Source organism: Fringilla coelebs (genome assembly GCF_963513975.1).
Source record: "Fringilla coelebs genome assembly, chromosome: 20".
Taxonomy (NCBI): domain Eukaryota; kingdom Metazoa; phylum Chordata; class Aves; order Passeriformes; family Fringillidae; genus Fringilla; species Fringilla coelebs.
In genome coordinates, this window is record NC_140046.1 from 11,316,449 (window position 1) to 11,385,739 (window position 69,291).

Genomic DNA, 69,291 nt, shown 5'->3' on the forward strand with positions numbered 1-69,291 from the left:
AACCAGCGTAGAAGCTGTCCAAGCAGCTTTTTGTGCATATTCTTCTTCCAGCTCTGGAAAATACTCTGGATAGCTGCCAACCCTTCTTGGACTCACCTGGGTGGTATGGAAAATATTCAGCTCCATCTACAAACTGGATTAGGGTTCCAATGTTTGCAGACATCCATTCTGAGTTTATCCCACCCATTTATACTGTATCTCAATCGGAGGTACCTAAGATCTCTGCCTGAGTACTTTCCAGGCATGTGTGCTCCTTCTAGGCTGTGGGGCTGGGAGAGAAGTTGCCAGAAACTAGAGAGAAAAGGAGGGTTTTAAATCTGAAATGATATGTGCTGTGTCCTTCTGTGGCTCAGGTCAGTGGGCAGATGCTTGTGACACAGGTCTGGCTGCGATGGCACATTCCATATCCTGTATGTATCCAAGATCCAGTGTTGTGGAGCAGGGGTTGGTGCATCAAGCCCTGCCTGCCCACCTCTCTCAGGAAACCTCAGAGGAGAAGGCAATCCAGGGTGGATTTAGAGTGGATATTAGGAAAAAATTATTTCCTGTGAGAGTGGTGAGGTCCAAGCACAAGTTGCCCAGAAAAGCTGTGGCTGCCTCATCCCTGGAAGTACTCCGAGCCAGGTTGGACAGGGCTTTGAGCAACTTGTTCTTGTGGAAGGTGTCCGTGGTCTAGTGGAAGGGGAGTGGATTGAGGTGAATTTTACGGTCCCTTCCAGCACAAATCATTCTAGGATTTGATGATTCTTTGATTTTAAGGACTACATGACAACAAGGTGTGTAAATCCCACCATACCCAAACTCATATCTGCTCTCTCACACATTTGTTGTTTGTATCCCCTCTCCTGCTGGATCACAGCTTGGAGCAGGCTTTCCTGGGGCTGTTTCTCAGCTCGGCACTTGGCTCAGTGCCTCGGCTTGCATTGCGCTGAGCTGAGTGCCTGTTGCTATAATCTTACCTGTTTGTGTCCCTTAATCTGTATTTGTTCCCTTGAAAATGCAAGGAGATCCATTAAAGCAGAGGCACTGGGTAAATACCGCCTGCACTTCACTCCACCAGCACCCGGGATCAGTGATTAACTCCAGGTAAACAGAGCCGACTGCCAGCCAACCCTTGGCCACAGCAAGGGGGGACAGGGGACCCACAGTGCTCCTCGCCAGGTGTGTGGGGGATGTAAAAGCTGCGGTTGTCAGGAGACTGCTAGAGCAGGATGGTGGCACGGAGCTGAAGCTCTGGTGCTTGGTGGCCATTGGACGTGTCCTGCTGATGGTCTGCCATGGGCGGGATCAGCCACCAGCATTATAAATAGGGCTGGCAGCGAATCTGCCCTGGGCAACCAACCGCTGAACCCTGGCCAAGGAACGGACGGCGGCGTGGGCTGGGTGGAGGAGGGGCCCGGGAGGAGGCGTGGTGCCAGTGCTCTGAACGGAGGAGTCCAGCATGTGCTCCATGCCAATGCAGTGTCTGTAGGGCTTCAGCTCAACTGGGACACAGATCACAGCGCTGGGTCAGATCCATAAGGGTTCTCCAGTAGGCAGCAGGAATGGCAGGAACTCAGGTGGGACTGCCAGGACCTTTCCTGGAGCCTCCAGCTGGGCCTTGCCCCGTCTCCGACTCTGACTCTGACTCAGAGGATGCAGCTGTGGGTGGCACAGGACCCAGTGCTGCGACACAGAACTACTCCCAGGTCATCCACAGTGGCCACTTCATGGTCTCGTGCCCGCACAGCGACTCACTGCCCCGGCGACGGCACCACCGTGCTGAGCCTGAGCTGGCTGATCCCCGGAGTATTGACCCGACCCTCACCCGGCTCTTTGAGTGCATGAGCCTGGAGTACAGGTGAGTCCCAGAGCCCTTGTGTGTGTCTTATGGACCCCCAGCTAGCTGAAGGCAGGAGGCTAGCTGAGCCCTGTTCCCCAGCCAGGAATTTGTTTCCATCTGACCTCCTCATCCTTTTCTCCATGGGCTGTGATGTGTCATATGCTCAGAAACTGCCATCCTGGGAAGTTTCAGGGAGAAAGAGCTGATGCCGGGTTGTTGGCTGTGGAGCCAGGTTAGAAGCTTTTCTGTTCCACGTGAAGCTTGACTCTCCTCCATTTTCCCATGAGATCTGGTGTCACTGTGCCCAGCTGTATTTCCTCCATGGCCAGACCTAGCACACTCTGTAGAGCAGCAGTGACCCTGTGGACAGCTAACATTCAGTTCTTTGGCAATCCAGCCCAGAGCAGGAGTCCTGCCTTCCGTCCTTGACTCTGTCCCCATGTCCTGAGGTTATTCCATGACATGCAGTAGCACTTGGGACTGGATGGATGCACGGGTTTTGTCTGAGGTCTCCTGAAAGCTTTCATCCTTCTTTCCTGAAAAATCAGATAGGTGTCTGCATTGCTCCCCTGCCACACAAATTGCCAAAGCCCAGTGAGAGCTCTTTGGTGACTACAGGACAGACTGCCTCCTATGGCCATGGTCCACATTCTTGGAGGCAGCTCCCTTCTTTGCCAAGCCCCAAGGTTTTGAGTTCTCTCCAGCATGGCATCAGCGTGACTTGCTCTGCTGGGGTCAGTGCCTAACTGCTTGTATAGCTCTCCCAAAATGTCCAAATGTGAAAACCTAGCTGATGTTGTTCTACCATGTGAAAGCAAAACCTCAGCAAAGCAGCCTTGAAGAGGTGTCCATTACCTCATCCAAGATCTCATCCAGTGGCTGAGCTCTCAGGTTTGCCTTGGAGTCCTTGAATGCTCGACGCAGTAGGGAATGTGGTCACTGCCAGGACATCCTTGGGGATGCTGGGCACAGAGACAGCGCTCCAAGGGTACCAGTTCCCACATAGCTGTGTACCTCTGACCCATCATCATATCCCTGGTGGTGGGTGGGATCATTCCAGTTTGCCAGCAGCCAGCACAGCACAGCTCTGCTCCAAGGGGCTGGGAAAGGCAGTGCTCTCTGGGAGCATAGGGAGCCTCAGCATGGGGTGACCCAGGTGAGGATCATGCTTCCTAGTTGGGCATGTCACCCCTGAGTGCCACAAACAGGGGTCATAGAGACACTGGTGGCCTTGCTGTCTTTTCCTCTCCCAGCCCCATTCTTTCCATATCTGAGCCCTGCAGCTTTTCACACCAGGGTGCTCAAACTATAGACTCATGAGGTGCAAGGCAGCTTCAGTGTGCCCCTGGGCTCTGGAGCTCCCAGGCAAGTGTCCTGGAAATGACAGGTACAAGGGCTTTGACAGTTGGAGTACTGTGTGTGATTAGGGGCTGGCCATTCCACGGCAGCCAGGGTTCCATTGCTCCAGTTCTCCTTACTCCCTGGACTCTCAGTGGCTCATTTCCTTCCTGCACTGAGCAATGCAGTGCAGATACGGGTTCCTATGTAATGGGACACTCACCTAAGCCTTGTCCAGCCTGGCTTTGGACACTTCCAGGGATGGGACAGCCACAGCTTCTCTGGGCAACCTGTGCTGGGACCTCACCACTCTCACAGGGAAGAATTTCTTCCCAATATCCCATCTATATCTGTCCTCTGACACTGTGAAATCATTCCCCCTTGTCCTGTCACTCTAGGCCCTTGACCAAAATCCCTCTCCAGCTCTCCTCTTTAAGCACTGGGTGGGTGGGGGGGGTGGTGGGGGTGCTCTAAGGTCTCCCCAGAGACTTCTCCAGGTTGGGCAACCCCAGCTCACTTTGCCTTTCTTTTGCTAATACATTTTTGACACACTTGTAGGTAGAAGCTGGAGAAAGGTATCAGGGTGGGAAAACGGATCTAAGTGTTTTTGGTGTGTTTCTACATTTAGGGTTGTCTGATTTGATACTTTTCTGCATCACCTGCCATTTCACACCCTCCCCTCCCAGCCAGGTTCCCAGAGGCAGCAAGGCCTCAGCTGGGGTCACCAGCCCAATATCCTCCAGCCCTCAGGAGAGGACCCACAGTTAAACTCAGACTAACTTCCTAACCAAGGAGAAACCACTGTAAGCTGTCACCTGGGAGGCACCTGTGGAGTTCCTCATACAACCCTCATGCAGGGCCGGGCTAGATCCAAAGCCAGGTCAGGTTGCTCAGGGTCATCACTTTGACAGATGGAGCCCATCTGGAGCACATTCCTAGTATATGACCCCACCACTTGTCCAGCCTGCTCAGGGCTGCCCCTCTCCCGCAGGGAATTGCTGTCCATGGCTCTAGTTTGGAGTTGACGTGTTCCAATTCTTATGTCTATTTCCCCTTGGCTTTTCTCAGTGCATGTTTGGAACTGTCTGGCTCTGTCTCCTCCTTAGGGCAGCTGATGGCAGTAATTCTCTCTTCACCTTCTTTAGGGTGAACAAACCCATCCCTGACAGTCCTCTTCTGTCACATATTTTAGTTGCCAACGACTTTGATAGCCTCCTCCAGGATCACTCCAGTTTGTCAACCTCCTTTTCTGTCCATTGGACACAATGTCCAGACTTGGCCATAGCAGTGTGGAGCAGAGGGGAAAACTGTCCTGTCCCCTCGTGAGCTGTGACTGCTGTAGCCACCCATCCTTTGCTGTCTGGGCTCGCACCATTTCAAAGTTAACTCACTAAACTTTCCCTAAATATTTTTCAATGGTTACGGCTGGAATTTTTCCCCTCTCCAGCATTCCTCCTCTGCATTTCACAGATATTATATTAGTCCTGTCTCAGCCTAAGCAATCATACTGGAGATATGACTTATCTTCCTTCCATGGGCAGGACTGTGCATCACCCCTCACTGGTAAAGAAATGCTCTCTCCACATCAAGGTTTACTTCCCACAGTAATTTGTTTCCTCAGATCCCCCAAAGAGAGACAACTCCTCTCTCTAAGGTCTTCCTCCTAAGGCTAGGATGAAGCAGTTCCTTTTTACCTGTATTCCAGGACATTTAGAGCAGCTTCCTGCTTAATGATCCTTTCCCACTCCTTCTCCTGCAACATCCTGCATTCCTAGAATGTTCTTTCTCCCTACAGCCCACCTGGCTGCATCTCATTACCCAAAAAGCTGAGGTGGGAGCTGAGCTCCTTCAGGAACTGCTGACATTTTGGCCTTAGCACAAGAAGGCTCATCGTCTCCATCACCACAGTGTGGCCTGCACAGTGTCATGGCTGGGCTCCCACCCCTTCTTGTGACTTACTGTTGTGAATCACTGACCTGGGGAACATCCTCCTGAAGGAAGGAAAACTGGGGGCAGACTAGGAGATGTGAACTGCAGCCACTCGTGGTCTTACCTGGCAACATCTGTCTTGTGCTCCAGAGAGGAGGTTTGACAAGCATCAGGCTGGGAAGTTTCTTGGAGTATGCACTCAGCCTCTCTTGTGATTTAAAACAAGGTCTCTTGTGTGCCAATTCCCTACTAATTCATCCTCTTGTCAGCCTGTGTCTCCCCTGGGAGAAGTGGAACTGCTGCTGTTGATTCTCTAATTCACGGTGCCTTAAATGCTCACACAGGGCTAGTGAACACCAGGCAGAAACTCCAGGAATGTACTCACTGGAGTTCAGCATTCAACCCTATTTTTTCTTGCAGAAGACCTCCATTCTAGGGGGTCTGATGAGTGGGAAAGGCTCGTGCTTGGGCTAAACACACCCATGGTGCACTGTGGCTCTACTGTCATTCGTGGCAGAGAGTTGCATTTCTTTCTTCTGTCATTCCTCAAGGTTTTGAGGTTGATCCTGTTCAAGAATTGTGCAGAGGGGCTGGGCTGGTAAGCTGGTGCAGCCCTGCATCTCTCCAGATCACTCCTCTCCATACAGCAGCTCCTCTTGCTGCCGATGAAGAGGAAAGTACCCATGTTGCCATGAAATCAGGGACTGCAACACCTGAAACTGCTGGATGGATAAATTAATCACAGACCAAACAAGGTACTGCTGGACCCATGCCAGTGTTGGACGCAGGCTGAGCCCTGTTGCGACCTCACCCTATCCCACAAACACCCTGTAGCCAGTGGTGGGATCCGTGTCCCCCTCCTTCTGATAGTGTAGGGCAGCAGGTCCCCCAACCTGTTTGGGGCACCCTATAACCTTCCCGCAGTTCAATGTGAAGTTTGCATCCATCTCCCCAGGGGATATAATTGCAGGGAAGGGTGGGGCCCTTTTCAAGGCATAGCAGGGAGCAAAGATCAGCCTGTTAAGCCCCAAAACTGAAAGGATCATGAAGGGGGAAAAAAAGGCATTTGATGGTAAAGCTCAAAGGCATCTGCTGCCTCCAGGCCCCACAGCAACTCCTAACCATGGCCCACTGGCCTTGCACGAGGCCAAGGTGTGTCCCACAGCCTCAGGCTGCTCTTTTCAGCTGGCTGTGAGTGAGGAACATGGCCTTGACCAGCATGATCTGGCCATGTGCCCAGGAATCCTGTCCCTTCCATTGGCTCCTCCACTTGGCACCATCTTGCTGTTTGCCATGCGTGCCTGGGGAAAGTTCAAAATCCTGGTGATAGCAGAGTGGTCAGTGTCAGCCTTAACTCTCTCTAGGCTCTGTAGGAGTCGCAGGTCCTTCTCCAGCCCCTGGGGCCATGTGTCAGGCTGGGTCTCCCTTGGGAGACCATCTCCATCCACTCCTCCACCTGCTCCTAGACGCATCCCTGCATCAGGCTCTGGAATTGTAGGGGTCCCCAGTCTTCTCCCTCTGCTAGAGACAGATTTCAAGGCAGGTCAAAACAGAACCCACCAAAATCATTATTTGAGAACACTTAGAGGTTTCACCAGCTTTAATGAGCAAGTCGGAGGCTTCATGCACCACTCTCATTCCCAGCACCTCCCTGGGACATGGCCGTGTGGCACATGGAGGGGCTGGGACCAGGGGATACAGCACCCTGACACCAACTCAGCTTCCACCTTTCCTGCTCCACTTAGGTACCAAGGAAAAGTGGGAGTCAAAGCAGCACCTAGATATTTAGGGTACAAACTCTCTACTGGAGAGAGACATGGCTTCCCATGCAGGAATGCCATGCAGCCTGCAGCTAGCTCTCAAAGGGACTCCTGGAGCACCTGGCATTGCCCCGAGGCCATGCCATGTTGTTGGGAGAGCTGGAGATGTGAAATGGATCCCAAAGTAAGGCAGAGGGACCCTGGCCTCCCCCGGAGAGCTCCTGGGGCAGCAGGACCCTCAGGACATCCTCGGTGGCTGCACATGAGGGGCTGTGTTCCTTGGCTGGATGGAAACAAGACAAGGAGTGAAATGAGACTTCCTGCACTTCAGGTCCCATCAGGGACACCACCACCACTACAATGAGCTGCAGAACAAACACAGCTGCCTCTGGGAACCAGGAAATGGGAAGCAGGGAGCTCAGCTCGGGCTGGGGGGGCAGGTTTGCAGAGTTTGATGTTGAGAAGAGGTCAGGGCAGCTCGGGCTGAGGGGGCAGGGCTGGTATCACTGTGTGTCTGTCTTGGAGCACAGGCAAGTGTCCCTTAACATCCTGAACGTCTTCCAGTGCTGTCCTGCCTTCCCAGACCCTCCACAAGGGCTGCCCTTGACTGCCCCAGCTGAAGGCAGCATTTTCAAGCCTTGCCTGGTGTTAAAGGAAGGGTCAGAATTATCTGCCCAAACACTGTGATGAGGCAAGAAGCACTACAGTACATGTCACCACACATCTCACCTCGGCAGGAAACTTACCTTCCCATCCCCCAGGGCCAGGACACAGTTGACTTGATCAGGGGCAGCAGGATCCCACCTCGAAGCTGGGGTTCAAATATCAAGGAATCAATGCCTCAATGGGCTGTGCTTTAAACCAGGGGTTTGAGAAGCCTTCTGTGGGTGTGTGAAGCTCAGGGTTTAGGTCTGTGCTGCTTCCAGGGTGTGCAGGAGCTTGGAATGCTCCAGTGGGTGCTCCCACAGGTTCCTGGCAAGCACCTGCAGCAGAGTTACGTGGCTGTACCTGCTCCTGACCTGCCACCAGGCTGGTGGTCCCTGGACATCTTTCAAGGTGGTGCCCCTGAGCCTCCCCTTTGCTTGGTGTTTCAGTGGGAAGCTAGTGTCTCCGAAGTGGAAGAATTTCAAGGGGCTGCGGCTGCTTTGCTGGGATAAAATTCGACTCAACAATGTGATCTGGAGAGCATGGTACATCCAATGTGAGTATGGGTGCCAGACCCCACTGCCAGATGCCAGGCTGTGCCAGTGGGATGGGACTGGCACTGGAATGACTGTGTACAGGTCTAGAGATAGGGATGGGGCATGGATACAGTGAGCTGTATTCTCCCCTGTGCAGATGTGGAACGGAGGAAAAACCCTGTGTGCGGCTTCATCACCCCTCTGGAGGGCATGGATGCTGATGAGCACCGAAAACCAGAGGTAGGGCGGGGTCCCTTGCAGCTCTCTGGGGCAGCACCAAGATCTTTGTGGCACGGTGGGGATCTGGGGACACATTATTTTTCATAGATTTGCTGGAAAAGGTGTTTCTGATATGGCACAGGGAAAGCAGCCCTGGCTGTGGGGTGCTGGGGCCAGAGAGCTCAGCCATAACCCCCTATCCTGCACCCCCAGGCTGTCGTGCTGGAGGGCAACTACTGGAAACGCCGCATTGAGGTGGTGATGAGGGAGTACCACAAATGGAGGATCTACTATAAGAAGCGGGTGAGTGGCTCTGCCCATGCTGCTCCCCATCCTGTGGCAGTGCCAGTAGTGGGATAGAACAGTGTGATGGATGGAACATGGCTCCCTGGAGCCATGGCTGACATGGCAGGACATGACAGACTTTTGCCAGCATGGGAGAGGGATGCTGGCTGGCCCCCTGGGCTCTCCCTGCCTGGGGGATGACCTAGGCTGTCTTCTCCTTCCAGCTCCGAAAATCCACACGGGAGGAAGGGATCTCCAGTCCAAAGCGGGTGAGTCTGCTGAGAAAGGGTGGGAAGAGGGAGAAAGGGGAGCACAGTTTGGACCCCTGCACTGGGCAGAAAGGCAAAGAAAAGCCTCAGGGCATGATAAGCCCATTGGAATGAGATGCTGAGACTCTGGGATGCTGCATTCACCCTCTGGAAGTAGCAATGTGCCAGGAGTTAAGGTTTGGAGGGAGCAAACACTTCAGGGAGCATGGGAGCTGCCGGGGAAGCAGCCAGGGAGCCAGACATGGACCCCACGCATGAAAGGCATCCACTTAGCTCCTTTGTTCTACCTCATGTAGGATGAGGATGTCTGGAGGCCAACGGAGAAATGGTGCAACCAGCTCTTCTGCAACGTTGTGCCCATGCTGCTTGGGGATGAGGAGGAGGAGCATGGGAGCAGGCAGCATTTCGATTTGGACACCTTCCTCTCAGACATATCTGACACCCTCTTCACCATGACACAGATGCCCAGCACCCACCAGGTGCTCCCCGAAGATGGTAGGTGCTGCAGACCATGCTTCACCAGGATGTGGACGAGGAATCCAGATGTTGTGTCTTGGCTTGACCCCTGAGAGCTGCCAGCCACGTCTTTTTGGGCAGGCAGGGTCCCCTGGCATCTGGCCTGATGGGGTAGGGGGAAAGGATGTTACTGTTCTGCCCAAACAGGAGCCACCAGGGGAGAGGATGCTTGAGGAGTGTTTGGGTAGGGTGGGATCATCCCCTTCTCCTGTTGTTCTCTATGCACCAGCATGCTGAGGGCTGAGCTCCCCAGGGACCACCAGCACCTTGAAGGACTTTGCCCCAGCCCCCAGGGCAGGTCCTGCTTCCATGGCCACTCTTTGCTGTCCCTACCTGGCCATGTCCCTCGGGCATCTGCAGCTCCAGCCAGGTCCTGTGCCAAGAATCAGCCTTTCACTGGGGTTCCTGGGAACTGGACGAGGCCCTAGAGGTGCTGATGGACAGTGGTGAGATGGGATGGGAGGGCCCTGGCTCTCCTCAGGGTAGGCACTTATCTCCCTGCCCAGGGCAGGGTGCAATGATACAGTGTGACTCTGGGGTGACACAGAGGTTTGGAAGCCAGGTAGGTGTCAGGGCAGTGGTGGGAGCAGCCCTCAAGGTGGGTCTCAGGGATGCAGTATCTGGGCTTTGATGTTCCAGCTCTATCCTCTTCCAGCATATGTTGGGAATGCTGACATGATACAGCCGGATTTGGCACCCCTGCAGCCCAGCCTGGATGACATGGACATATCAGGTAAGAGGCAGCCTGGATGCGGTACCACATCCCATCCAGCCCTGCACACTGTGACTGCCTAAAATGGGGGGTCACAGGTTTGGCCTGGCAGTAGTGGGAATTGCTGAGACAGGCAGAAAGCACTGGACGTCTAATGACATGGGAAAAGCAGCATAGATGGGCAGGGGCTGAAGGCAGAGCCTTGTTGTGTCTGCCTGTCCTTGGAAAGAGCCATAGAAGGTCAGGAAGGCTTGGCCAGGAGGTGTGGGAGGGGATTTCTACAAAAAGAGGTTATTTCCAGGAGTGCTAAAGGCCTTCATTTTGGCTGCAGATAGAGGAAGGACAATTGTCCCCCAGAGGAAGAGGAAACCTCTAGATAGTAGGTTCTGCTGAGTCCCCTCCTCACCCACTGCCTAGCCAGCCTGGGTGGTTGGCTTGGAGCTGTGACACTGTGCAAGGCTGTGCTACATCCCCTGAGGACAAGTCACTGTCCCTGCCAGGCTGCCCAAAGACAAATCTGGCCCTGGTTTCTAGCTGTGGGAACACCACCAAGTGGGCAGTGGCAAACTGCCCCATGCTGCCATGCAGGCTCTGAGCTGTGAATGCCCATGCAGTCAGCTGGGACATGTCCTGGTGACAGCAGTGTCCCCAAATGCCAGGGCAAGGCACTGTTGGGGACCAGCTTTGCCCTCTAATATGTCAGAGCTGGTAGCCTGTGCATATTGTGCAGGGTGGGACCCTGCTGGCTACCCAGGTATAGCTAGTGGCCTTGGGCAGCACCAGCATCTCCAGACCCCTGTGTGAGCAGCCTGGAGCTCCATGGCCCATCTCAGCTTCCTCTAGGAGGAGGAAAAAAGAGTACTTGTGCCATATGGCTGTGGGATGTTGCAAGACCAGATGCTGGCAGGGAGCAGGCTGGGCGCTCTATGTGCCAGGGCAGGTGGTGGCATGGGTGGCCTTGGGATGGATACTCTTGGGATGGATGAGGTGGGAAGACTCCTGCCAGCACCCTCTCAACTCATTTCAACCAGAGATCCCATCAGAGTGAGGCAGGCTGAGAAGAGGGTCTATTGCCATGGCTGGTGCTTTACCTTCTGTCCCCTGGTTCCCCAAGTGGGCATCAGTTCCTAGAAAGTGTGACAGCTCCAAGTGGGCAAAATTGACACTTGGTAAGTGTTCCTTATCCTGAGAGATCCTATATGGTGTCACAGCAGCAGCTCCAGCACCTCTCTGAGGGTCCAGCATGGCCTCAAGCTCAGCAGAGATGGCAGGATCATGGTGGTTCCTTTCTGAACTAATGTATCAGTTAGGTTGGCTTTTTTCCTGGGAAAAGACCTTTTGCTTCAGGGTGCTTCTTGGCAATGGGATGGGTCTTACTGCAGACCACAACATTGCAAGGAATTACAATCCCTTCCTGCTCTGACCATGTCCAGTGCCTCAGCCCAGGGACAATGCTGGGGCTGGGGAGGGTCCCCAGCCTAACTGTGGCTCCTGGTCTGCCAGGCTTAGTGTGTCCTGGGACAGAGCAGCATCCCCTGGGGTGCTTGGAAACCTGTTGATGGGAGTTTTGTCCTGGATGGAGTAGCTCCCTGGGTGATAAGGTGTTACATCGGAGTACTGTGTGTGCCATGCACCCCGTGGGGAGAGTGGGGAGAAGAGATTAGGGTGCTGGGTGCCAGCCAACCCAATTATGTCCCAAAAGGTCACTTTTTCAGCAGGGCAGGCAGCTTTGGAGCAAGGATCACCCAGCAGCCTCGTGCAGAGCTACACAGGGCAGGCATGTGGGGTAGCCACCATGGGGTCACAGGGCTGTCATTGTGTGGGGTGGTGTGGCAGAGCTCAGTGCCTGTCAGTCAGTGCCTGCAAACCAATCCCCAAATGAGGAAGCATCTCGTGTCTGCGGCGGGTGCTGGAGTGCGGTGTGAGGCAGATGGACAAGTCCTGATGGCAGAGGCGAGGGAGCAGTCCAGCCCTGCACCCTGCTGGCACTGTGCTCCAGGTAGGATTGGTGCTGGGCACTGGGGCTGGGCTGTCTGTCCCATGGGGTGGCAATGCCCTGCTGCACTGCAGGGCTCTCCCCAAGGCCTGGGACAAGTGCTGAAGGGTCTTTGGGTTGGAAAGGCCCAACAGCATTGGAGAGCATCCCCAGGTTTGAGCAGGATACCAAAGGTGTGATTTGCTGACCATGCAGGCTCTTCTCCCTTGAGCAGGCTGTGCCCTGGCCATGCCGCACTGCCTCGAGTGTAACAGGGTGATACAACAGTGAGGAGGAGCATGGGCAAGATCTCCATGGGGTAAGGAAGGGGCGGGAGAAAGGGACGACAAGGCTGCCAGGGACTCCCAGGCACCTTCCATCCCTGTAGCACAGTGAGAGGCACAAGAGGGTCTGATAGGCATGGTGAGAGGCACAAGAGGATCTGGCAGGCTGGGCATCACAAATTCCTATAAATACCCGCAGAACTTCCGCGCTGGTGGCAGAGACATCCTGGTGTGAGCATGGCTGAGGTGGGGGCAATGTGGGGCTGGACTGCACCCCAGGAAGGCCATGTTCCTGCCTGGCAGCGCTGTGGCACACACAAAGTGCTGGCCTTTGGAGGGGCAGGGGTGGTCCTGACATGCTGTCAGGGATTCACCATGGCTGTGGCAGGGGTAAGGGGCACTCTGAGAGCTGACTGGAACATCTTAGCAGTGGCTCTGTCCTGTCTCACATCAGTGTTCCCCTCAGATGGCAGCGCATGGCGTGCTGGAATCATCACCATGCCCAGTCTCCTGGCCTCCCACAGTGCTGGCATGTTTGCTCCTCTGGTGTAGATTCAGCAGGGTCTTAGGCCTTTGTGGGTCCCAGCCAGGGCACCCTAGCTGCTGGAGCCTGGACCACAGATGGTGCTCTTAGCATGGCTGTGCACACCAGGTGGGCAGAACTAGCAGCAGGGCCTGGAGCTGGCACTGCCGTGCCAGGCAATGGCTAGAGAGCACTGCTGTGTGCTTCCCAGAGGAGGTGCAAGTGCCTGTCCCCAGTGGCTGCTCAGGCACTGCACCTGTGCCAGGGGCAGCAAACCTAGTGAACCCTCCTAGTCTATCCTACAGGGAAGCATCCAGCAGTGCCATCCATGTCCCACAGTCATCCTCTCCATGAAAAACCCTCCCCGTGGCAATGCCAGAACCAGCATTGACACAGGCACTGAGCCAAGGCATTCATGGGGCTGATGTGCCCAGGGAGACAGCTGCTGAAAGTCTGGGGCCCACCCTTTGTGGTGTCTGGGCCTGCGGAAGGACCAGGGTTGTGGGAAGGAGAGAGGAAGGGAGTGGGAGTCGCGGCAGGGTCACGCGGCTCGGCTTCAGGAAGGCCATGGGATGTGGTTAGCCGCAGGCTGCACGCACAGCACATTGGAGTGGGCAGCACAGAACTTGTTGGCCATGGGTGAAAATATGCTGGAGCTGCCCTGGCCCCAAAAAGTGCACAGTGCCAGCAGCAGGGTGTGGTTCCACCCTCATGCCCCAGGGCATCCCCCTCCTCTCCGGGCAGGTCCACTTATGCCGGTCACTGTGTCTCTACTTGGCTCTGCAGAAATCTTCACCAGCCACCGGCCACCGCCATCTCAGACACAACCGGGCTACCAGGATCCATCCTGCTTCTCACCCATGGCTGAGCCCCTGTTCAGCAGTGGGGGGTCCCTGATGGGTGCTCGGGGTCTGCCTGTGAGCCCTGAGGCCCCACTCCTACCTGGCACCCTCCTCCAGGTGAGTGGAATCCCAGCCTGAAGCCTTTGGCTTACTGGTGGTGTACCAGTCACCCACCCTGACCCTGCCATGTCTTCTGCAGCCCAGTGGTGCCTCCCAGCTCAGCCTCCACAGCGCCTTCCTGGGCTCTGAGCTGCCCCTGGCCCCCCTGCCCCCCGAACCCCCCGATGTGGCACCAAGCAGCCTCAGCCCCCAGCTCCGACACAAGCCCACACTGCAGTACGACTTCCCTGGCAAGTGCCTCAGCCTGGAGCCACCAACACCCCATTATGTCCCCCCCACCCCATCCCCCCGGGCACCACTGCTGAGCCTGGAACCCCCATTCTGCCCCACCTTGGCCCCCCGCTCTAAGTTTCCCTACAGCAGTTCACCTGACCCCTCGCTTGCCACCCATCCTGCCTCCCCTCTCTCGAGCCCTTGCTTTGCCCCCTACGTCCCAGGGCTGGGCTATACCACAGACATGGGGCCCCAGGAGTACTCCAGCCCTGCTGTCTCCCAGCTCCTGCCCCCTGCCCTGCTGGGCAACCCCAGGTTTACTCCTGCCAAGGGGCCACCCCAGGGTGAGGGTGAGGGTAGAGGGCCCAAGGTGAGGCCCAGTGGCACCAAGGCAAGGAGGCTGCCAGGACACCCCCTGTCCCACCTGCCCGAGCCCAGTCCCTGCCCAAGCCAGCTCCTGACCACAGGTAACAGGGTTGGGGGGCTGTGGGGGGACACAGGAGTGAGGGGGGGGGGGGCATGCTGTTGTGGGGATCAGAGTGGGGACCCCATTTGTCCCTGGGGTTGGGACACAGGGAATACTGGGCAGGGCACATGTCAGTCCCCATAGTGGGGTAGTTCCAAACCCAGGGGTGAAGCCATGCCTGAAGGATCAGCCCTGACTTCAGTGGCCTCAGAGGGACATGTGGCCCAGCCCCAGGAGTTGGCAACAGGCACTGATGGGAAGTTCCTAGCAGTTCCTAGTGTCCCTAGTCTGGTCTCTATGGCTCTGTTGGCACAACAGGCCGGGGGAGGGGGTCACTGGAGTCCTACTCGATATGCTGCCTGTGGGTGTGATGGGATGGTCCCTTGGGCACAGTTATGTCCCTTTGCTTGCTTGAGGAGGGGCTGGGGCTCCCTGCCTGCCCAAACCTCCTGAGAACTCCCCTGTGAGGAGAACAGACTCCTTCTCCAAAGGTGGATCCCTGTTGTCTGGGGCAATCCAGCAGAGAAGGGGCTGCAGTAGTTCTGGTGCAGGGAGAGGCTAGCCATCTCCTGGGGCAGGGAAGGTCACCCCAGCCCCAAGAGCCCCACACAGCAGTGCCCATCTACTTCGTGCCCCCTCAGCCAAGCAGAACCTGGCGCTGGATACCCCTTGCTCAATAGGTGCAGGACTCATGCCCACGACCCCTGTCTCCGAGGTAAGCACTCAACAACTCCCCAGGTTGGGAATTGCCTTCTCCTGGCTGCTGGGGAAGGGGTGGAGATGGGCTCTAGGGGTCACATTTTGGTGTGGGCTGGACAGAAATGGAGGGAAGGATGGGGCACGTGGCTGGGTGGCTGGGGATGGCAGGAGATGGCTGAGTTTCTTCTCCTATAAAACAACCAAGGCAGAGGTAAGAGACATCCCACTTGCAGGGCCCCTTTTCTGGGGAACTGTGGCTGCCCCTGCAGATGGTGGCAGGGGCTGCACATCCTGGTGCCACCTGGTGTGCGTGGTGTGCTGATCTCCCAACCCCCCTTCCTCTGTCTTCTCCGAGCAGCAGAGCACTGTCCCCAAAGTTCCTGCCACCTTCCTCTCCAGAATGGCCCAGATGAGCCCAGGACTGGCTCCTGGCTCCAGCCCTTCCCAAGTGTTGCTGCACGCAGTGGGAACACAGCTGGGCCCCCTGCAAGTCCCCAAGGCAGAGCAGCTGTCCCCCACCTCAGCTTGTGGTGAGTCTGGAGCACCCCAAGGGCACTGGAGCTCCTGCAGAGAGCTCGGACCAAGCACTGTGGGAATTTTCATTTTGGCTACAATCCTGGCTATTTCTATTTTTCCTGCTGAGCATGGAGGGTTCCTTCTGTGCCCCTTCACCTGCTTCTTTCTCCAGCAGCAAAAGCAGAAATAGGGATAGACAAAAATGGAGCAAAATGTCGGACTGTGGTTTTGAAACCCCGGAGCTTGGTTTTGGAGCGAGAAGCATCCGCTTTCACCCACAGTAACCAGCGCAGCTGCTGGAAACCAGGCTCTGGTGTTGTTCTCAGTTCAGTTTGGTGCTGCATACCACAACCTTGCTGCCCTCGCAACTCTTTCCCTGCAATTTCCACCCCAAGAAATGCTGGGAATTTAATATCTCAAATCCCAGATGTTGCCATTTCTGAACAGCTGTAAAATGAGAGGGACTTGGGATAATGTGTGCTTGGAGGCTGAAGTGGAGCATCCCCATCAGCTGAGTGGGGTGGCTTGTCCTGGGGTGGGGGCAGCACTGTGGGATGCCCCTCTCTGCCCAGCCCAGGTGCTGAGACGTCACCTTGTCATGAGTGCTGTTGCTATCCCTCTCTTCATAGCAGCATCTTCCCTTTATCAGGCAGTGACTGGCCCAAGCCCAGCCAGGCTTCCCCAGGACCCACTGCAAGGCAGGGCACTACCATCTCCCTGCACCAGCCCACGTCCCGTCCAGGAAGGCCTGAGTCCACCAAGGTATGGCAGGAGCCGCCAACTTCATATGCACCCTCCTTTCCTCCTCCCCCCAAGACACCATCCACCCTCACTTCAAGCTTTGGGCCAGCCTGTTCCCAGTGGGGCTGGTGGCCCATGGTTGTCCCCACTGCTGGGAGGTGCCTGACGGCGCTGACCTGCAGCTGGAGAGCCGCCGCATCACACACATCTCTGCTGAGCAGAAGAGACGCTTCAACATCAAGCTTGGCTTCACCACACTGCACAGCTTGGTGAGCACACTGAGTGCTCAGCCCAGCATCAAGGTGAGCACCCAGGGCCAGCCCTGGGCATGGAGGGACACGGCACATCACCCAGAGACACTGCATCCCTGCTGTGACCCACAGCACAGAGCTCCTCTCCTGCACCCCAGCCTGTGGTGCAGGAGGCTGGAGCACACAGCAGGCACACAGTACAGCTGTGCGAGGGTGGTCTGGGCTCCCTTCCCCTCTCACCCCACGGCCTCCCAGGTCAGCAAGGCCACCACCCTGCAGAAGACAGCCGAGTATATCTGCAAGCTGCAGCAGGAGCGGGCAGCTCTGCAGGATGAGGCACAGCGCCTGCGGGAGCAGATCGAGGAGCTCAATGGCTCCATCAAGTAAGGGGGCGTGGCTGGGGGAGATGGGGGAGCACTGGCTGCTTTGGGGTAGCCAGGCAGGTCAAGCAGCAGTGCCAGGATAGCAGCAGGACATGGCAGGTCTCCCTGGAGCACCTCCCAACTCACTGTCCCTCCTCAAACCCTCTCTGTGAGAAGGCTGATGCTCAAGAGGCAGGAGAAAGTAGGGCCAGGTCCCACACCTGCCCTGGGAGGGGGACATTGGCTGGCAACTCCTGCTGAGCTTCCATAGCTCCCAACCTCCTGAACATGGCCCCACAATGCTGGTTATGCCCCACAGCCTGTGCCAGGAGCAGCTGCCGGCCACAGGAGTTCCCATCACACGGCAGCGCTTCGACCACATGCGCAGAATGTTTGACGAGTATGTTCGCTCCTCCACACTGCAGAACTGGAAGTTCTGGATCGTATCCTTCAGGGCCAGTGCCTGCTACTCCATTTCACCCTCCACCAGGCACCAGGTGCTCTGGTTCATCTGCTGCTACTGGGTCTTTGGGGTCCCTCAAGCTCTGGAGGCTTTGGGGATCACAGGGAGATGTTTCCCAGCGAAAGTCACATGGTGGGAACATGCTGATATTCTGTGGTTAGGAGGGATATTCTACTCCAAGGGAACAAAAACAGTTGGATAAATGGTCCTCAGGGAGAAGGGAAGTGGAGCTAAGCTTATGGAGGGAATTGCTCCTGATGACATGGGAACTGGCTCTGAGAGGCAGCGGCCATGGATTAGGAAAGGTCCAGACACAAAGCTGTGGACCTGATGGCTTGGTCTTCATGGTTGCATGCCATACCCTGGAAGCACAGAGATAGAGAGGATCAAGGGCCAAGGAACCTGTGGGCAAAGGGCTGGATCTGCTCCTCTCTGAGCATAGATTAGACACACTGAAACTCACTGGCAGAGCCTGTGAGGTGTGTGAAATCCCAAGTGGCAGAGTGATGAGAGGCACTGCTGCCCATGGTCCCATCTGGCACAGGGCATCTGGACAAGGCAGAGGTGACTTCTGATGCAGGGCTGGGGAGCTCCTTCCTCAGGACATGGGGTATCATAAAGCCAACATGGGCTCTAGGACATGGTTGTGGTGGAAGTATCTCTGTGGATTACTGCCTGCACAAAATCTGCAGGCTGGTCCCTTCAGGCTAGAAGCAATAGGGGAGCTTATGGGACACACTGGTGTCCTGCCTTGCCCCTGAGCACTTTGCTAGCTGGTTCCCTGACCTGCTCTGGAGGACATGTTGTGTGTTTCAGCAACGTTTTCTAGTAGCCCCAGCTATGACAGGGGTTTTGCATCTCTCCCACTGCCTACCCAAGTGACACTTATGCCATCACCCCAGCAGTTTGGGCTAGTGCCAGGTGTGGTGCTGTGCTGGGAAGGCAGTCAGCAGGTCTGTTCCACGGCCTGTCCTGCTGTCCCAGCAGTTCTGCTCCATGTCCAGACAGGAAAGTCTGTCCTGCTGCCATAAGAGGGTGATGCCCACACCTGGGAGGAGTGAGGCCATTGTCTTAGCAAAGCTGGTCCTTAACTCCTCTGATCCCACTAGTTCAGTATCATCATCCGGCCCCTCTTTGAGTCTTTCAATGGCATGGTGTCCACAGCCAGCGTGGAGAGCCTCACCCAAACATCGCTCGCTTGGCTGGACCAGCATTGCTCCCTCCCAGCGCTTCGCCCAAGTAGGTGGCCCTGTGCCTGGCAGTGGCACCAGGAGCAAGTTGGGTAGGCATGGACTCCTCAGTCCATGAAAGGCATCCTCGAAAGGCAGAGGGGAAAAGGAGAGGGGTGTCCTGGGGGATGGCAGAGCTGATCTGTGGGATGTCCTGGGGCTCCTGCTCAGTGATTTCCCGTGCTCTTGTCACACCCACGTCCCAGCTGAGCCGGAAGTGCCCCAACCCCGTGTCCTGGCAGGCAGGCTCAGCCCTCCCCAAAGCCCCTCAGGGTGGGTTTCCTTCCACCGCGTCTGCTGGGGCTGTGGAAGAGACGACTACCACCATTCTGGGGGCTTGAGCAGGGCCGGGCACGGCCGTCTTCCCCAGGATGGGTCACGCCTTCCAGCCCCATGTCCCCTATCCCTGCAGCCGTCTTGAGCTCCCTGCGGCAGTTGAGCATCTCCACCTCCATCCTCAGCGACCCGGCCCGTGTCCCCGAGCAGGCGGCGCGGGCAGTGGCGGCGCTGGGACGCCCCGGCGGCGCTGGGACGCCCTCCATCTGACTGCTCCAGGGGCTCCGGGGTGTCCCACGGGCGCCGGCGTGGGGAGCCGGGACTGCATGAGGGCTGTCCCGCCCTGTCCCCCTGCAATAAAGGACTTGCTGTGCCACGGACTCCGCGTGGTTCTTCAGCCCCGGCGCCGCTTTGGGCACGGCCGGGAAGAGCCAGGACCTGAGAGGGGTGACACCGGAAGGCGTGAAAGCCGGGACTGGAACGGGGGCCAGGGGCTGGGGGGAATGAGGGAAGCCGAGGTTGGGGGCAAGTGAAGGAAGAGACTGTGGGGGGGGGTGGTCCGGGGTTGGGAGGAGGGGGGGTGAAAGGAGGTGCGGGCAGGGGCTAAGAGCTGGCGGGGGGTGATGGCCGGGACTTGGGGGAGCAGGGACTGGAGGGGGGCCGGGGTTGGGGAGCATGAGGGCAGGGACCAGGGTGGGGCGACGTAGGAGCTGGGATGAGAGGAGCCCGGGCTTCGTGGAAACACGGGCTGGGGTGTTCAGGTGCTGAGGGAGAGTGTTAGAATAGGGTCTGGAGGAGTTTACGGGGCTTTGTGGGAAGCAAGGGCCGAGAACAGGGGCTAGGAGGCGGTCAGGGGTGTCCGTTGCTGAATGGGGGACGGCCCGGGCGGAGGGTGCACTACCACCGCCAGGGGCCGCCCTGCGCGGATCACCGGGGCCGCGTATGCGCACACGGAAATTTCCCCCCTCCTGGCAGCGGCCGCTGACGCGGCGGCGGGAACATGGAGGCGGTGGCAGCGCTGGGCGGGTCGGTGTTGCCGGGTGCCCTCATCGTCCTCATCCTTGTCCTGCTGCTGGCGGTCGCGCTGCACCGCTCTGCTCCGCGGGAGACCCCCACCACCCCGCAGGACGGTAAGTACCGTGCGGTCAGTGGGGCACCGGGCAGCGCGGAGCGTAGCTGAACCGTACCCACCGATCCCTCCGCTCCCGCAGATCCCAGGGCGAACGGGCACGCCAGGCCGGAGGAGCCGCGGAAGGCGAAGCCGGCGGCGAGGGCTCGCAGGGAGAAGCCGCACCAGCACAGCTTCGCACACCGGCTGCTGGTGGCTGCCCTCAAGGTACCGCGTGTGCACGGGGCCGGTGCCTTCCCGGTGCTAATGCCATTGTGATCCTTGGTATCGGTGTCCCCCTCGATATGGGTGTCCCGCCGGTGCTCCGTCCCCCTCGGTGCCGTTGTCTTGCCGGGGTCGGGGCAGGTGTCCCTCTCGGTCCTGCCTGTGCCGGTGTCCCTCTTCCCCCGTCCGGTGTTGGTGTCCTGCTGCTCCTCCCCATCCCCTCTTGCGTCCTCCGTGACCACTCTCTGTCTGCAGGGCCACAGCAGCCCGGTCACCTGCCTGGACTTCAGCAGCAACGGCAAGTACCTGGCATCATGCTCTGAGGACCGCACGGTGCGGCTGTGGAGCACCCGGGACCTGGCAGGGCGGGAGCACCGCTGCCTGCGTGCCAACGTGGGGCTGGACCACGCTGAGCTCGTCCGCCTCAGCCCCGACTCACGGTACGACCGGACCTTGTACTGGTACTGGGATGTCCTGCAGAGCCACCAGTCTCATGGCCAAGCTGTGGTGGGATCAGTGGTGTTGCTCTGGGATAGGTGGAGGTAGCATCTCTCACTGGGTCATCATGATATCACTGATCCATGGCCTTTCCTGAGAGCAGCTGGCATTTAATCACAGAATCACAGTAGTTCGAGTTGGAGGAGACCTCTGGAGATCATCTAGTCCAGCTCCTGGTGGGTTAATGTGGTTTTCAGGGCAAATATCCCTGTGCCCAGCTTGCTGCCCCCATGGAAGGTACCTGTTGAGATCACTGCCAGCTGACTCTGCAGGTGGAATGTGCTGCTGAGTCTCTCCAGTGGTCAGGGGAGCTCTTGCTGGACGAGAAATTCGGCAGAAGAATGTCTTTTGGCTTTTTGGTCTCTTTTAGAAAGAGAGGAAGGGACCTTGTTTCCTGCTGTGGATAATAAATTTCATTCAGTGATGCAGTTGAGCCAACACAGGGAGAGAACTTAGTGCCCTTGTAAATATTTTTACCTGGCAGCATATCCCCCTTCCAGGTGCCCCTGAGTGACCTGGGCTGAGCTGGGGCTCAGAGCCTGTCCCTCCACAGGGCTTTTATTGTCTGGCTGGCCAATGCTGAGACTATTCGTGTCTACAAGATGACCAAGAAGGATGATGGCAGCTTCACCTTCACTGCAACTTCTGGGGACTTCCCAAAGAAGCACAAAGCTCCTGTCATTAACATAGGGATTGCAGAGACAGGTATGGAAATGAGCTGCTCGCCTCTCCAGATCAGCTTTGATTTCCTTGTGAAGCTGCTGGATTCAAAGTGTTGGAGTTTTTGGCATTCTCAGGGCTGTGTACAGCACCAGTACAGCACTGAACTTTGTAGTCTATTAATTTTTTTTTTTACTTAATTTGCTACTGACTGAACCAAAAGGTGTTGTTTGTCACACCAATAATATCCCTGTAACCAGCTCCCCGATATGCACAGTTTCTTAATTTACATTTTCAGGGATGCTGTTGCAAAGAGGTCTGGTCTCAATATTGAGAGGATCGCTGTTCTCTGGGCTGCCGGTCTCTCTTTAACCAGTCAGAAATCTCTCTAGTGAGTTAATATGGTCTATCTTGAACTTCTGGGATCATCTAAAACAGAGGTGGGGGTAGGTGGGTGGAAATTATATTTTAGTGGTGAGGGCTTTATGGATTAATGTGTCAGGTATGTGCCAGTGGCAGTTGGAAGCAGTTGGATGTGAGTTCACCTCTGTAATAGGAGAGCAGGGAAAATGTTAACTGAGACTGGAGCTGTGAAAGTGAAAACTTAAACCTGCAAAAAGTAGGTGGAAAGTAAACATGCAACTCCCTGCCTGGGCTGAGGTGGCAAAGGGGAAGTGGGAACAAGCAGGAGTCCAGCATGCACACAACCAGCAATCATGGATCGTGGTGTTGTGACTGGGATTCAGTTGCCTGCCTGCAATCCACAGCTTGAAAGGTGCTTATCCTGAAGCTGATTTTGGGCATGCAGGTCAGGTGGAATTTTGTTCCTGTTTATGACACAGCCCAGTGGGGCTGCACGTGGGGGTCCCAGCTTTGCTTGTGGGGATCAGGGTCCTGAGTACAGGGCACACATGGGCTCAGTGCCTCCTGCCTGCTCAGGAGCCAGGGGAGTACTGAGGCATAACCAGGAACTGAGTCTTCTGATACTGCTCTTTACTCTGTCCTAGGAGACTGACACTCCTTGGATTTTGGTGCTGCTGCTGGTTTTCTCCAGCTGCAGGGAGAGATTATCTTGGGGCTTCATTGAGTCTGTGGTAGTGTTAGGTCTGGGGGCTCTTCTGATCTTTGCCTTTTTTTCCCCAGGGAAGTTTATCATGACAGCTTCCAGTGACACCACCATCCTGATCTGGAGCCCAAAAGGCGAAGTCCTGGCCAGCATTAACACTAACCAGATGAACAATGCCTATGCCACAGTGTCACCCTGTGGGAGGTGAGTGACAGTGAGGATTCCAGGCTGCTCCTTCGCACAGGGGTAGCATCAGTTCAGACCATTGGCAGTTAGTTGCTATTGTAATGCAACTTTCTGAGGGTTCCACAGTTTAAAAAGGTATTTTGGCCTTCCAGGAGATGGAGCTAATGTGGGGTCAGGCACTCTTGTTTTGCCATCCTGCCTCAGCACTGCTGTTCCGGTAACCTGAGAACAGCTTTGGCCTCAGGTAGCAGGGGTGGGACAGAGTAAATGGCCTATGCAAAGAAAACAGCATTTTGAACTTGTCTGTGACCTCTTAAAGGTTAATTATAAAAATAAAGGTTTTATTTCTGGAAGATCTGTTTTTTGGGAAAATCACCTGCTGCTATAGGTTGATTGGCCTTGCTCCTGGCGTGAGGAGGTTGGGTATAAAAAGCATTTAGCTCTTCTGCTTTGACTGGAGAGTTTCTCATTCCTGAACTGTTCTGGTGCTCTTCCTTAGTGTTCCCTTTACTAGCCAGGTTTCAGGGAAAAGTCGAAATTCAGCTGACCAGACTTGAGTGCAGGAGTCAGGACAGGTTTGCAGAGCTGTGGCCCTGCCTCACTCAGGTTCTCTGTAAGAGGCAATCTGTGTCTCTGCTTATTCCTTCACACAGGTTTGTGGCATCCTGTGGCTTTACCCCCGATGTGAAGGTGTGGGAGGTAAATTTTAGCAAGAACGGAGACTTCAGGGAGGTGACCAGGGCTTTTGAGTTGAAAGGCCACACTGCTGGTGTACAATCCTTTTCCTTCTCCAACGACTCAAGGAGGTAAGTGTGTCTTACCTGCTCTGAGTTACCCTAAGGACTTGTAAGCTCATCTCTTCCAGGGTTCACCAGCTGCACCACTGAGCTGCAGGGGGTAAAACACTGCTCTGGGGAGCCAAATCTGGCTCATGCCACCTGTATATTCCCTGCTCGTAGGAATCTCATGTGGTCTAACAAGATCAAGTGCTGATGCTGCACCTGGATCAGTGTGGAGACAGATAGGCATGCCAACCCTCTCCCTTGGAGAGGTATCCCTTGAATGGGTTATGATAAGATCTTCTCAAACCCTCTTGGATTGAGAAGTCCTCCTTGGTCATGTGGGTTCCCAGCATGCTTTGGAAGCCCATGCAGATTTGTTGGGACCAATTGGTTTTTCCCCTTTTACCACCCCTGCTTTTCCCCATAAAAACCCCTGCTTCTGCCCTGTTCAGGGGGGAGCTGTTGTCCCTGGCCTCCTTGGCAGGTATTCCTTAGCTGGAATAAAGGCTACCTCTGCGGAATAACTACATGGCGCTCCTGTCTCTTTGTCCCTGTGTTGGCCAGGGTACACCTCGCAAGGCAGAGCTGAAATCACTAAGAGCTGAAATCACTGCTCAGAGCTGAATTGCCTGCTCCTTGCTGAGGTTACCCTGCGGCTGAAGGACTGCCTGAGACCCCTAGAAAGTTGTCTCTTGCGGGACCTCTCTCTGGGAAGGTTGCAGCATCCAGGTCGAGCCATCAGACTCCCAACTGGCTGCCCCAACAGAGCAGGGAAACTCCTGATATCCAAGATGGGGACAAAGAGACTGAGAGCAGCCTGGGAGTGCTGGTGAGTGAGAGGTGGACATGACCCAGCCCAGAAACTCCTCTTGGTTGATCCCGCAGCGCGTGGGTAACAAGGAGAGTGGAATTCTACCCCTCTGCCCCACTCAGGTGAGACCCCTCTTGCAGAGCTGCCTCCAGCTCCCCAGCACAGTAAGGACTTGGGGCTCCTGGAGTGAGTCTAGTGGAGACACCAACATGATCAGAGGGATGGAGCAGCTCTGGTATGAGGAAATGCTGAGAGAATTGGAATTGCTCAGCCTGGAAAATAGAAGGCTTCAGGTTATGAAATTGTGGCTTTCTAGGACCTGAAGGGAACTCACAAGAAAGATGGGACAGGGATTATTTACAGGGGTCTGGAATGACAAGGGGGAATGGTTTCAGACTGATAGAGAGTGGGTTAGGTGGGATATTAGGAAGAAAGGCTTGGTTGTGAGGGTGGTGAGGCCCTGCCACAGGTTGCCCAGAGAAGATGTGGCTGCCATATCCTGGGAAGTGTTCAAGGCTGTGTTGGAAGGGGCTTGGAGCAGCCTGGTCTGGTGGTAGGCTTTTTTGCTTTAGAAAAGGAACACGGACTGTACCTGTGTATAGATTCACCCTTCCCATGAGATCTCTTTCCACAGAGGTTTCCTGGTTCATGGGCAGGGCAGGGTAAGAGTTGCCGCCCTTTTTTCACACACTCACTGTGCTCTCTTGGCTGCAGGATGGCGACCGTGTCAAAGGATGGCACGTGGAAGTTCTGGGACACAGATGTGGAGTACAAGAAGCAGCAGGACCCATACCTGCTTCTGACAGGGCAATGTGGAGTGCTGGAACCATGCCGCATTGCCCTGTCCCCTGACGGCCGCACGGTCGCTGTGGCGGGTGGCACAGACATTGTGATGTACAACACACGGCGCGGCGAGGAGGAGGAGCGTTTCCTTGGCGTGCACAGCCACTGTATCACAGACCTTGTGTTTGACACCACCGGCCGCTACGTCGTGTCCTGTGGGGACCGTGCTATCCGTGTCTTCCACAACACTGCCGGGCACCGTGCTGTGGTGGAGGAGATGGAGGCCATGCTGAAAAAAACTGGGAACAAAGCCACGCAGGAGAGGCTGGAGCAGCAGATCTCCAGTGCTCGCAAAGCATTGGCTGCTATCTATGGCAAGAAGCACTAAACTACCTGTACAGCAGGAGGCAACTGTGCTCTGCCTTGGGGATGTTTTTTTTTTTTAATAACTGAAACAACAGTAATAAAAGAGTGCCCAGGTCCTTCCTTGCGTGTTCTGTGACAGGCAGGACAGGGCTGGGGAGAGTGGCATCTCCCAGTGTCACACTCTTGTGTTTCTCCCCCCCGGGCGATCATCAGTATCCCATGAAATTGATTGCTAAGCCAATGCCTACGAATTCTTCTGAGCTTAGAAACGGGAGTTGTGTGGATTTGGGGTAGGTTTTTTTTTTTTTTTTTTCCAAGAGAGCTGCCAGACCTCAATGTTGAATGTAAACGGTGGGGATTCTGCTGCAGTGGGTGGGCAGTGCTGTAACGGTGCAGCATAGCATTCCCCCGGCCCGGGATCTCAGGGTCCTCTCACGGTGGTGTGCAGCGGAACCTGCCCAAAAGGAAGATGGCGGTGCACCGTCGCCTCGCCTGCGCGTCGTTTCCGTGCCCACTGTAGGGCGTGTACGCCTGCGCAGGCGCAGCAGCCGGGGCGTGTCGGGCGTGGTGACGCAGGAAGCGCAGCGCGCGGGCGGGCCACGCAGGGCGCGTGCGCGGGGCCGGGTGCGCCGGCGGGTGCGGCGGGGCCGGTGCTGCGGGGTTGCGCGCGCCATGTCGGGGCGCTCGGTGCGGGCCGAGACCCGCAGCCGCGCCAAGGATGACATCAAGAAGGTGATGGCAGCCATCGAGCGCGTCCGCAGATGGTGAGGGCGGGCCCGCGGGATGGGGGAGGGCCCTGCCGCCTACGCGCAGCCAATCACCGCACCGCGGGATCCGACTCGGGAGTGCGCGCCCAACCAGCGGGTGCGGGCGGGGGGGCGGCGGCCAATGGGAGCGGGGCGGGGAGGGAAGCGACTGTGATGGGCGGTTGGTCCAGCCAGTCACAGTGCGGGGGGCGGGGGGAGTGCCGCGCGGTGCTGAACTGACGCTCCTCTGGGCCAACCGGAGCGTGGCGGGATGGCGGGGTTCGTTGCCATGGTACCCCAGGCCCGGTCCGGTCCGTCAGCGTTGTGTCCCGCAGGGAGAAGAAGTGGGTTACGGTGGGCGACACGTCCCTGCGGATATTCAAGTGGGTGCCAGTGGCGGACAGTAAGGAGGTGGGTACCGCGCGTGGAGATGAGCCGGGAGCCACCGCCCGCAGCCAGCCTAGCTCTCTTAACAACCCCCCTTAAGCTGAGCTCTGAGACTCTCCAAGCCCTACCGACCACCGAAGCCCCCCAAGCCACCTCTGAGCCCCCTAGTTATGCCGAAGGCCACCAAACCCCCCCTATGTCCTCTCCAAGTCGACTCCTGAGCCTTCCCCAAGCCAGCACCTGAGCCCCGCTGAGCCCTCCCAGCCCTGCTGAGCACCTTTGAGGCCCCACCGAGCCCCTTCTGCCCTATCGAGATCACCTGAGTGCCCCCAAACCCCTGATCCCGACTCCCAAACCCCACTCTTCTGAAGCCCTATGAGCCCCTGTCAAGCCTTCTTGGGCGCCCCCCAGCCCCAAAGAGCCCCTTCAGCCAACCTGAGCCTCTCCTGAACTGTCAAGCCCCCTGAGCTCCCTTGAGCTCCCTCCTGCTTCTGCTTGACTCCTCCAAGGATTTGCTTTACTCGGCGTCATTCCTAGATGGGCGTCAGCTCCTCCTCTCTTTCCTGATTGCCAGTCCCTTCATAGACACAGTTTTGCCTCTCACTTAGGAAGGTGCCCCCAAAGCCAAGGGAAAAGGCCAGCTTGAGCACATCCCTCTGTGCTTCTGGAGACAGAAGAGGGAATGGCTCCTCTGGAGCAGCATGTGTTTTTCTGACATTGTGTTTGTGCTTTTCTTTCTCTCCTCAAGAAAGAGAAATCCAAATCTAGTAGCAGCACGGCCCGAGAACCCAATGGCTTCCCAGCTGACACCTCTGCCAACTCCTCCCTCCTTCTGGAGTTCCAAGGTGGGTCTGGGCTGAGGTCCCTTCAACGTGGGGAAAGACTCCAAGGCTGTACAGCAGCTGGGACATTGCTGGTTCTGTGTGCTGCCAGTAGGGGGAAAAGCAGTGCTTGCCCCTGAGCACTGGTGTGGAGTGGAGAGCTATGAAGTTGAGCTGTGGAGTTGGGCTGATCCACTTCTGGATTGTCCCTGTCCAAACTGTTCATTTTTGTTGTTAGAGAGTCTTAATGGGCTGTTTCTAGTATCTTCTGTGGGAAGCTTCACAGCCAAATGGAGGAGTGGGGTTTCCTGATCCTCCCTTTCCATGCTCTCCTGGGGAGAGGCCAATAGCCACCTGCAGCCAAGCTTGCTTTTCCAACAGCTCCTTCCATGGACCTTAGAGTGAAGGGGAAAAGGCTATCCCTGACCTTGCTCTTGCTTTAGGCACTGCTGAAGCCAGGAGAGGCTTCAGCAGTGCCAGACCCACTGCTGAGGTAGTGTACACATCTGCTCAGCCCCCACTCTGTGTGTGGCTAAGGAAAATAAGGAATTTGCTGGCACTCCCAGGAGATGCGGTGGGGTTATGTTGCAGGTCTGCACTTTGGCAAGGTGTGTGCCAGGCCTACTTCCTCACTGGGAGATAGGTGCTGAGCATTATTCCTTGTGTTGCTTCACAGAGGAGGAACAAAACCATGATACACAGCAGGAGATTCCTGCTCTTGAATGCCCAGGGCCCTCCCAAGCTGCAGATGTGGGATTTGGCAGTGCTCATTCTCATTCCCAGGGCAGGAACATTCCCTCTCCTGTGACCAGTCGTGTATGTGATTCGCACTGTGTTCTGGAGGACTCAGTCCTGTGCCTGACAGCCATTAGGCTGATGTAGAACAGTGAATCCTGTTTAACTCTCTGGCCATGCTCTGCCTTCTCAGCAAGACCCCAGCTTGCAGTGCCACCCTGGGCTGCCTGTGACCCTGCGTCAAGGTGCTCTTTTTCACCAGGTGCTGTTTCTGCAGATGAGAACAGCAACCAGAGCTCCCTGTCTGATGTATACCAGCTCAAGGTGGACAGCAGTCCCAACTCCAGCCCCAGTCCTCAGCAGAGTGAGTCCATGAGTCCTGCCCACACATCTGACTTCCGCACAGATGACTCGCAGCCTCCTACCCTGGGGCAGGAGACCCTGGAAGGTGGGTGCTGGGCTGAGAGGGGAGGAGGTAGATGGGCGGGCTCAGGGAAGGCCCCTCCAGGGCTGTTGGTGGTCTGGTGGGTGGCCTTGGCACTACTGGAAGCTGACAGGGCATTGGGGACTTTTTTAGCTAGGTATTCAGTCCTGGGTCATTACTGACCTGGGTGCTGGGTCTGCATTTTTGTTGACCTCCCTGTTCTCCCCAGAGCCCTCCCTGCCTTCCTCAGAAGTGGCAGATGAGCCTCCTACTCTCACAAAGGAAGAGCCAGTCCCCCTTGAGACTCAGGTAAGGGAAGGGGGATTCAAACCATCTCTAAATGTCCATGGACCCAGATTGGCCCTTTGACCATTGTTGCTGCTTCTTGTAGCAGAAGCATCTTGGTGGATGGACTTGCTCTGCAGTCCTGAAACGCCCCCTGGGAGCTCCCAGAATCTCCTGGTTTCCTGAGCTTTGGTCTTTATCCCCTGGTTCAGATCAAGTCTTGAAGTGTGAGGGAAGGATATGGGCGTGTGGGAAAATGACAGTTCTGGCAGGCTCCAGGGCTGGAGTGGGTTCCCATTCCTGGTGCCCTGGGGTCTATGCATAGGTCTGTGCCTGGGCGGTCCCCAGTGTGACACAGCCTTGTCTAGGTGTGCGTAGCTCGGTATCACTGCCTGTGACCTCTGGCTCTTGCAGGTAACTGAAGAGGATGAGGACTCTGGTGCGCCACCTTTGAAGAGATTTTGTGCTGACCAGAACTCTGTGTGCCACACAGCCTCGGAGAGCTAACCTGCCTGGCCAGGCACTTTTGCCAGGCCCTTGCAGAGCCGCCTGGCCCCCCCAGGACCAGCGCTTCTCTTCAGCCTGCCCCTTCCCCAGTGTCGGGGCTCCCACCACTCTCATCAAGTGCGCCCTGCCCTGTCCTGCCCTGTCCTGCCCTGTCCTGCCCTGCCCTGTCCTGCCCTGCCCTGCCGTGTCCTGCCCTGCCCGATGGATGGGGCTACTGCCAGTACCTGCAAATTTGCCTCTATTTATTGGCTCCCTCTCTCCCTGCTCCCTGCCCTAGAGCTGGAGCTCTTCGCTGGGTGGGCTGCATGTGTGGGGGGGTTCTCCATGAGGCTCCCTGCTTTCCATGGTCCCCAGGACACTGGCAGATGTGGTTTGCCCACTTGTGGCTCCCCTGCCTGCCCTTCCCCTGGGTGCTGGGAACAGGAGAGCCACCTTCCACCTGCTCCGGGTGATGTGTTCACTCGGTTGTGGGAGCAGGTGGTGGTGGGTGTGGGGGGCAGTGAGGGGGCGGCTGGCAGGGACCCACTGGGACGCTGTGTGCAATAAGCTGCTAGTTTAAGCCATTCATGCTGGGAGAGAGGGGAGCGATTTCCCCTCCCGGAGGGCCGACCTCGGCTCTGCCTCGGGGCACAACTCCAGCCGAGTGGAATTTGCAGTCCCCCGGGAGCCGGCAGAGCAGGGGGAGCCGCTGCCCTGTGCTGGGGGGCCTTGCCCTGGCCTAGGAACCCGCTATCCCCAAGGTGGGAAAGGAAGCAGCCGGGTCCTAGAGCTCCCGGGAAGCGCTCCCGCCCTGGGGCTTCTGCCGCCCCCCAACACCCGCTGCCCCCCAGCCCCACTCCCCCCGCTGCCACTGCATGTCCCGCCGAGTCCGTGATCGAGCCTGGTGAAGCTGGAGGCGCGGCCGCGCGTGGAAGTGGAAAGTTATTTTAGCACTGAATAGAATATTTTTAAAATTAAACTGTTTGAAATACAGATGCAGAGCACGATGTCGGCCGGGTGGGGAGGGGCCATGCGGGAAGAGAAGGGAAATTTCTCCTAAACGGGGCCCTGTGTCGGCGCTCGCCGTCTGCGGCGCCCACGGAGCCGGCCCGGAGCCCGATTCCCCAGGAAGTAAGGTCAGCGCTCGGTCCCCGTTCTCCACACTTCCTGCCGGTCGCTGGCGCTGTCTGGAGCGGTCGGGGGACGGCCCCGAGCCCGAGACGAGGCGGCAGCAGCGCCCGGCGGGGCTGGCTCAGGGCGGGTGGGAGGGAAGAAGAGACCTGGACGGCCTCTCCGCCCAGTGCAGCGGCTCCGACCGCAGCCCCAGCCCGGGCCTCTGCCCGCCCCGCAGCCGCCCCGGCCACCCAAGGGACTCTGCGCGCGGGGCGGGGCTCTTCGCCCTCAGGGCCCTCGGGGGCCGGGAAAAATCGGCGGCGGCTGCGGGAGGCGGGGATGTGCTGTCGACGTGACGTGAGGGCAGTGCCGGAGCGCCGAGCCATTCCCGTCGTTAACCCGCGGCCTCCGCACCAAGCCCACTCAGACCCGACTGCCCGTGTAATAAATTATTTTAATTTTCACTTTCATTTTCCAATGTTTCCTTTTTCCCAAGTTAATTGGTCCCGATACCGTGTGTATGCCGTTCTTTGCATGTCCAGTGAAGGGTAGCGGAGCTGGGCAATGGTTTCGAGCACGTTTGATGAGGAGCAGCTGAAGAACCTGGGGGACTCAGTCTGGAGAAAAGGACGCCCAAGGGGCACCTTCTTGTTCTGCACAACTCCCTGACAGGAGGGTGCAAGTAAGGTGAGGGTTGGGCTCTGCTCCCACAGAGTAGGAGAACAAGGAGTGGCATGAGGGGAAACAGTCTCGAGTTTTCTTAGGAGATATTTAGGTTGAACATCGGGGGAAAGTTTCTTTGGTGAAAGGGTTCTCCAGCTCTGGCACAGGCTGCCCAGGCCAGTGGTAGAATCACCACCTGTGGAGGGATTTAACAGGTGTGTAGATGTGGCACGTGGGGAGGGACGTGGGTTAGTGGTGGCCTTGGCAGTGCTATGGGACCAATTGGACGCCATGGTCACTGAAAGTTTTCCTAACCCTAAAAATTCTGTGATAATCATGAAGTGTTTTTAATAATATATCATTTCAGGATCAGGATGGCCAGCCAGGACAGGCAGCTGCTGATTGATTTGAACACAAACTATCCTGATGTGTTGGTAGTTATTGGGAAAACGCTTTTAGGAAAGAGTTTCAGAAAGAAGAAGTCTAGCAATCAGAAAACAGAAAAGGTCTTTTCCACAGCAGTGTGTGCATTGCTGAATTCAGGAGGAGGAATATTGAGAATGGAGAGGAAAGACTAGAATTACTTCTTCTGAGAGCATGGCATTTGTGGAGACATAGAGACAGCCTCAGGGATTGCACTGGCAAAAGCAAGCCTCATCTATACTTTGCATGGATGCAGCAGGGGAGTAACCTGCTGCTTTTTGTTAAAACATGGAGCTCTGGAGGCCTGGAGCTGGGAAGTGCAGCCACAAAGTTGCACCTCTGCAGCTTAACCACTGGTTTGTTTTATAGGTCCAGCACATTGGTTTATCCTGTGACTTCCAGAGAAACTCCTGATTCCTGAGGAAGAAAAACTGTGCCAAGTGCCACAATGAGAATGTACTGACCCCCAAGAGAGCTCAGCTGAGTTTTGATGGAGGAGCAAAAGAGACTTCACTGAATATCCAAAAGCACAACATCCAAGATACTGTGGCCAGGTTTATAAAGAAAGATGAAGTGCTGGCTGGGGAGGTCCTGAGTTTCACAGAGGCAATATTTAATTTAAGGAATGCAGTGCAAAGGGTAGCTTCTAATACATCAGAAAAAAAAAAAAAACCCTTCCTAAATATGTCTCTACCTTTGCAAACACTGAGGGTGGATATTTATTTTTTGGTATGGATGACAACGGTAAAGTCGCCGGGACCCACAGTAACGTGGAGAAAGTAGCCTTAGAACAAACAGTAGCTGATGCCATCAGCTCAATGTGTGCCCATCATTTCTGTGGCTCTGGGGCTGGCGTGCAGATCCAGATGCACATCCTGGGTGTTTATGATCAAGCAGGATGTTCACAGGGCTATGCCTGTGCCATGCACATTGAGCTGTCCTGCTGCCCTCTGTTCGATGGTGACCCTCAATCCTGGATGGTGCTGGGCACTGTCAGGGAGGAGAGTGTGGGGAACTGGGCACTGACCAAAAGACTGAGCAGCAGGAAATGGATGGAGCTCATGAAGGCTGCAAACCCAGATAAATAAAACCTGAATTTATGTTAGCGTCAACTTCATTTCCGTGTTCTGCTGCAAACATTCAAGAGGAAAGATAACTTGTTTTCAGGATGTTCTCACCACACCTAGAAAGGGCCATTTGGTCCATGCCCAAATGGTGCAGTTACTGACCTGCAGTGGCACCCCTATCCCTGAACTCATTCAGCAGGATTTCTTGAAGCACTACCAATCATAGAATCATGGAGTGGTTTGGGTTGGAACACAACTGCCCACAAGACACTGGGTTGCCAGGCTTTTCTTCATATGGAAAAGGGCCATCAATTTATGGTCAGGCGCTGTAATCTGAAAATGGGATTCTTTCTCCTAAACTTGTGAATATCAGAGGATTCCTTCCAGAGGAAATCTGCCAGGCTCTGGCTGGCCTTGAACTCCTGGGGGTTGTGTCTCAACTGTCCCTGAGACAGTGGGTTGCGAGGCTTTCCTTCCTATGGAAAAGAGCTAACATTCACAGTCACACTCCTGGGGCTAAAACTGGGATTCTGCCTTCTAAAATTGTGAACGTTGGAGGATTGTTACAAGATGAAAGCTGCCAGGAGTTATGGCACTGGCTGGCTTTGGGCTCCTAGGAGCTGCCTCTAACTGCTCCTGAGACACTGAGTTACTGGGTTAGGTGCAGTTGTAAGGAGTAATGGTTAGGGTAGTTTAAAATGGTAACTATTCCTATGTTTTATACATATATATATAAATAATTTTTATAAAAATTGATTTCTAAATACTACCCTTTATCTACTGTTTTATATGCAAGATCTTAAGAGTATAAGAAATTCTAAATACAGATATATAGGGTTTGAAAACACAAATGTCCCTTTTGTATATATAATTTAAACAAGAAAGGGCTTGAAAATGGGAGAAAATATGGTCTCTATGAAGGCAATAGAAATAGCTCTGTGTATTCAAGCAAAAAGCATTTTGTGTGTCACGCCAAGACAAAGTCTGAGATCTTGGTTGGGACTTAAATCGCTGCTGCCACGTGGTGATAAGTACAAAGCGCGGCGCATGGATGCTGTTAAATGACTCAGTAGTGTCACCTGCAGACTAAAAGCGGTACTGCAACTAAGAAATGGGTGCATGTGCCACGACTTAAGCGACTCGCTGCGGCCACCTGCAGCTAAAAAGCGGCACTGCAACTCAGAAATCACAGAATCACAGAATCACAGAATTTCTAGGTTGGAAGGGACCTTTAAGATCATCGAGTCCAACCCATGTTCTAACAGTTTAACTAGGTCACGGCACTAAGTGCCACATCCAGTCTTTTTTTGAACACATCCAGGGATGGTGACTCCACCACCTCCCTGGGCAGATGATTCCAGTATTTGATCACTCTTTCTGTGAAAAACTTCCTCCTTAATTCCAGCTGGTATCTCCCTTGGCACAGCTTGAGGCTGTGTCCTCTTGTTCTCTCTGTTGTTGCCCGGAGAAAGAGACTGACCCCCAGCTCACCACAGCCACCCTTCAGGAAGTTGAAGAGAGTGATGAGGTCACCTCTGAGTCTCCTTTTCTCCAGGCTAAACAATCCCAGCTCTCTCAGTTGCTCCTCATACGGCCTGTGTTCCAAGCCCCTCACCAGCCTTGTTGCTCTCCTTTGGACACGCTCAAGCATCTCAATGTCCCTCCTAAACTGAGGGGCCCGGTGAATGACTTGTCGAAGTGTCACTGAGGCGATTTCCATGCCTGCTGCCTCCTGCTGGCCCTGGCGCACACGTGGTGTCTGGGAGCACATGGCACGGGACCCAGCTGCAGTGGCAGTGGCTGAGGAGGGTCATAGTGAGCCAAATAGGAGGGAGGGCTCTTGCCATGTGCTCTTGGGCTTTGGCTGCAGGAAGTCACGTGCCTTGAAGGGCTTGGAGTGCAAGCGCTATGAGGAGCCACTGAGGGAGCTGAGGTTGTTTAGGCTGGAGGAAAGGAGACTCAGAGGTGACTTTATCACTCTCTAAAACTACCTGAAAGGTGGTTGTAATCAGGTGGGGGGGTAGTCTCTTTTTCCAGGCAACAAGTGACAGAACGAGAGGACACATTCTTAAGCTGGGCCAAGGGAAACTTAGGTGGGATATTAGGAAAAAGATTTTTACTGAAAGAGTGATAAAGAATTGTCTGCCCAGGGAGGTGGTGGAGTCCATCCCTGGATGTGTTTAAAAAAAGATTGGATGTGGCACTCAGTGCCATGGCTTAGTTGAGGTGGTGTTAGGGCATGGGTTGAACTAGATGATCTTAAAGGTATCTTCCAGCAAAGTGATTCTGTGTTGATAATGTGCTCAAGATGGTAGAGGAGTCAGGAATTGGCATCAGCCTACTCTCAAGATGGTGAGCATGACAGGAAGTCATGTGCCATAACAGTCAAGATGGCAGATCCAGAACAAACTCATAGTGCTATTCTCAAGATGGTGAGGATTTACCAGAAATTGCGTCACACCACACTCAAGATGGCAGGAATGGCCAGAAGTCACTACAGGTACACTCAAGATGGTGGCACGGGCATGCAAGTCAAGATATCCTTCCCAAGATGGTGGCAGGCTAAAAATAAACTTTAGGAAAGAATACAAAATTGCATTTTGGGGAGACATCTCTTCTCAGAAAGGTGTTTTCCAGCATGCTTGAGCACAACCTAGACCTTGACTTCCAGCTTGAAGTGCAGCATGGCTTGCAGTGCCTCCTGGTGTGAGGACAAGGGTGGTGGGGTGTAGGAATCTGTGTCTGGACAGGCTGTACAGGTCCAATACAGCTAGCTATGGACCCCAGCCCACACGATCTTACATGGACAAAGGCAAAAGACGAGAAGCGCTCTTCTCCGTGTGGGAACAAATGTCCTCTCTTTATTCCCAGGTGAACCACCAGATGAAAAACCCACATGGAAAAAAGAGGCTGGCCAGCTTCCTCTAGGGGGTTTTTATACCTGGGGGAATGGGGCGGAGGAAGAGGACCACAGCCAATGGGATACCAGAGAGGAGGGGTGAGGGGAGGGGTAACCCAGGAAGAGACCACCAAGGCTGACCCTTGGGGGAGGGGGGAAGGGGAAGACCATGTGGTCATAGGACACAAATCATGTGAACCGTGCAAATTACCAAACACCCAGTGCAAACAACTAAGTAACTATTTAGTGCAATACAACAGAGGGGCAGTGGTGATGGAGAAGGGCAGAGGGTTAGGGTAAGGTGTTAGGGTTAGAGTTTGCAGTTGCCACGTGGTTCCCAGAGATTACATTGTGTCTCCGTGGTCTTCAGGGTGCCATGAGATGTTCCTATGTTGCAATGGACACTTGCTTCCATCATACTCCTTTACAACACAATGGCCTTCTAGATGCCCTGAGGGCATGCTTTGAAAAATGGAGCCTTGTTCCTACTAGGCCTGGCAGTGTCCCAGGGACACCTCTTGCCTATGATGTCCCACTTAATCAAAGTAGATCCTTGAGATTCCATTGCATCACAATGGTCTTCTGACTTTTATGAGTCTCTGCTGTGTTACAATGGACACCTAGTTCTACCTTCCCTGGCAGTACACAAGGGGAACCTGTGTTCCATGAATCCTCGTGTTGTTCAAAATTGCAATTTTTTTCCCCAAGATTTGATTGCATCACAGTGGTCTCCTGGCTTCCATAAGGCCCTGCTGTGAAAGACTTGGCACTTGCTTCTATGAGATTTCATGGTCCAACAATGTTCTTCTGTGTTCCATTAGGCCTGGCTGTGTCACAATGGATGCTTACTTGCACAAGACTTGCACAAGCCTTGGAAATGTTCCATTGGCACCAGGGATCCATGAGGCCCTGCTGTGTTGATAACTTACTCTTTGTTCCGTAAGACTCTATTTCTATTGCCTCACAGGGGTTATCTTGGTTCCATGATGGCCCTCTGTGTCACAATGAAGCCTTGGTGTCTTGAGATTTTCTTGTGTCACAGTGGTCTCCTATGTTCCATTATGCCTGTCTGTGTCATAATGGACACTTGCTTCCATGAGCAATGGGGATATCCCAGTGGGACCTGTGTTCCATGAGGCCCCGCCATGTTTGCAGCTGACACTGCATTCCCCAAGATCACATGGCATCACAGTGGTCTCCTGGGTGTCATAAGGTTCTTCAGTGTCTCCATGAAAACTTACTTCTATCAGATGCCATCGTGACACAGTAGCATCCAGATGCCATGAAGCCTTGCTGTGCAATAATGGAGCCGTGTGTTTGCAGTTGCCACTTGGTTCCCAGAGCCTGCATTGCATCACAGTTGTCTCCTGGTGTCACACGTCCCGGCTAGATGGTGACAGGGGGCCGACAGTCCTCCTTTTTTGGGCTCCGCAGAATCTCAGCTACTAGTGGAGGCGCAGCACGGAACAAAAGAGCAACAGCACAGACCTGGGGTGGCACTGGGGTTACTTTACTTGATGGTAAAACTGCCCGAGTCCAGGGTTCCAGGCCCCAAACTGGGGGCAAACAACAGCTTATAAACTGGGGGGAGGTCACAGGGGAGGATGCAATCTCTAGCTAATCAAAAGAGCTAGGGGTGAAATACAAGGCAGGGCATACGACATGTAAACCAATGAAGGATTTCAAGGGAGGGGAACAGCTTGGGATAGGAGGGGTTAACAACTGGATAGGGGGAGGGAAGGGGGCTTGAAACTTGGCAAGGAAGTAGCTGAGTAACAAACAGATAAACCACACCTGGCTCAATTAAATAACAAAGGCAGGTCTGTGTCACTCTAAAAACAGGGGGAGAAAAACACAGAAAGACTATTAAACCCCAAACCAAACAATATACATGCCAAATAAAAAACACACTACAACATCCTGGGTTCCATGAGGGCTTGCTGTGCAATAATGGAGTCTTGTTTTTACTAGGCGTGGCAATGTCCCAGTGGCACCTGTGTTCCATGAGACCCATCTTGCTCAAAGTAGAGCTTTGAATCCATGAGATTCCACTGCATCACAATGTTCCCTTTCGTTTCATGAGACCCTGATGTGTTTATAATTGACCCTTGTTTCCTTGGGATTTTTTTGCATCACAGTGGTCTCCTTGGTTCCATGGAGCCCAGCTGTGTTTACAAGTGACCCATGGTTCCCCATGATTCCATGGTGTCACTGTGTTCTGCTATTATTAATGAGCCTGTGGTGTGTCACAAGGGACACCGAGTTCCACCTGCCCTGACAATAACCAACTTGCAGCTGTGTCCCATGAGGCCCCGCTCTGTTTGCAGCTGGCACTCAGTTCCCAGAGATTGCATTGTGTCACAGTTGTCTCCTGGGTGCCATGAGGCCCTGCTGTGTCACAATTGACACTTGCTTCAATCAGATTCCTTTGAATCACAGTGGCCACCCCGGTGCCATGAGGCCTTGCTGTGCAATAATGGAGCCCTGTTTCTTCAAGGCCTGCCAACATCCCAGTGGCTCCTGTGGCCCATGAGGCCTGACTTAGTCAAAGTAGAGCCTTGGATCCATGAGATTCTATTGCGTCACAATGGTCTTCTGAGTTCCTTGAGGCTGTGCTTTGTCACAGTGGACACTGACTTCCACATGCCTTGGCATTATCCCAGTGGCCTGGCTGTGTTACATGAGACCCCACATTGTTCAAAATGGAAACTTTTTTCCCCATGATTCCTTAGCATCACCGTGGTCTCCTGGGTTCTATGAGGACCTGCTGTAAAAAAGTTGACACTTGCTTCCATGAGAGTCTATTTTGTAACAATGTTCTCCTGTGTTCCTTAGACTCACAATGGACACATTCATTCATGAGTAGTGGCAATGTCCCAGGGGCACCTGTGTTCCATGAGGCTGTGCTGTGTTACAAGTGACAGTTTGTTCCATGACAATCCATGGAGCCACAATGGTCACTTGGGTTTCATGACAATTGTTCTGACAATTGACATTTGGTTCCTTGGGACTCCATTGCCCATTGCCTCTCATGGATCCAAGGCTCTACTTTGATCAAGTGGGGCCTCATGGAAACTCAGTGGCATTGGGACATATCCAGGCTTTGAGGAAGCAATTGTCCATTGTGACGCAGTACAGGCTCATAAATCACTATTGTAAATCAAAGGTGACTCTGACTAAGGGGAGAGAGAATGATGCATTTGACTCCATGGGTATCAAGGCTAATTAATTAATTTGTTATACTATACTATGTACATTTAATCTGAACTGAATCTGCCATGCACTCACTCTTGCTCACAACTGCACAGAACTGCACTCATCCCTGATTCTCTCTTGACTGTCCCATGACAGTCCCCCCCACACACACACACTTCTTGGCCCTGATAGGCCAAGGGAACAGCAAAACATCCTCACTTTGGGCAAACAATCTCCATATTGCATTCTACTTTGGCACAATTCAGGCACAGCAAGTGATAAGAATTGTGCTTTCCCTTTCTCTGAGGTTCAGAGAATGTGAATCTCAGAAATCCTTGGGAAGAATTGGGCCTTGCTTTTCTCTGTGAAGAGAAATGTGGCAACAAATCACAGGAGAACACAGTGACGCTCTGGAATCTTGGGGAACCAAGAGTCAATTTTAAAAACAGCAGTGCCACATGGAAGCCAGGAGACAATTGTGACAACATGGAATCTCATGGAACTAATTGTCCACTGTTTCATGGTGTGGCCTCATAGAGCGCTAGAAACAATTGTGATGTAATGGAATCTCATGGAAACCAGGAGACCATTGTGATGCCATGGAATCTCATGGATCCAACTGTCTGTTGAACTGTTCATGGTCACATGGAAGCCAGGTGAAACTGAGACCAACTGGCTGGTGGAATCAAGGGGCCATTGTTACACAGCAGGACATTATAAATAACAGGAGAGCACAGTGACACTATGGAATCTCGAAGAACCAAGTGTCAGTTGTAAACACATCAGGGCCTCATGGCACCCAGGAGAACTCTGTGATGCCCTGGAATCTTGGGGAACCCAGTGTCAACTGCAAACACGTCGGGGCCTCGTGGAACACAGGTGGCACTTGGATATTGCCAGGGCACATGTAACGCAGTGTCTGTTGTGACCGAGCACAGCCTGATGGAACTCAGCAGACCATTGTGACACAATGGAATCACGTAGCAAGCTTGCTAGGGCCCCGTGGAGGGAAGAGGCTTAAAATGCCAAGTGACAGTGAAATAGCAAAAGAAGCCCCTCTCTTCCACCTTTCAGACCCCAGCTTATCTCTCTGTAATCCCATAAGTCACTTCTCCTTAACCCCTGCTATTGGACAATTTCTGATCCCCCCCCAACCCTATATAATGGGCTGTTTTAGCCCATTCTGGTTAGAAGAGCTGCCACTGGAACCTTTCACAGACCCCAACAAAGCCATCACTGTGGAACGTCAGGATTGCCTTCTCCTCTCTCATGTCTGCCTATCGGCCTGCCTGCAGTGGCTCCTTAGCAAGCAAAAGAGCTGGAATCGTAAAAGAGCTGATAATCACTAAAAGGAGCTGATCATCTTTCGGCTGGCTAAAGGTAGCCAGCAGCTGAGAGCGGCTTGGGTTTCAGGCAGTCTGTCCTCAAAGGACTGAGCTATCCAGCCTGTGCTGCCTGCTCGGGGGCAAATTGCTCGCAGCAGGAGGCTGGAACAGAATCTCATGGATCCAAGGCTGTACTTTGACCAAGTGGAGCCTCATGAGACACAGGTGCCATTGGGACATTGCCAGCTTTTGTGGAATTCAGTGTCCTTTCTGACATAGCATGGCCTCTTTGAAACATGTGCATCATTGTTACATAATGGAATCTCATGGAGCCAAGCAAAAGTTGTGAACACAACATGGCCTAATGGAAGCCAGGTGCAACTGGGACTGTGCCATGGCTGGTGGAAGCAAGGGGCCATTGTGACACAGCACGGCCTCTTGGAGTCCAGGAGAAAATTGTGTGGCAGTGGAATCCCAAGGAACTAAGTGTCATTTGTGAAAACAGTGGGGCCTCATGGAACCCAAGTAACCATTGTGACTCTGTGGATTCTCTTTGAAAAAACTGTCACTTGTAAGACCGCTGGGCATCATAGAACACTGGTGCCCTTGGGACATTGCCACTGCTGATGGAAGCAGGTGTCCATTATGACATCCCTGGGCCTAATGGAAAAACAGGACACCATTGTTAAGCAATAGAATCTCATGGAAGGAAGTGTAAATTTTCAACGCAGAGGGGCCTCATGGTAACCAGGGTCTAATGGAATGTTTCCAAAGCTCATGCAAGCAAGTGTTCATTGTGACATAGCTGGGCCTAAAGGAACACAGGAGAACATTGTTACACAATGGAATCTCTTGGAAGCTAGTGCCATCAATTTTACATCTCTTTTGCCATCATGGAATGTAGAAGACAGTGACACAATGGAATCTTGGGGAAAATATTTCAATTCTGAACAGCACGGGTTTTCATGGAACACAGGTGCCACTTGGATAATGCCAGGGCACGTGGAAGTCAGTGTTCATTGTGACCCAGGGCAGCCTCATGGACCTCAGAAGACCATTGTTACACAATCGAATCTCATGGATCCAAGGCTCTACTTTGACCAAGTGGGGCATTACCTGCCACAGACATCTCTGGTATATTTCCAGGCCTTGTAGAAGCAAGGCTCCATTATGGCACAGCAAGGCGTCATGAGACCTGAGAGGCCACTGTCTCGCAATGGATCTGATGGAAGCAAGTGTCCCTCATGACATAGCAGGGCCCAATGGCACCCAGGAGTTTGCTGTGACTCAGTGCAGTCTTAGGGAACCAAGTGTCCACTGGAAACACAATGGGGCCTCATGGAACACAGGTGGCGCTTGGATATTGCCAAGGCAGGTGGAACTCAGTGTACTTTGTGACAAAGCGCAGCATCATGGAACTCAGCAGACCATTTTGATAAGATAGTATCTTATGGATCTAAGGCTCTACTTTAAACAAGTGGGGCCTCAAAGGCCACAGGTGCTACAGGTACTTTGCCAGAACTAGTAGAAACAAGGCTCCATTATTGCACAGCAAGGCCTCATGGCACCTGGGAGGCCACTGATTCGCAGTGGAATCTGATGGACACAGGTGTCCCTTGTGGCTGGGGAAGGCACCATGGCTCCCAGAAGACGACTGTGATGCAGTGGAATCTTTGGGAACCAAGTGTCAACTACATACATACAAACATGGCTTCCTCATGGAAGCCAGGTGCTATTTGGATATTGTCAGGACAGGTGGAACTCATTGTCCCTTGTGACACAGCACAGGCTCATTAATAACAGTAGTGCACAGTGGCACTATGGAATCTTGGGGAATCAAGTGTCAATTGTAAACACAGCAGGCCTCATGGAAACCAGGACACCATTGAGATGCAAAAGAATCTCACTGATCCCAGCCTCCACTGTGACACAGCTGGGCCTCATGAAACCAAGGAGACCACTGGGATGCAATGGAATCCCAGGGAACCAAGGGTCAAGTGTAAACACATCAGGTTGTCATGAAACTAAAGGGAACATTTTGATGCAATGGGATCTCATGGATTCGAGGCTTTACTTTGACTAAGATGGGCCTCATTAGACACAGGTAGGACTGGGACATTGCCAGACCTAGTAGCAACAAGGCTCCATTATTGCACAGCAAGGCCTCATGGCACCTGGAGGCCACTGTGTCGCAATACAATCTGATTGAAGTAAACGTCCCTCATGACAGAGCAGCACCTCATGGCACTCAGGAGACCTCTGTGATGCAATGCAGTCTTGGGGAGCCACGTGTCAAACTGCAAACATAATGGAACACAAGTGCAAGTTGGATATTGTCAGGGCAGATGTAACTCAGTGTTCCTTGTGACACACCACAGCCTGATGGAACAAAATACCCACAAAAAACCCCACAAACAAACAAATATGCCAAAGTCCTAAAGTAGTATTCTGGGTCACAAGCATGAAGAAAACACTTCTTCAAGGTTTCGCTAATTGGAACTTATTTAAAACAATATATCAGTTCAAGGATCTAAATCCTGCAGAGGAAAAATTGCTTTGATTTTCCCCCTTTCATGCATATGTTCTGACATGCTTCTCTCTCTCTTTCTCCTGCCTATTTTATCTTCCTATGTTTTTCCCAGTCTTCAACTTTGTCTTTTTTCCTTACATGTAAGAAATTTCCCCCACTCATTTCAAAGGAAACTAGTATTAAAACTTTGAAGTTTCCTGTCAAGCAGAATTCTTACTCACCAGCCCTTAAGAAAGCTAGACTCATTTCCAGCTCTGTTGGAGACATCATTGTGACCCTTAGTAAGTAATTTAGAAAATACTTAGTTGTTTGACTGTCCAACATCCCAACTTATTAAGTGTAGCCAAAGCTTGAGCAGCAGCAACACCTGGGGTATGGAATGATGCTATTATTCATGCTGGAGTGCCCCAAAACTCTACACGATTGTCACAATCAGGTCTTAAGCATGTGATTGCTCTTTTAGTTCTCCTGCCATGTCCCACTCTCCAAACAGCCTGGTTCGGCATTTCACACATGTTAGGGACATAGTTAGCTTTCCTAAGTAACAAGTTCCACCAAATGGATTACTCAGAATTACAGGCCATGCCCTATTCTCACAGATTAAAAAGACACCTGGTGGAAGCTTTCTTACAGTTGCATTTGCACCAGCACTTCCAGGATAAGTCTAATTGTGGCAATATTTGGTCGCTTTCTATACCATGGAGAATTGGGATTATGGATGATTAATTTTAACTGTAATTTTAATGTAATGATTAATAATAACTGTAATTTAACTGTAATGATTAATAATAACTGTAATTTTTGGGATGAGGGACTGACTCATTGCTCATATCAGTTGATTTTGGGTTTAAAAAGTAGTTATAAAACAGGCAATAATTCCCAGGTACCGATCTTACCAAACCTAGTTCTTGGGGCTCTAGTCCGCTTTCATTCAGTGATTGGTGCCCATCATACCTGTCTGGAAGCCCTCGCTGTTTGACTTAATCCCCAGCCTTTTGCATATGTCCAGTTTGGTACCATCTCTGGTTATCTTACACCAGTGATTCTCCACACTTGATCTATTTACCCCCACATATGGTTTTCCTCCAACTCCTACCCATTTTGCAAAACCACTAAAGTTACTTATTGGGATACCAATTAAACATGTATAGAAAGGATCTCCTGGCATGGCTAAGGATAAACAAAAAGAATCCATCCCAGTAGCATTGGCCCAAGTAAGCCACATATTCCATCGATGCCATCCGGGTGGGTTAATTTCTTCTGCACTACAGATGTTGCCACATGTCGCAGATAACAGAAGGAGACTCCCAAATACCTTCACATCTAATTTAAGACTATTCTTCATCCTTATCATCGGCAAAGAACCCTTCCCCTATGAGATTAGGGATAAAATCCAAGCTGACTATGCCTCTTGCTCTTTGAACCCTACTCCTATTCTGTCTTCTCTTTTTCTTCTCTTCCCACCTCCATTTCATTTGTTCCCACTGATCAGGTCTAACTCCCCAAGTCCTAGGGATAAATACTCCTTTCCCACATTCAACAGCCCTAATCTTATTCTCTCTCTCCTTTTTCTCAAGCTTCCAAAGTTAGTTATGATACCACTGAATAGCCTGCCTCAATTGCTGCTGAGACTCAAACAAATTCAGTGCTTCTTGACAGATTTCAGGGGAATTAACTGTTTTTACTGTCATTTGGGATAATAACACCCAGGTTCTGAATTCTTGGGAGTACTGATGTCTGCACTCTAAACACCTTGGGAAGCTTCCTCCTTTGTACTGGCACAACCTATCTGATCCACACCCCACATATTCTAATCTCACCTGAGGATAACGAAAGTGCTCACAATTTGGAGCACAACTGATGTTTTTAGGTAGTGCTGGTTGTTGGTTCATTGGTGATATTAGGGATCAGAATGTCCTTGTCAAGCCAGGGGTGAGCCCATTTTTCTGGTATCCATTGGGGTGCTTTATCTGTAATGATACAAACATAACCCCTTCCCTGCATTAATAAATCTGCAGGTCCTTCCCATAACCCTGTCCTAGGATTTTTAGAACAGGCTTTTGGTCGGTGCTGTGTCAATTCAGAATCTTGCTGCAAACCTGAGTAATGTGTTAATGCTGTTAAGTAGCTTCACTATGATTACCTACTAACTGTAGATGATTCATAGCATAAACTGTTTTCAGCACTCTGTCCTGTGGGCTCAGCCTATCCTCCCCCGTGTTTTGTTTATCAAGCAGTCCTTTGATCCACACCTGATGTGTCGTTTCAATAATAGCTCATCCTGTGGATCTACCTGGAATACTTGTGCTGTGCTTCACTCCCCAATGAGCCAAAAAATCTTGGGTCCATCGCGCTATATATCCTAACCCATTGTCTGTTTTAATTTTCTGAGGCACACCCATGATGGCAAAGCAGCCTCACAAGTGTTGAATGACAAAATGAGACCCTTCGGTTGTCATAGGAGTGGGCCAAACCATGGCAGAAAAGGTGTCTATGGTGATTTAAAACGACCAAAGAGGCATAGATAGTTACATCCGTTTGCTACAACTGCAAGGGCCCCAGGCCACAAGGGTTAACTCCAGGACCCAATCCGCCAATCATACCCTGACAGTGTGGACAGTTTATAACAATTCCTTGAGCATCCTGCAGTGATATTCCAAATTGTTTGGGTAAAACTTTTGCACTTTGGTGAAAAAACTCGTGACCCCTTCTGACTTGGCCAAGCTTATTGGTGTTAGGAGAAGCAGAGGCCACTGATTGGTCAGCCTTTTCATTTCCTTAGGCCAGGTCTCCCGTCAGTCCACAGTGACTCTGTATATAGGTAATGAAATAATCCTGTTTGTGGGAATTAAGTAACTGCCATAGTTGCCAAAAGAGTTGCCAAAAATGCCAGTTTTGAATTTCCTTCAGTAATGCTCGCCCCATGTGCTTGACAACATCTGCTATGCAGAGAGAATCAGAAACAATGTTAACAGGACCATTTGGCCAGTTTTCAAACACTCTGATAACAGCATGTAACTCAAGAACCTGTAAAGAATCCCCTGGCCCCTCAAGGATTTCACTGACCCACTTGCCTTTGCCCTGCCAAGTAAGGGCTGCTTTAGAAGTTTTTCAACTGGCATCAGTAAAAACCGTGAGGCCATCCACAGGTTGTTTTGATAGCCAAGGAAGTTCTTCCACCTGTTGATGCAAAGAGAAAAGTTTATGAGGGGCAAAATGAGTGCTAATAATACCTGGGAAGTTTAACAATGTCCATTGTAAGGTGTCTGAATTCTGCAATGACAATTGCAAGAAGTCTTTTGTTAGTGAGAGAAGAATATTTTGGGGTTCCATTCCTGCAATTTCCAGTGTCGGCTTCCATGCCTTGATCACAATTTTTGCTACAGCCTCCATTCGCATGGTCAAGGATTTGTTCAAATTATGTGGTAAAAACACCCATTTCAAGATTTTTAGTGGCTGATTAGCCTGGCTATCCAATTGCATTAGGACAGCCATCAGGTTTTTTTCTCCATTTAGCACAGCTACGGACAAGGGCAAAGTAGGGGACCAATGGTCTGCAGAGGAATTACCCAATTTAGTGGCAATTTCAGTAAGAGCCTTCCATTGTTTTTCATTTAGTTTGCCCAGGAAATTGTCCTGATTTCCCCCTTTCAATAATGGCATTAGGGGCTCATGGTCTTCATTAGTAAAGCCACAGGCACTACGAATCCACTCTATGTCCCCAATTGATTTTTGAACATCTGTCAAGGTCTGAATTTCTGTACAAATTTTGGGGGCTGAATTTGGGCTTCAGTGATAAGCATACCTAAATATTTCCATGGGGCCTGTTGTTGACTTTTTCAGGGGCAATTTGAAGGCTTGCCTTCTGCAATTGTTGTAAGGCAGGTAGAAAGGTTGCTGTATTCAAGTGTTCTCCTGCTATAATAATATTATCCATGTTGTGATAGGTAAGATACTGTGAGTACTGTTTTCTCAGCAGGGCTAATGCCCAGGCACATCACGGGAGAACTTCGCATCTCTTGTGGCAATACAACCCGTTGATATCTTTTTGCTGCTTCTGCTTTGTTAACGGATGGCACTGAGAAGGCAAACTTCTCACTGTTGTCCTCGTGTGGGGTGATTGTGAAAGAGCAATCTTTTAGGTCAATAATTAACAGTTGCCAATTGACAGGTGTCCTGGTTAAGGGCAAATTTTGGAGAGGACCCCCCCAAGGGACTCCCCTAGGAAAGCAGATTCAATTGGCCCCTCCCCCCAACCAGTCTGGGAGAAAAATACCTCCTTGGAGAAAAGTGGAAAAAAACCTGTTTATTAAACAATAAAACCTAAATAATATTAAACAATAAAACCCCTTGCTGCTCCAAAAGAGATGGCAAACTCAGAAAATCCCCTCCCCGTGTTGCAGTTCAGCTCACTCAGTCTTTTATCAGTCCCTCTGGTGCTGGAAATGCCCCGGGCTCAGGCCCGGCCTGGTGGGCTACAGGTGCGAGCTGCTGATGCTCTTCTGGGTGTTCAGTCCAGAGCAGGTTTAAACAGGTCCAAAGAAAAGGGAAAAACACCCACAGTCCAGGGAACTTCTTTGCCTCAGTTAGCTAAAAACTAACTAAAACAAAGAAGAGCTCTGTCTCGGTGTCTGTTCATCCGCAGACAATGCAGTCCAGGAGGAGTGAGTGCAGTGTCTGAAAACAAACTGCACGCTTCTTCTCTCCCCCCTTCACCCTCTGGAACAAGTCTTAAAGGTGCAAAACTTCTTATTCAGCGTAAACAGAACAAGACAATTGGGGATAAAAGCATCATATAGTCAACCCAGGACATTCCACCCCTTATCCCCATATTGTCAGCTTGCTACTTAAACTGATATATATTCTAACTCTACAAACACATACATTATACATCCAATATACCCCTATACACAGCCAATGGTAGTAACATTCAACAAACAATGATATTTACACGTAGTTCTCACCCAACAATCAGATCTCCCTGAGGTACATATTGTGTTCTTCCATCTTTTTGCATTATCCACCATGTGCAACCTGGTCCCTGAGCAAAACAAAAACCCATGAATGGGTTTGTTTGTACTTGAGGCAGAATTGATACAAACTGTCTTCCCTAACAAACCTCTGACACGTATCATTGGGACTTTGTCTCCATCTACTCTATGCAAAGGCTCAGATTGGGCAAGGCTCACTTGGTTAGTGGGTTAGAGGCCTCGGGTGTTAACTAACCAGGTGGCTTTCGCCAGATGCTGTTCCCAATTTTTGAAAGATCCCCCACCTAATGCTTTCAAGGTGGTTTTTAACAGTCTGTTCTACCTGTCCATTTTACCTGCAGCTGGTACATGGTAGGGGACCCCCACGGTAGGTACACCCACTCAATGCCGTGTTCCCTAGCCCAGGTGTTGATGAGGCAGTTCTTGAAATGACTCCCATTGTCTGACTCAATCCTCTCAGGGGTACCATGTCTCCACAGGACTTGCTTTTCAAGGTCCAGGATGGTGTTACAGGCTGTAGCATGAGGCACAGGGTAGGTTTCCAACCATCCCGTGGTGGCGGCTTCCACCATGGTCAGCACGTAACACTTGCCTTGGTGTGTCTGGGGCAGTGTGATGTTGTCAATCTGCCAGGCCTCCCCATACCTGTACTTGGACCACCGCTCACTGTATACCGTAGGGGCTTTACTCTCTTGTCCTGCTTGATGGCAGCACACGTCTCACAGTCGTGAATAACCTGCGAAATACTGTCCATGGTTAAATCCACCCCTCGGTCTCGTGCCCACTTATAGGTGGCATCTCTACCCTGATGACCTCAGGCATCATGGGCCCATCAAGCTAGGAATAACTCTCCCTTGTGTTGCCAATATAAGTCTATCTTTGACACCTCTATCTTTGCAACCTGGTCTACCTGCTCACTGTTTTGGTGGTCTTCATTGGCTCTACTCTTGGGGACATGGGCATCTACATGGCGGACTTTCACAGGTAGCCTCCCTACCGTGGTAGCAACATCTTTCCACTTATCGGCAGCCCAAATTGGTTTTCCTCTATGCTGCCAATTAGCCTCTTTCCACCTCTCCAGCCATCCCCACAGAGTATTGGCTACCATCCATGAATAAGTGTAGAGGTAGAGCTTTCGCCACTTCTCTCTTTCTGCAATGTCCAGGGCCAGCTGAACAGCTTTGAGTTCAGCAAGTTGGCTTGATCCGCCTTCTCCTTCAGTGGCCTCTGCAACCTGTTGTGTGGAGCTCTATATGGCTGCTTTCCACTTTTCGTTTCATTCCCACAATGCGCCAAGAACCATCAGTAAAAAGAGTGTATCGTGTTTCTTCTCCTGGCAGTTGGTTATATGGTGGCACTTCTTCAGCACCTGTCACTTCTTGTTCCTCTTCATCAGTGAGACCAGAACTTTCACCTTCCAGCCAGTTCGTAATTATTTTCAGAATCCCAGGGCAATTCAGTTTTCCAGTATGGGCACACTGAGTGATGAGAGCAATTCATTTGCTCCATGTAGCACTGATGGCATGGTGGGTAGAGAGAACCTTTCCTTTGAACATCCTCCCCAGTACTGTCGGGGTGCCAGGAGTAGTTGTGCTTCAGTGCCTATTACCTCTGAGGCGGCTTGGACTCCTTCATAGGCTGCTAGAATTTCCTTCTCTGTTGGAGTATAGTTGGCTTCAGACCCTCTGTAGCTTTGACTCCAAAATCCCAGTGGTCAGCCTTGAGTCTCCCCAGGCACCTTCTGCCAAAGGCTCCTGGACAAACTATGGTTCCTGGCTGCAGAGTAGACAACATTCTTCACATCTGGTCCTGTCCCGACTGGGCCAAGGGCTACCGCATGAGCGATCTCCTGCTTAATCTGGGCAAAGGTTTTGTTGCTGCTCAGGGCCCCAGTGGAAAGTATTCTTCTTATGGGTGACCAGGTAGAGAGGGCTCACAATCTGACTGTACTCAGGAATGTGCATTCTCCAAAAACCTATGGCACCTAGGAAAGCTTGTGTTTCCTTCTTGCTGGATGGTGGAGACATTGCTGTGACCTTGTTGATGACATCAGTGGGAATCTGACGCTGTCCATCTTGCCATTTCACTCCCAGAAACAGGATCTCTTGAGCAGGTCCCTTGACTTTGCTGTTCTTGATAGTGCAGCCAGCTTTCAGGAGAATCTGGATGATTCTGTCTCCTTTCTCAAACACTTCTGCTGCTGTCTCCCCCGCACAATGATGTCATCCATGTATTGCAGATGTTCTGGAGCTTCACCCTTTTCCAGTGCAGTCTGGATCAGTTCATGGCAGGTGGTGGGGCTGTGCTTCCACCCCTGGGGCAGTCAGTTCCAGGTGTACTGCACGCCCCTCCAGGTGAAGGCAAACTGAGGCCTGCATTCTGCTGCCAGAGGAATGGAGAAAAACGTGTTAGCAATGTCAATAGTGGCAAAGCACTTTGCTGCCTTGGACTCCAGCTCGTACTGGAGTTCCAGCATGTTCGACACAGCAGCGCTCAGTGGTGGAGGCACTTCATTCAATGCACGGTAGTCCACAGTCGTCTCTATTCTCCTTCAGATTTATGCACAGGCCAAATGGGACTGTTAAGGGTGAGTGGGTCTTGCTGACCACACCTTGGCTCTCCAGCTCACAGATCATTTTGTGGATGGGGATCATGGCATCTCAATTTGTTCGGTACTGTCGGCAGTGCACTGTCAAGGTGGCAATTGGCACTCGTTGTTCTTCCACCTTCAGGAGTCCTATTGCAGACGGGTTTTCTGATGGTCCAGGCAAGGGGTTCAATTGCTTGACACCCTCTGTCTCTACAGCAGCTATTCCAAATGCCCATCTGAGTCCCTTTGGGTCTTTGAAATACCCACTTCAGGGGAAGTGTATGCCTAAAATGCATGGGACCTCTGGACCAGTCACAATAGGGTGTTTCTTCCACTCATTTCCAGTCAGGCTCACCTCAGCTTCCACCAAAGTAAAATCCTGTGATTCCCCCTGTCACACCAGCAATAGAAACAGATTCTGCCCGCACATGTCTTGATGGGATTAATGTGCACCAGTGTTGACTAAAACTTTATATTCTTGTGGTTCAGATGTGCCAAGCCAACGAATCCACACAGTCCAAAAAATGGTTTTCCCTAGCCTCTACCTGGCCAGAGACAGGGCCCCTCTAAGCCTGGTTATCCTTCTTTCCATGGGCATATGTCTTGGAGGTTCCTTCAAGGAGATCGAAAATATCATCATCATCACCATCATATATGGCAGTTCGGTTATGGGCCACTGGAGCTGCTTCCCTTTTGGAACTTCCTCTCTGAGTCTTCAGTTCACACACCCATTGTGCCAGAGCAGCAGTAGATTTTCCATCCCATCTCCTCATGTTTTCTCCGCAATCATGCAGGAAGAACCACAGCTCAGCTCGTGGGGTGTACCTCCTCTCCCCATCTGGGGAACGTCTGCGTTGCGTACCAGAACCTCTGATCTGTACTGCCGGGATTTGGAGAAAGTCCTCTTTATCTCCTCCCTCAGTTTCTTGTGATTCTCTTCCATCTTGTCTTTTAATTTCTGCAGACGTGTTTCCACCACTGTGATTGTGGCATGTGTTGGGCCATGTACAGCATCTGCATATGCTCGGAGATTCTTTGCCATGTCAAGTACAGTCACCTCACTGTCATCCCGCTTCATTATTGCTAAAGCAGAAGCGTATTCTTGTGGCCCAAGTCGTACAAGTTTTTGCCACATCACAGATGTACATGGTAACAAGTCTGGATAAATCCAGTGTTTACGTCATCTGAGAAGATAATCTCTGCCACTGCCATTACCCTCAAGCGTTGAATCCCATGTTCTATGGTCGTCCACTGGGTTTGCTGCACATAGAAATCATCTGCACACATGTATATTTCTGCTACACTTCCCAGGACCCGTGCCCAGAGGCTGTGAAGGTTAGCCCCCCTCATAATTCCTTGGTCGATGACAGGATCATGTGACAGGTATCTCAAATGCCTCGCTTCACCACTGTCCAAAACTGTAGCCTTACCTGCAGCATCCCAAAGACGGACTAACCAACTAATTATAGATTCATCAGGTCTTCGAGTGTAATCCTTTCTTAGGACACAAAGGTCTTTCGGGAATAGGACTCAATAGTGGCTTCTGATGTGTTGCATTAACTTTGGCTTTTGTATCAGTAATTGGTGTTGAGGCTCCTTCCCCTGGATCATCGTTGTTGGTCACTGGCTGATTGGTTTTGCCTGTGTGCTTCTTTCCTGCAGCAACTGCCAGTGGCTTAGGCTCACTGTCTGGTTTAGCTCCAGCCTGAGTAGCTGGGGTGTTGGCTGATCTGAATGACTGGGGTAGCTGCTGATTTATCTCCCTTCCCCCCTGCCTCTGTCTGCTGCCCTACAGTATCTAGCAGTGTGCGATAAGCATAGGCCAGGGCCCAGCTTATTGCAATTAACCTTTTCTCTTTAGAGGCATCATGGCACTTCTCTTTCAGGTATTTCCCCACCTCAGCTGGGTTCTGAATTTTTTCACATGGAAAATTCCACTCTACAGGGTCAGAAAATTATTTCAGGGTTTGGCCCATATTTTCCCATTCTCAGCACCACTCAGGATTTTCCATGCCTGGATCTACTTGTGGGTCCGGGGTCTCATCAGCTCCTCTGGACATCTCAGCCCTCATTCTAGAGAAGCTGCAGACCATACAGAGGAAGCTGACCAGATTAAATATGAGAAAGATGATGTCTTTAACATTCAGGGGAAACTGAACATTCTCAAAAAGTGACATAACAGATTCAAAGGAGAAGGAGAGAAAAGGCTGAAAAACTTCATTCCCTGCTCTTCCTCCAACAAATTGGGTACAATTACTAATAAAGTCCCAAAACATACTACTGAAACGGGAATGCAGGGTAGGATGAAGAAACCATAAACCATACGTATCATAAACAGACTCCAGTATCTTTGTAAACACCCTATAAATAATTATCACCAAGCTCAGCCCAAAAGCCAAAAACAGAGGCCATTTTCTGTGGGAAAAAGAAGTAATTTCCCCAGGATCTGGGTATCAGATAAAGCTGGCCCTTGGGGGCTAAGGACTTGTAAGGTCGCAGTACTGGCAGCTTTAGTTTTGGAGAAATCCAGCGAAGTTTGCCAAGCTCTAGCTTGGCGCCCTCTGTAGGCCAGGGCCAGTGGCTGCTAACCGAAGCCATTTTCCGAGGTAAAATGAAGTAATTTCCCCAGGGTCTGGGTATCAGATTAAAGGCAGCCTTTGGGGCTCTAAGGACTTGAAAGGTCGTAGTACTGGCAGCTTTAGTTTTGGAGAAATCCAGCCAAAATTGCCAATTTCCAGCTTGGCGCCCTCTGTCAGCCAAGCTGAGTGGCCGTAAACAGAGGCCTTTTTCCGAGGGAAAAAGAAGACATTTCCCTAGGGTCTGGGTATCAGAATAAAACTGGCCTTTGGGGCTCTTAGAACTTGCAAAGTCGTAGAACTGGCAGCATTAGTTTTTGAGAAATCCAGCCAAAGTTTTCCAATTTCCAGCTTTGTCTGGTCGGCTGTTTGTCTCTGCCCAGACACGCGTAGGATGGTTCTGCTGAAGGTTGGGCTTCAAAGGACGAGTCTGGACTCTGGTTTTTGGTCTTCGAATTTGTTTATTATTTCTTATCTACAAAATTTTCTCTCTGCCCAGCTGGGATCTGATCAGCAAGGCAGCCAAAGGAACTCTGACCGCCGACATGGCGGCCATGTCTTTTTATAGTAAAAACTACGTATAACATTTTATTCCTTTTATACCTTTCACCCTTATTAACAAGTGTACCATCACCATGAACCAATCCACAACTGCCAACATCACACAGAAAATGGATGACAAGAAGAAGAAAGATGAACCACGAGACAGGCCCTGATTCCTCCATCTTGTCTTCACAACCCTCCTGTACCAAAACCCTAAAATCTATATTTTACCCTGAAAATATATCATTCCTGCCCCATTCAAACCCGAGTGACTCCCACGTCCTCATACACAGGTGGCACATCTGTAGAAGGGTCAAAGTCAAGCCACTAGGCGCTTTTGGCAACATTCCAAGGCCTCCGAGCCCCCCAAGGGTTCTCTCAGTAGCTCTGGACATCCTGAGTGATGTGCTGAATTCCCATACAGCTTGGCACCACCTGTCAGCCGGGCTGAGTGGCTGCAAACAGAGGCCATTTTCTGTGGGAAAAAGAAGTCGTTTCCCCAGGGTCTGGGTATAAGATTAAAGCTGGGCCTTTGGGGCTCTAAGGACTTGCAAGGTTGTAGTACTGGCAGCATTCGTTTAAGAGAAATCCAGCCAAGTTTGCCAATTTCAAGCTTGGAGCCGACTTTAGGCCAGGCAGAGTAGCCACAAACGGAGACCGTATTTTGAGGGGAAAAAAAAGTAATTTCCCCTAGGTCTGGGCACCAGGTTAAAGCTGGCATTTGGGGCTTTAGGGACGTGCAGGGTCCTTGTGCTGGAAGCTTTAGTTTTGGAGAAATCCAGCAAAGAGTTCAAATTTTGGTCTTGGTGTCCTCTGTATGCCAAGGCCAGTGACTAAAAACGGAGGCCATTTTCCGTGGGTGAAAATGAAGTAATTTCCCCTGGGTCTGGGTATCATTTTAAGCTGGCCTTTGGGGCTTTAAGGAAAAGCAGGGTCCTAGTTGCAGGCAGCTTTCGTTTCGGAGAAATCAAAAAAGGTTTGCTAATTTTGCCTTAGCGCGCTCTGTCGTCCAGGCAGACTAGCTGTAAAGAGAGGCCATTTTCTGAGGGAAAATAAAATTCATTTCTGCAGGGTCTGAGTATCAGTTTAAAGCTAGCCGTTGGGGCTCTAAGGACTTGCAGGGTCCTAGTTGCTGGCAGCTTTAGTTTTGGAGAAATCCAGGAAAAATTGCCAATTTTGGTCCTCACACCTCTGTAGGCCAAGGCCAGTTGCTGGAAACAGAGGCCATTTTCTGTGGGTGAAAATGAAGTAGTTTCCCAAGACTCTGTGTATCAGATATAAAGTGGCCTTTGAGCTTTAAGGACAAGCAGGGTGCTAGTTGCTGGCAGCTTTTCTTTTTGATAAATTCAACAAAGATTGCTAAATTTTGAGCTTGGCACCCTCTTTTGAGGGAGTAGCCGCAAACGGAGGCCAATTTCTGTGGGGAAAAAAAGTAATTTCCCCAGGATCTGGGTATCAGTTTAAAGGTGGCCTTTAAGACTCCAAGGAGTTCTAGGGTCCTAGTTGCTGGCAGCTTTTTTTTTGAGAAATCCAGGAAAAACTGACAATTTTGGGTGTGGCGTCCTGTGTCGGCTTTGCTGAGTGGCTGCAAACAAAAGCCATTTTTAATGGGAAAAAGAGGTTATTTCCCCTGGGTCTGGGTATCAGTTTAAAGCTGGCCTTTGGGGCTCTAAGTAATTCTGGATCCTTGTTGCTGGCAGCTTTCATTTTGGAGAAATCCAGCAAAGTTTGCCACTTTTGGGTATAGCCCCCTCTCTGTTGTCCAGGGCTAGTAGCTGCAAACGGATGCCATTTTCCAAGGGGAGAAGAAGTCATTTTCCCAGGGTCTGGGTATCAGTTTAAAGTGGGCCTTTGGGGTTCTAAGGACTTGCAGGGTCCTAGTTGCTAGCAGCTTCAGTTTTGGAGAAATCCAGCAAAGTTTGGCAATTTTAGTCTTGGCGCCCTCTGTAGGCCTGGGCCAGTGGCTGGAAAGAGAGGTCATTTTCAAAGGGCAAAAGAAGACATTTCCGCAGGGTCTGGGTATCAGATTAAAGGTGGCCTTTGGGGCTCAAAGAACGGGCAAAGTTTTAATACTGGCAGCTTTTTTTTGGAGAAATCCAGCGAAGGTTGGTACTTTCTGGTTTGGCACCCTCAGTCAGCCATGCAAAATATCTGCAAACGGAGGCCATTTTCCATGGGCGAAAATGAAGTCATTTCCCCAGGGTCTGGGTATCAGATATAAGGTGGCCTTTGAGCTTTAAGGACAAGCAGGGTGCTAGTTGGTGGCAGCTTTTGTTTTTGATAAATCCAGCAAAGATTGCTAAATTTGAGCTTGGCGGCCTCTTTTGGCCAGGCAGAGTAGCCACAGACAGAGGCTATTTTCCGTGGGTGAAAAATGAAGTCATTTCCCCAGGGTCTGGATATCAGATTAAAGGTGTCCTTTTGGGCTCTTAGGACTTGCATTGTATTAGTGTGACAGCTTTCGTTTTGGAGAAAACCAGCAAAGTTTGCCAATTTTGGGCATACTGTCCTCTTTCAGCCAGGCAAAGTAGCTGCAAACGGAGGCCATTTTCCGTGGGCAAAAATGAAGTCATTTCCCCAGGGTCTGGGTATCAGATATAAAGCGGCCTTTGAGCTTTAAGGACAAGCAGGGTGCTAGTTGCTGGCAGCTTTTCTTTTTGATAAATTCAACAAAGATTGCTAATTTTGAGCTTGGCGCCCACTGTCGGCCCAGCAAAGTAGCGGAAAACAGAGGCCATTTTCTGAGGGAAAAAGAAGTCATTTCCCCTGCTCTGGGTATAAGATTAAATGTGGCCTGAGGGACTTTGAGGACAAGCAGTGTCCTAGTTGCTGGCAGCTTTCGTTTTGGAGAAATCCAGCAAAGTTTGCCAATTTCCAGCTTGGTACCCTGTATCAGCAAGACCGAGTGGCTGCAAACGGAGGCCATTTTCAGAAGGGAAAAGAATTTATTTCCCCAAGCTCTGGGCATCACATTAAAGGTCGCCTTTGGGGCTCTAAGGACTTGCATTTTAGTAGTACTAAAAGCTTTCGTTTTTGAGAAAACCCGCAAGTTTTGCCAATTTTGGGCATAGTGTCCATTTTGGCCAGGCAGAGTACCCACAAACGGAGGCCATTTTCCGTGGGCGAAAATGAAGTCATTTCCCCATGGTCTGGGTATCAGATATAAGGTGGCCTTTGGGGTTCTAAGTACTTGCAGGTCGTAGTTGCTGGCAGCTTTCGTTTTGGAGAAATCCAGCAAAGTTTGCCAATTTCCAGGTGTGCTCCCTCTTTCAGCCAGGTCTAGTGGCGGAAAACAGAGGCCATTTTCCATGGGAAAAAGAAGTAATTTCCAAAGGGTCTCGGTATCAGATTAAAGGTGCCCTTTAGGGCTTTAAGAACTGGAAAAGTTTTGGTGTTGTTAGGTCTATTTTGGAGAAAACCAGTATAATTTGCCAATTTCTGGTCTGGCACTCTCTGTTGGCCAGGCGGAGTAGCCGCAAACGGAGGCCATTTTCTGTGGGCGAAAATGAAGTCATTTCCCCAGGGTATGCGTATCAGTTTTAAGCTGGCCTTGGGGGCTCTAAGAACTTGCAAGGTCGTAGTACTGGCAGCTTTCGTTTGTGACAAATGCAGCAAAGTTTGCTAATTTTGAGCTTGGAGCCCACTGTTTGCCAGGCAAAGTAGCTGCAAATGGAGCCCATTTTCAGTTGGAAAATGGAGCCCATTTTCACTGGGTCGGGGTATCAGTTTAAAGCAGGCCTTTGGGGTTCGAAGGACTTGCAGGGTCCAAGTTGCTGGCAACTTTCATTTTAGAGAAATCCAGCAAAGTTTGCCAATTTTAGTCTAGGCGCCCTCTGTAGGCTTGGGCCAGTGTCTGAAAACAGAGGCCATTTTCCGAGGGAAACAGAAGTGATTTCCGCAGTGTCAGGGTTTCCTTTTAAAGCGGGCCTTGGGGCTCAAAGTGCTCGCAGGGTTCTAGTTGCTGGCAGCTTTTGTTTTGGAGAAATCCAGCAAAGTTTGCCAATTTTGGGCATGGTGCCCACTGTCAGCCAGGCAAAGTAGCTGCAAACAGAGGCCATTTTCCAAGGGAAAAAGAAGTAATTTCCCCCGTGTCTGGGTATGATATTAAATGTGGCCTGTGGGGTTTTAATAACGTGCAGGGTCCTAGTTGCTGGCAGCTTTAGTTTCGGAGAAATCCAGCAAAGTTTGCCAGTTTCCAGCTTGGCATCCTGAGTTGGCAAGGCCGAGTGGCTGCAAACGGAGGCCATGTTCAAAGGGGAAAAAATTCATTTCCCCAGGGTCTGGGTATCAGCTTAAAGGTGGCCTTTGGGGCTCTAAGGACTTGCATTGTAGTAGTACTGCCAGCTTTCGTTTTGGAGAAATCCAGCAAAGTTTGCCAATTTCCAACTTTGTGCCCAGTGTTGGCCAGGTTGATTGGCTACAAACCCATTTATTAAAGGGAAAAATATGACAATGCCCCAAGGTCTGGGTATCAGAATAAATGTGGCCTTTGGGGCTCTAAGTACTTGCAGGGTCCGTGTTTCTGGCAGCTTTGGTTTTGGAGAAATCCAGAGAACGGTGCTAAGTTCTAGCTTGTTCCCTAGTAAGCCATGCCAAGTGGCCACAAGACTTGCAGAGTCCTTGTTGCTGGCTGCTTTAAATTTATTGCAATCCAGCGAAGTTTGCCAATTGCTGGCTAGGCGCCCTCTTTCGGCCAGGGCGATTGAGCAAAAAGGGAGGCAATTTTCTGTGGGAAAAAGAAGTCATTTCCTCAAGGTTATGATATCAGATTAAAGGTGGCCTTTGCGGCTCTAAGGACTTGCAGGGTCATAGTTTTTGCTAGCTTTCATTTTGGAGAAATCCCGCAAAGTGTGCCAATTTCTAGCTTGGTATTGCCCTTTTTCAGCCAGGCCGAGCGGCAGCAAACGGAGGCCATTTTCCATGGGAAAAAGAAGTCATTTCTCCAAGGTCAGCATATCTGATTAATGGTGGCTTTTGGGGCTTTAAGGATGTGCAGGGTCCTCGTTGCTGGCAGTATTCCATTTGCAGAAATCTAGAAATGTTTGCCAATTTTGAGCTTGTGCCTTCTTTTGGGCAAGTGTCCGCAAACGGAGGCCATTTTCTGTCAGAAAAAGAAGACATTTTCCCAAGGTCTGAGTATCCAATTAAAGGTGGCCTCTGGGACCTTAACAACCTGCAGGGTCCTCGTTGCTGACAGCTTTTACTTTGGAGAAATCCAGCAAGGTGAGCCAATTTCAAGCTTGGCACTCTCTGTTGGCTAGGGCGAGTGGCGGTAATTGAGACCATTTTCCCCGGGAAAAGAAGTCATTTCCCCAAGGTCTGAGCATCAGATTAAAGCTGGCCTTTGGGATTCAAAGGACTTGCAGGGTCCTAGCTACCTGCAGCTTTAGTCCTGAAGATACCCAGTAAAATTTGCTAATATCTAGATTGGCGTCCTCTGTCAGCCAGGCCGAGTGGCCACAAGTGCAGGCTATTTTCCCTGGGAAAAAGTGATTTCCCCAGGGTCAGGGCATCAGATGAAAGCAGGCCTCTGGGGCTTTAAGGACATGCAGCGTCCTCATTGATGGCAGCTTTCGTTTTGGAGAAATCTAGCAAAATTTGCCAATTTCCAACTTTATGACTGATGTCAGCAAGGCTGAGTGGCAGAAAACAGAGGCCATTTTCAAAGGGAAAAAATGTCATTTCCCCAGGATCTGGGTATCAGTTGAAAGCTGGCCTTTCAGGCTCTAAGGAATGCCGAGGCCTAGATGCTGGCAGCTTTCATTTTAGAGAAATCCAGCAAAGTTCGCCAAATTCCAGTTTGGTGCCCACTGTTGGCCAGGCTGCGTGTCCTCAAATGGAGGCCATGACACATGGGAAAAAGAAGTCATTTCCGCAGCGACTGGGTATAAGTTTAAAGCTGGCCTTTGGAGCTTTAAGGACTTGCAGGGTCCTTGTTGCTAGCAGCTTTTGTTTTGGAGAAATCCCGCAGAGTTTTCCAATTTCTAGCTTTGCACCTTCCATTGGCCAGGCCGAGTGGCCACAAACGGAGGCCATTATCCATGGGAAAAAGAAGTCATTTCTCCACGGTCTGGGTATCATATAAAGGTGGCATTTTTGGCTTAAAGGACCTGCAGGGCCCTAGTTTCTTGCAGCTTTAATTTTTGAGAAATCCAGAAAAGTTTACAAATTTGTAGCTTGTCGCCCTCTGTCAGCCAGGCCGAGGGGCTGCAAAAAGGGGCCTTTTTCCTTGGGAAATAGATGTCATTTCCCCAGGGTCTGGGTATCAGTTTAAAGCTGGCCTTTTGCGCTCTAAGGATTGCAGGGTCCTAGTTTCTGGCTGCTTTAATTTTAGATAAATCCAACAAAGTTTGCGCATTTCTGGCTTGGCGTGTGCTATCAACCACGCCCAGAGGCCACATATGGAGGCCATTTTCCGAGGAAAATAGAAGTCATTTCCTCAGGGTCTGGGTATCATTTCAAGCTGGCCTTTGGGCCTCTAAGAACTTGCAGTGTCCTAGTTGCTGGCAGGCTTATTTTAGAGAAATTCAGCAAAGTGTGCCAATTTCCAGCTTGGTGTACTCTGTCAACCAGGCTGAGTAGCCGCAAACGGTATCCATTATCCATAGGAAAAAGAAGGCATTTCCCCAGGGTCTGGCTATCAGATAATGGTGGATTTTGGGGCTGTAAGGACGTGCAGGGTCCTCATTGCTGGCAGCTTTCTTTTTGGCGAAATCCTGCAAAGTTTGCCAATTTTCAGCTTGTACCCTCTGGCCGCCTTGCCCCGTGGCAGCAGATAGAGGCCATTTTCAAAGGGAAAAAGAAGTAATTTCCCCAGGGTCTGGGTATCAGTTTAAAGCTGGCCTTTGGGGCTCTAAGGACTTCCAGTCTTCTTGTTGCTGACACATTTCGTTTTGGTGAATTTCCGTAAAGATTTCAAATATCTCATTTGGCACCACACTGATGGCCAGGCCTTGTAGCTGCAAATCGAGACCATTTTCCAAGGGAAAAAGAAGTCATTTCTCCAGGGTCTCGATATCAGTTGGAAGCTGGCCTTTGGGGCAATAAGGACATGATGGGTCCTGGTTGCTGGCGACTTTAGTTTTGGAGAAATCCAGAAAAGGTTGCCAATTTCCCACTTGGCGCCCTCTTTCAGCCACGGCGAGTGGTTGCAAACAGTGGCCATTTTCCATGGGAAGTAAAATAATTTCTCCAGGGTCTGGGTATCAGATTAAAGCTGGCTGTTGGGACTTTAAGGACGTTCAGGGTCCTAGATGCTGGCAGCTTTTGTTTTGGAGAAATCCTGCAATGTTTGCCAATATCTGGCTCGGTGCCCTCTGTTGTCTAGGCTGAGTAGCTGCAAACTGAGGCCATTATCCATGGGAAAAGAAGTCATTTTCCCAGGGTCTGGGTATCAGTTTAAAGCTGGCCATTGGGGCTTTAAGGACCTCCAGCCTTCTACTTGCTGGCAGCTTTTGTTTTGGAGAATTCTAGAAAAGTTTTCAAACTTCTTGGTTGTTATCGCAGTGTCGGCCAGGCCGAGTAGCTGCAAACGGAAGCCATTTTCTGTGGGAAATAGAAGTCATTTCCCCAGGGTCTGGATATCAGTTTAAAGCTGGCCTTTGGTGCTCTAAGGACATGCTGGGTCCACGTTGCTGGCAACTTTAGTTTTGGTGAAATTCAGCAAAGGTTTCCAATTTCCACCTTGGCGTCTGGCGTCCTCTTTCAGCCAGGCTTAGTCACTGCATACGGAAGCCATATTTGTGGGAAAAAGAAGTCATTTGCCCCAGGGTCTGCATATCAGTTTAAAGCTGGCCTTTGGTGCTCTAAGGAGTTGCAGGGTCCTCATTGCTGGCAACTTTATTTTGGAGACATTCAGCAAAGGTTGCTTATTTCCATCTTGGTGCACTCTTTCAACATGGCCGAGTAGCCGCAAACGGAGTCCATTATCCACAGGAAAAAGAAATTATTTCCCCAGGGTCTGGGTATCAGATAATAGTGGATTTTTGGGCTTTAAGGAAATGCAGGGTCCGCGTTGCTGGCTACCTTTTTTTTGGCAAAATCTTGTAAAGTTTGAATATTTCCACCTTGGTGCCTTCTGGCCACCTGGCCATGGGGTACAAAACAGAGGCAATTTTCCAAGGGAAAAAGAAGTCATTTCCCCAGGGTCTAGGTATCAGATTAAAGTTGGCCTTTGGGGCTTCAAGGACGTTCAGGGTCCTAGATGCTGGCAGCTTTTGTTTTGGAGAAATCCAGCAAAGTTTGCCAATATCCAGCTTAGTGCACTCTGTCAAGAAGGCTGAGTGGCCGCAAATGGAGTCCATTATCCGTGGGAAAAAGAAGTGATTTTCCCAGGGTCCGGGTATCAGATTAAAGCTGGTCTTTGGAGCTCTAAGAACTTCCAGTCTTCTAGTTCTGGCAGCTTCACTTTTGGAGAATTCCAGAAAAATTTTCAAATTTCTCCTTTGGCACTGCACTGTCAGATAGGCCTTGTAGCCGCAAACAGAGCCCATTTCTTGTGGGAAAAAGAAGTCCTTCCCCTAGGGTCTGGGTATCAGTTTAAAGCTGCCCTTTAGGGCATTAAGGACATGCTGGGTCCTAGTTGCTGGCAAGTTTAGTTTTGGAGAAATCCAGAAAAGGTTCCCAATTTCAGCCAGGCAGAGTAGTTGCAAACAGCAGCCCTTTTCCATGGGAAATAAAAGTCATTTCCGCAGCATCGGGGTATCTGATTAAAGGTAACCTTTGGGGTCTAAGGACGTGCAGGGTCCTAATTTCTGGCACCTTTAATTTCGGTGAAATCCAGCAAAGTTTGCCGATTTCTAGCTTGGCGCCCTCTTTCAGCCAGGTCTAGTAACTGCAAATGGAGGCCGTTATCTATGGGAAAAATAATTCATTCTCCAGGTTCTGGCTTTCAGATAAAGGTGGCATTTTTGGCTTAAAGGACGTGCAGGGTCTTAGTTTCTTGCAGCTTTAATTTTTGAGAAATCCTGAAAAGTTTGCCAATTTCTAGCTTGTCACCCTCTTTTGGCCAGGTCTACCAGCTGCAAACGGAGGCCGTTATCCATGGGAAAAAGAAGTAATTTCCCCAGGGTCTGGGTATCAGTTTAAAGCTTGCCTTTGGGGCATTAAGGAAGTGCAGGGTCCTAGTTTCTGGCAGTTTATGTTTTGGAGTAATACAGCAAAGTTTGCCAATTTCCAGCTTGGCACTCTCTGGCGGCCTGTCTGTGTGTCAGCAAATGGAGGTAATTTTCCAAAGGACATAGAAGTCATTTCCCCAGGGTCTGGGTATCAGATTAAAGCTGGCCTTTCGGGCTCTAAGGACTTGCCGGGTCCTAGTTGGCAGCGGCTTTCGTTTTAGATAAATCCAGCAAAGTTTGCCTATTTCTGGTTTTGCGCCCTCTGTCAACCAGGCCAAGTGGCCGCAAACAGAGGCAATTTTCTGAGGGAAATAGAATTAATTTCCCCAGGGTCTGGGTATCTATTTAAAGCTGGCCTTTGGGGCTCTAAGGACTTGCAGAGTCCTAATTGCTGGTAGCTTTACTTTTGGAGAGATCCAACAAAGTTTGCCAATATTCAGATTGGCGCCCTCTGTCGGCCAGGCTCAGTAACTGCAAATGGAGGCCATTTTCCAAGAGAAAAAGAAGTCATTTCCCCAGGGTCTGGGTATCTGTTCAAAGCTGCCCCGTGGGGCTTTACAAACGTCTGAATGGCAGGGAAAGAAAGAGGAAGAGTTAATCAGAGCTCAACCTGAATTGACGTTCTGTTTCTTCTGCTTCTTCTCAGAGCTTTGGAGATGAGTTGTCTCTGTTCCTCACACCCATCATCCCTTGCAATGCCTACACAGACCCATTTGTCACCTCAGGGGGCATACCAAGAAGCCCCTTTCACTTTGAAAGCGCAGCTGTTGTTTCACTGTTGCATTTTTTGGCTCGGTCAAGCCCCTCCTTCCTGCACTACAGCCTGGGCTTGGAGACACAAAAGTACCATCCTGGAGGAAAGGCATGGAAAGCTTGACCAAGGGTGAAGGAAGCATTCTGATTTCCCCTTTTCCCAAGAGGTTTCTTTAGCTGAAGTTGCTGACAAGGATGAGACTTAACACATCGCAATGCGTTTGTTGCAGTTTTATTTCTGGGCTCCTCGGTCCTGCGTGGAATTCTCGAAGTGGGTGCTGCAGAGGCTCAGGCAAGGCGTCAAAAACGCCTGCCCCGCACCCAAGGGTGGTGCACGATCTCCTCCAGTTCCAGCCTGTCCGTGGGGTGCTTGGCCAAACACCAGCGGATCAGATGCTTGCACTCTAGGGAGAGAAGGTAGAAAGGTCCAGTCACTGGCAGAAGGCTCCTGCTCAGCTGCCCCTGGCCCCCGCGGGGCCCAGGCTGCGCTGCATCTGCTCGGGGTTGCGTTGGCTTCCCGACCAACTCTGCCCCACTCAGGAGAGCGGCACAGCGGGACATGGCTGCCTCCTTCGGCAGCACATGCCATGCTGACCCTGTCGGCACGGGCCACCTCCTGCGGCCGCCCTTGGGGGCAGATCAATGTTGCGTGGAGCTGTGTGAGGGCCACTTCAGGCTGCACGCCGCCATCTGCCAAAGCCCGCCTTCTTGGGGCCAGATACCAACCTGGAGAGACCTGCTGCCAGAAGAAGAGCTGCCCGAGCATGATGTCATGGTCATCCTCGAAAGGGAGGTTCCCACAGACCAGGATGCACAGCAGCACACCCAAGGACCAGACGGTCACTGCATGGCCGTGGTAGCAGCCAAGATCCACTAGGACGGGCTGTAGGCGTGCATTCCTAGGGGAGACAGGCGGAGCTGTCCAGATTACAGCAAACTGAGGCTTGCACTTTGCTGTCAGAGGAATGGAGGAAAATGCCTTTGTCATATCAATTGTGGCATAGCGCTTCACTGCCTTGGACTCCAGCTCTTACTGGAGCTCCAGCATGTCCAGCACAGCAGTGTTCAACTGTGGAGTCACTTAGTTCAAGGCACAATAGTCCACAGTCAATCTCCATTCTCCTTCAGATTTACTTACAGGCCAGATGGGGCTGTTAAAGCGTGAGTGAGCCTTGCTGACAAACCCTTGGCTGTCCAGCTCCCAGATCATCTTATGGATCGGAGTCATAGCATCTCCATTTGTGCAGTACTGCCAGTGGTGCACTGTCGAGGTGGCAATTGGCACTTTTTGCTCTTTCCCCTTCAGAAGTCCTGTTGTAGGATGATTGTCCAGGCAAGGTGTTCCATTGGTTAATGCCCTCTGACTGGACAGCAGCTATCCCAAATGCCCTCCTGAGTTCTTCTGGGTCTTTGAAATATCCACTTCGGAGGAAGTCTATGCCTAGAATGAATGGGGCCTCTGGGCCAGTCACAATGGGATGTTTCTTCTACTCTTTTCCAGTCAGGCTCACCCCAGCTTCCAACAGGGTCAACTGCTGTGATCCTTCTTCCAGCTCACCAACAGAAACAGGTTCTGCCCCTACATGTCTTGATGGGATTAGCCCTACACACTGGTGTTGAGCAAGGCCTTGTATTTTTGTGGTTCTGATGTGCCAGGCCAACGAATCCACAGTGTCCAAAAGATGTGGTTTTCCATGGCCTCTACCTAGGTAGAGGCATGCCCCTCCTAGTCCCAGTTATCCTTCCCTCCCTGGGCATACATTCTAGAGGTTTCTTCAAGGGGATTGAACATGTCATCTCATTTTCCTGTGAGAAATGAATTTGTAAAGGATTCCTAAAACCTGACAGAAAGCTCACACAGTCTTGTACATCTGTATGCAAGCACTGAGATAAGACGTGCTGCCTTAGGAAGGCCATGGAATAGAGATGACATTGTTGAGAGAGAGAATGAACTAGAAACAAGTTTCAAACAATGGCCTTGCAAAAACACCAGATATTTTGGAGAATTAGAAGTGTGAAATATGCATTGTAGCAAAACCACATGGGGTTAAATAATAGGTGTTTGGTGTTAGAAGTATTAGTAGCATTGTGTGGCAAAAGCTAACTGGCTGAAAAACATTTATAAGGTATTGTAACCAGGAAATAGGTTGGCTCCTGATAGGATGGTGTTGAGTTACATCTTTTATGTCTCACCCTTCTATGAGACTGATAATGGAATAAAATCTTTTAAAATGCCTCTCAGTTACCCCATCTCTGTAAAAGCTGGGAATAATCCAGAATTTTCCATTATGTATGGCAGTTTGGCTATGGGCAACAGGAGCTGCTTCCTTTCTGGTGGAACTTCCTCTCTGAGTCTTGGCCTCTTTCACTTCATGCACCAATGCTGCCAGAGCAGCATGTTTTTCCCACTGTCACACTGGCATACCCAAAATGGTCACAAAATGGACAACCAGTCATGAGGTCTCTCACTTTTATAAGTTTTGGCATAGTTAATAGGTTTTGGACAATGTTAATTCTCCACTTGTAGCTTTAGATTATGAAGTCCCATCCTTCTTGTTTTTCTCTCTTCAGAGATCTTTATGCTCTTGGGTCTGAAATTAGGGTCAGTTGTCCCAGGTCCCAAGCTAGGAAAAGAATTGTTTTGTCTGGCTGCTCTGTGAAGAAAGCTTACCATCCCTTAATATGAAGCTCAGAACTACACACTAAAGCAGTACAGAATCTGAAAAATATGAAAGCTAAAACGTAAGGCATCAATGTCCTCAATCCTATCTTCCATTTTCTGTATGCACTCTGACAGACTTGATACTACTGCTGAGATTCTTGCATGTGTTGGGCCATACACCCAGCTATCTGCATATACCCGGAGCTTTTTCACTATGGCAATCACAGTCTCATCCCCCTCATTCCACTTCATCATTGCCAAAGCAGATGCATATTCTTGTGACCCAAGTTGTACGAGTTCTAGCCACATCACTGGTGTACATTTTGCCCTGTCTGGACTCTTAATTTTTTGGTCATCTCAGAAAATGATCTCTACCACCTCTAGTTCTTTCAAGCACTGAACCCTTTGTTCTATGGTCTTCCACAGGGTTTGCTGCACCCAGAGATCTTCTGGGGAAAGGTAATTTTCTTTAACACTTCTAAAGAGCTGTGTCCAGACACTAAGAGTTTTTGGCCTCCTTGCCATCCCTTGGTCGATACCCACACCACATGAGAGTGATCCCAAATGCCTCGCTACAGTACCATCCAGAATCGCATTATTGCCTTTGATGTACTAGATGTGGAACAACCAACTCAATATAGATTCATCAGACCATGGGGTGTAATCCTTTCTTAGGCTGCAAAGGTTTTCTATGGACAGAGACTCAATAATGATTTCTGGTTCTGAGTCCTCTGCTGGCTGTGAGGATCCTGGCTCCCCATAATCACCTACTGGGCAAATGGATTTCACTTTGTGTTTCCTTCTCCGGACAGGAGCAATTGCCATTGGCTTAGGCTCCCTGTCTGGTTTAGCTGTAACCTGAGTGACTGGGGTGTTTGCTGATTTATCTTCCTGCTCCTCTGGCTGTATCTTTTGCCCTACATTATCTAGCAGCATGTGATATGTAGCCAGGGCCCAGCATTTATCACATATATGTGATATCCAGTAGCCAGGGCCCAGCATATTTCAATGCGCTTTTTCTTCTCATTGGAGTTGTCACTGCACTTCTCTTTCAGATATTTCCCCACCTCAGCTGGGTTCTGAATTTGTTCAGGGGGGAAGTTCCAAGTTATTGGGACAGACAATTCCTTCAGGGTTTGGCCTATGTCCTCCCATACCCCACACTACTCAGGATTTTCCAGGCCTGGGGCAGGTGTCTGGTCAGCCCCTCTGGAAATCTCAGCCCTCATTCTAGAGACAGTATAGAGGAAACTGATCAGATAAAACACCAGGAAGGTGGTATCTTTAACATCCAGGGGAAATTAAACATTCTCAAAAGGTGACGTACCAGATTTGAAGGGGAAGAAGGCGATGAAGGGCTGGGAAATATCATCCTCCATGTTTCCCCTAATAGACTGGGTGTAATTATTAATAAACCTCCACAGCAGGCTACCAGGACTAGGATGGAGAAACAAAAGACCATACACATTTTCAACAGCTCCCAGTACCTCTGTTAACCTTCTATAAATTATTACCACCAAGCACATCAATGTGGCCATCCAGACTTGTATCCCTGCTCTGTAAAAGTTACATGCAAAGCACAAAATTGCCCCTACCTGTGGAAAAGAAAACAGGCCTAGGGACCAGAGAGACATTATCACATCAAACAGCACGGTGACTACCGCCTGCTATATCCCAATACAAAGTATTTAACATCAGAGTGTAATTATTACTGTGTTTTTCACTTTCTCCAGGCCCCCATTGGGTGCCAGATTTTGTCTTGGTTTGAGACAAATTGGGAGGAAATGTCCTGAAAGAGGCATCACCTCTAAAGAAAGGTAGGTTTTGGCACACCGTCCCCCCACCAAACGAAAGGCATTTCTTGGAGAAAAGTGAAAAAACCTATTTCTTTAAAACTGTTTATTTAACAAGCAAGCACGGGGAAAATAATAATAACTGTTAGTATTTGAACATTCTCTGTGCAGAGAAAGCTGGTGGATTTTAGAGTCCTGTTTGGCTTCTCCTGAGGTCCAGAGCTGGGATGCAGCATCCCTACAGCATCCCCCACTGGGTCTTCTGGCAAAGGTCTGGTGTTTTGGACTGGAGCTAAGCTGAACAGTTCCAGAAGAAGCCACAGTCCTGGGAAAAACTTCTTGCCTCAGCTAACAAAAAGGAGCTAGCTAAAAGCAAAGCATGTATCTCTCCCTCACTCTGCTGACAAAAAAAGGAGTATCTGTGTTTGACCATAAACTGCCAAAAGAATTAATGCAGCTTCTCTCCTCCTCTCAAACCCAGCTTAAAGTTACAGGATCCATGCCTGGGGATAAAGCAGATGATAGGGTATACAGTATCATAAGGTCACCCAAAGATAACATTATACTTTCCTAACCTTCATATTACAGCATATTTTCTAGTTACATGATGATGTAAGCCCTTGAAGCACATGTGCTTTTTCTGCACAAGGTGGTCATCAGCCTCCTGGTGGTCGTTTTGGATGAAGGCTCATAAGTCTTCCTCAGGCTTGAAATTTTCTGTTTTCTGTGCATGCACTATAAGATTGTCTGCTCAAAGAGCCACTGGTTAGCGTTTGCAGTTAGCTTGTTCTGCTAAATTTGCTGATTTCTGAAAAGTGTTCATTCACACACCCTGTGTCCTAGGTTACAATACAAAAATGCATTCTATTCCCATCCTCAAGAACGGCTGAAACCAGGAGTGGCATATGTTTTTTTTTTCTTATGCCCTGTTATTGGGCCATCAATGTCTTGCCACATGACTCAGAGATAACTCCCTCCGGAAGCCATCTCTGTTTAATGGGTAATCAAGGACCCACAGCATGACTCGGAATGATATCAGCCCATTGTGAGATGCTCCGCCCACAGAGGAGGAGCTAAGCATCCCCACCTGGCTATAATCTGGGTTTTGGGACACAACAAGCAATCTTTCCATTGCATTCCCAGAGGAACGGCCACCCTTACCCACTGGTTTCCAGAGGACAAGAGCTGCCAGATGGTTTCTACAGAATCACCACTTCAACAAGACCATATCACCTGGACTGCTGCCACCACCCTAACTAGCAGGGTGTCAGGCTGCATTCTGACTCTGTCAGTGGTTTTTCCTTTGTATTATTGCATGTATTTGGGTTTTTTCCCTTTTCCTAATAAATTGTATTTCTGACTTGGAGTCTTCTCACTGATTTTGCTTTCAAACCAGAACACCCCATTACAAAGTAATTACACTTCCTCCATAGCTACAGGTTTTGCATAACTCAAGCATTATCTCCCTGCCCAGGCATCAGTAAGAGGAACTCGTGTCCATTGTGACACAGCACAGCACAGCCTCATGGAACTCAGCAGACCATTGTAACAACCTGAAATCTCATGGATCCAAGCATCTGCTTAGGCAAAATAGGAGCTCCTAGGACACAGGTGCCCCTGGGACACTGCCAGCTCTTGTAGAATCCAGTGTCCATTGTGACACAGCACAGCCTCAGGGAAACATGAGGACCA

The 69,291-nt window shown here is 51.2% G+C and overlaps 3 protein-coding genes across 4 annotated transcripts; all 3 read left to right on the plus strand.

Moving 5' to 3' along the window:
- Positions 1 to 1,544: 1,544 nt before the first annotated feature.
- On the plus strand, positions 1,545 to 19,261 carry MLXIPL (MLX interacting protein like; the record flags this gene model as incomplete). Its single annotated transcript, XM_084219095.1, has 17 exons — positions 1,545 to 1,840; positions 7,944 to 8,050; positions 8,188 to 8,270; positions 8,463 to 8,552; positions 8,759 to 8,803; positions 9,100 to 9,298; positions 9,975 to 10,052; positions 13,600 to 13,772; positions 13,855 to 14,455; positions 15,096 to 15,169; positions 15,509 to 15,683; positions 16,319 to 16,431; positions 16,593 to 16,712; positions 16,917 to 17,044; positions 17,343 to 17,466; positions 18,596 to 18,725; positions 19,128 to 19,261. The coding sequence occupies 17 exons, from the start codon at positions 1,545 to 1,547 to the stop codon at positions 19,259 to 19,261; spliced, it is 2,670 nt and encodes an 889-aa protein (XP_084075221.1).
- Positions 19,262 to 19,989: 728 nt separating this feature from the next.
- On the plus strand, positions 19,990 to 25,533 carry TBL2 (transducin beta like 2). The gene is made up of 7 exons (XM_084218938.1): positions 19,990 to 20,121; positions 20,203 to 20,327; positions 20,580 to 20,764; positions 21,376 to 21,527; positions 22,626 to 22,752; positions 23,388 to 23,540; positions 25,042 to 25,533. Exons 1-7 carry the CDS (start codon positions 19,992 to 19,994, stop codon positions 25,496 to 25,498), a joined length of 1,329 nt encoding a protein of 442 aa, XP_084075064.1. The 5' UTR covers positions 19,990 to 19,991; the 3' UTR covers positions 25,499 to 25,533.
- A 515-nt stretch (positions 25,534 to 26,048) lies between these two features.
- Positions 26,049 to 30,310, plus strand: BCL7B (BAF chromatin remodeling complex subunit BCL7B). 2 transcript variants are annotated; one of them, XM_084218960.1, is made up of 6 exons: positions 26,049 to 26,240; positions 26,558 to 26,633; positions 27,358 to 27,454; positions 28,428 to 28,613; positions 28,819 to 28,898; positions 29,289 to 30,310. In XM_084218960.1, the coding sequence occupies exons 1-6, from the start codon at positions 26,149 to 26,151 to the stop codon at positions 29,379 to 29,381; spliced, it is 624 nt and encodes a 207-aa protein (XP_084075086.1). In that variant the 5' UTR covers positions 26,049 to 26,148; the 3' UTR covers positions 29,382 to 30,310. The 2 variants fall into 2 exon arrangements, with proteins under 2 accessions (XP_084075086.1, XP_084075087.1); XM_084218961.1 differs by having other exon boundaries at positions 28,443 to 28,613.
- Positions 30,311 to 69,291: the final 38,981 nt, after the last annotated feature.

What these genes read in the sequence shown, in the direction of transcription:
- BCL7B (XM_084218960.1), top strand. Translation starts at nt 26,149, where the DNA reads ATGTCGGGGCGCTCGGTGCGGGCCGAGACCCGCAGCCGCGCCAAGGAT. An exon ending in CCTCCTTCTGGAGTTCCAAG is followed by an intron (nt 27,455 to 28,427) that starts GTGGGTCTGGGC and finishes CTTTTTCACCAG; the next exon opens with GTGCTGTTTCTGCAGATGAG. An exon ending in GGGGCAGGAGACCCTGGAAG is followed by an intron (nt 28,614 to 28,818) that starts GTGGGTGCTGGG and finishes TGTTCTCCCCAG; the next exon opens with AGCCCTCCCTGCCTTCCTCA.
- TBL2 (XM_084218938.1), top strand. Translation starts at nt 19,992, where the DNA reads ATGGAGGCGGTGGCAGCGCTGGGCGGGTCGGTGTTGCCGGGTGCCCTC. An exon ending in TGCTGGTGGCTGCCCTCAAG is followed by an intron (nt 20,328 to 20,579) that starts GTACCGCGTGTG and finishes CTCTGTCTGCAG; the next exon opens with GGCCACAGCAGCCCGGTCAC. An exon ending in ACAGTGTCACCCTGTGGGAG is followed by an intron (nt 22,753 to 23,387) that starts GTGAGTGACAGT and finishes TCCTTCACACAG; the next exon opens with GTTTGTGGCATCCTGTGGCT.